The sequence below is a fragment of the Pholis gunnellus genome (assembly GCF_910591455.1).
Source record: "Pholis gunnellus genome assembly, chromosome: 6".
In the NCBI taxonomy this organism is placed as follows: Eukaryota; Metazoa; Chordata; class Actinopteri; order Perciformes; family Pholidae; genus Pholis; species Pholis gunnellus.
In genome coordinates this window covers 848,008-920,096 of record NC_136532.1, presented here as the reverse complement: position 1 = coordinate 920,096, position 72,089 = coordinate 848,008, and the positions used below count along the sequence as shown (strand labels likewise).

Genomic DNA, 72,089 nt, shown 5'->3' with positions numbered 1-72,089 from the left:
TTCCTTAAGTTGCCTAATCCTCTCCTCACATCCTCCCTTCAGAATCTGTGAGAAATCCACCCGACAGGAGGAAAGCTGGAAAGGTGAGTCACTTCAAATATTTTCATTTATACTATAGAAATAATTAAACCAGCCATAGAGCAGTACAAAAGGCTAAAGTGTCCTCCGATTTATGGAAGATTAGTACAGTTCCTAATTTACAGTAGACTGAGCAATAGAAAAGTGTTTAAAATGGCTGGTTCTTCTGTTAAGCATGTTCCTCTTCCTCTCCAGCATGACGGCGACTACTGTCCCACCGATGACGGAGAAACGCAGAGCTGCTTGAATCTCTCCCGGACACTGGTGAGAGCCACATCCTCAGCCGGTGCATCGGACGAGTGTAAAGCTCTGCGTGAAAGCCCCGGCAGCTCAGCCAGTAACTCCCAGCTCAGTCTAACCGGCCTCCCCTCCTCTGCCTTCCCCGCACCTCCCCCCCGAGCCGTGCCCATGCAGCCTGACAGGAGGGTGAGAGTAACCGCTCATTTCCACCTCGCTTCCTTCCTCGTTTCTTTCCTTCCCTCTCGTGCTTACTGCTCGTTGGTTTCTGTTGAGTAACGCTTTGCTGTCTCATGCCTGATTCATCGTTATTCAGTGAAACAGGACGAGACATGAAGACATGACAGGATAAACACTACAGGGCAAACGATGTATTGGATACAGTGTAAAAGAATATGTAGTGAAAGGTGGTACTCGACGTCGTGGCGGAGTTGTGTCACATGACTCACATCCCTCGTTGCATCCGTTGTCCTTATTGGCCGGCATTTCTTTCCTCTCAAACATGAAACGCATCTTTGCATTTTTAGAAATGTATTTGACAAACAAAATATTTTTAATTCAACTAAGGGAGCATGGGATTTTTCGGACATGCCAAGTAACATACGGACGTACAAGTGAGTTGTATTTGATGGCTGTCGCCATTTTGTTTTTTTGCAAAACAGTAAATGGAAGTTCACCCCTAAAGCATCCCCTGCTTTATGGTCTGTTTGACTCTAAATGGACCATAATCTACTAAATGAACATCATGCTGTATTGAAGAAGACTTGAAACTAGAGATTGAGACCATAAACTCATGTTTACAATGTTTACTGAGGTAATAAATCAAGAGAGAAGTAGAGTCATTTTCTCATAGACTTCTATACAACGTATATTCACGTTTTAGAACCGGAGATTGCCGCCTGAAATGTACTGAAAGACCCCATAGTTTATAATTGCTTTCATTATTATGGTCATTTGTTTTTGTGAGTACTTGAAACTAATTTAAATGAAGATTTTCACAGTGGTAGTTGTGACTTGCTGCTGATTTATTATTTAAAGCACATTGAAACATGTCGGTTTCATTCCTCTTCCTGTTCTGACACAGTGCAGGCTGCTGTAATTGTTGAGTCACATTCCTCGTTGCACCTGTTTAACTTGAAGACAGTTGTCCTTATTGGCCTGCGTTTCTTTCCACTTGAACCTGAAATAAATCTTTGCATTTTTAGAAATGTATTTGATCAACAAAATTATTTTTAATTCAACAAGGGAGCATGGGATTCTCCCTACATGCTAACCGAATCAGAGATGAGTTGTATTCACTGTATTCTGCTTACAATTCATGACTCATGAAGAATTTCAACAGACTTCTTTGGATATTAATGATCGTTTCTCCTTTGTCATTTAGGAAGATGTGGAGTTCCCCACGCTTGTTGCTGTGAATGGTAAAGTTCTTTTTATTTTCCTTCCTCTAAAACATGCACACGGAGCAGTGTGACCCACCTGTTGTGTGTACATGCTTGTGTTCCTAAGTCCTAAATGTTTATGATAAAGACTAGGTACCTCACAGAGGCCAGGGCGCCTGAATGACGGTTTTTATCTTTGTTTGCAGGTGAAGAGTCTCTGAGGAAATGCTTTGAGTATTTTGAAGAGATAGACTACAACCACTACAAGAGATTCTTCCGTCACCTCGGTATTGTCAATAACGTGATCACAAGCAAAGATGACCTCCTTCCCTATGAAGACAGGATCCATGATTTGCTCACTATTTGGGTGGAGAAAGAGGGCAGGGAGGCCACCTTAAACGACCTGCTGAGGGCATTGCTGGATCTGAATCAGAGGCGGACCGCTGAGACGGTCAAGGAGAAGGCGGTTCTCAATGGTCACTACTCTGTTGAGCGTTAATGAGAGGTGAATTGGTTTTGGAAGACCCCTCTGAAAACATGTAGTCCTGCGAGCACCACTCGTGCTTCCAGCTCCTCGTTGAAAGCCAATGCCCCACCGTATACCGGCTGGTGCAGCATCACACACGGCCGTGTCCCACACTGGGTCTCACGAGTGTCTCGTATGGTGTCGGCTGCTTGTTGGAGAAACCTTGTGTAATCGTCCAATTCTGGTCCAATCGCACTGCGTTTTAGCTCTGTGTTCTTTTGGTGAAAAAGTAATTGCTCGTACACGATGTGTATCTTACCGAAGCTCCTACTCTTTCAGTCTGCGCATGTTCCCGTACTGTACAGCTCTGATGTGGGTCTTGTTTGGTCTGACTTGGCCTGATTACAAGCCTGGTTGACCTAACACACAATGAGTTGGGTTGCTTTCTGACTGAATGACATCTCTTCCCTCCTACATGGAGTGAAGTGTTTCATGACCAAAAGTATTTGCTGTCTTGTTTACAAAGACCGCTTATTTAAGTTCAAATGAGCCCAGAACTCCCAACATGTCTATTGTTTTACGTAGTGCTTCATTAGGCCTTATTTATTATTTAGTTCCTTAGGATGCATGTTATTTATTCTGTCACAAATAGAACTATCCGTCCTCAGTAATGAATGTCTTAATGCTATCTCTAGGCTATTAAACAGAAAGGTATAGCTATGAAGTTATTAAGCTAAGTTTGGTTTCATTCATTAGCGTCTTCTCCGCCTGACTATTGAATACATCATGATCACGGTTTAACTTTCTCAAAGCGCCTGATCACAATGGATGTGATTATTGCATTTCTGGTCTATTGTTACATGTCTGTCATAGTCTGATCACAACACTGAGGTTTACTAAGTGCCTTGTCTGCCACTTTATAGAGAAGTTAGTCACAATGTTACATTTTACTTTTCTTATCTGTAGCTCTCAGGTCCTGTTTTTCTTTTTAGAGAATAATTACTACTTTACAGGCTCTCGTATATCAAAACATTTGCTTGAAAATATAACTCGAATGTGTAGCCTACATATAATGATAAACACTTCTCCCTTTTTTCTATTTTGGCTGATTTGTTTTTGTAGTATTCTTCCAACATGGTGGAAGTGGTTTGTTGTCGTGGGGTTAGAGCAGGGGTCGGCAACCCGCGGCGCCGGAGCTTTTCGGCCCTTCTGTTGTGGCTCACAGTCCTCCGTCCACACGGCGTTTAAGCATCGTTTTCGAGATGATCTCCGTCCAGACTTAAACGCCTGAAAACGAATATCACGTGACTATTCACGTACACTGGACATGCAGTGGGTGCCGGTCCGACTGGTTTCAAACCTACTGGTTTCCGTTCCGTGCGCGTGTGGTGTTCCCGTAACAGCAGCAGCTGTTTTCTGTCTCTGTTGCCAGATTCATCAAACATATTGCTGGAGATCTAAAAGCCACATCTCATATATATTGCGGGGATTATGATTGTATACGTGAGCACTACATCACAGCCACGTATAAAGAAATACATTGAAGAAAATATATTTATGGACAGATCGCATCAACCTGGATTCGAACCCTGTCGAGCAAAATAGTAATATATTGATAAACGGCCGCGCTCCGCGATCCGACACTTGTATATTACGTCACTGTCTAGAGCCTTTCCCTGCAGCTGGCTGATCATGATCTGCAGAGCCGCCCTCAGTAAACTATCAATGGATGAATCCAAAAACAGAAAAGTCACGGAGGAAAATAGAGTTTAACTCTGCGTGGACGTATTCATTTGCTTTCACTGCCAACGATGCTGGCTTACCTGTATGCTTGATATGTGGAGAGAAATTTGCAAACAAAAAATGTAATGTTGAAAGATGCTTTCAGAACAAACACACAGCATTTGCTGAAAGTATCATGATGGAGATGAGCGACAAAGAGTGATTCCTCAACTGCTGCAGCAAACTCTCCTCTTCAGAAGAGTTTGATATTGTTATAACATGTAAAATAGCAATAAAATGTGTCTTTATTCTTGTTCTATAATTTCATAAATACGACAAACTATAGTTTTTGTATATATAATATAACTATATATACAACTTTATAAACTGATGTCAAATAGCTTTTGCGGCTCCAGACGGATTTTATTTGGTGGAAAATAGGACAAAATGTCTCTTTGGATAGTAAAGGTTGCCGACCCCTGGGTTAGAGCCTTCGCCAGGTCCCACCATGAACACAGGCTGACCAGAGCATGGTTAGCATCGGCCAGCTCCCACCAGGGTCTGACACGATCCAGCTCTGCTCCATTGTTTCAGCTGCTATCGTGGTGAAACGTGTAATAGATACTCGTTACCTGAAGGAGATACGAGTTTCTAAAAACCTGTGTAGCTAACACTAGCAGAGTAAGTTAGCACATGCACTTCTTTGCTACTTACGGTCCTGATGTCTACATGTGCTGCTTTTGCTTTTAATGATTGTATTGGTGAATAAAGACCTATCTGACATTACATGGAACAGTGTTGTTCATTCATTTCATTGTCTTTTGTCTCGATCGTCAGGTTTTTTTCACCCTGGTAACCCTGTTTAAAGTCACAACCCTATGAATTGTGGGTGATTCCCTCAGGCAAAGTCTGCAGAAATGGGGACTTGCAGAAAGTGTGCATAAGGGATTCATAGGCCCAATCCCAATGTCCCCCCTAAAGCCTCAAACCCTGAACCCTTAAAGACTTACTGACGTCACCTGGTGAGTGGGTGAGTGTGAGCCTGAGGGCTTGAGATGGTGTAAATAGGAACGGGACAACACTTTGCTGCAACATATCACGTTACCATGAAAATGACAACAAATATGATGTATAATTGTGTGTATTTATTTTGTACTCCCTGATTTGAATGTCTTCCAGACTCTTTCCTCACAAGATGAGGTCATTTCATATCTATTTACTTGTTTTTGTCAAGATCAGATATGTGATAAATAAATAAATTAAAAATAAAAACTGATTTCAAGTTTATTTTTTGTTCTATCTTCAACCCTTAATGTTTCCGTGTAAATGTAACACTCCAGGCTGAACACGTGAGCCGTCCTCTTTGTTTACTGTTTGTTTGTTTTTTACGTCTCCATGCGTCCACTGGTTACCCCGTGTTTAACGTCCCATTGCAATGATTTGTGGGTAATTCTCAAAGGGTTCATAAAGGGCTCAAAATGTCTGTGAGAGAGCCTTCAAATACTCTATGAATTGACAGTGGGACGGGCCTAGACTCTCCCAGAGCTTGCAGGGAACGTGCCTCAATGATCGTGTGATTGTGAACATCACTACGGGGTCTCATCACTACGGGGTCTCCCAGTGTGTCCTTTGCTGTGGTGACGCTGTGAAGACGGCAGGAGCGCAGATATGTGGAAGACTGGACTTTTTTGAGAGAGCATTTTAGACAGAGGGTGATACAGGTATGTTTGGACACCGTATTGGATTGATAGTTTTTAAGTTTAAAGCATGTCAACATGTTAATGTAGAAACCCAAAATACAAGTTACAACCTGACAATTGGCATATATAATTTTTTTGATCTTTACCTTGAACTCATTCTACAGACATACAGACAAACTGTTTGAGTAAATGTTTTTACTCAAACTGTAGAGCTACAGTTTAGGGTTATTTTAATTATAGTTATGTCAACTGATTACTTTTTTAATCTATTAAATGCCAAACAAAACGAGCCATTTGAAGACAGTCCACTGCTGACTTATTGACAGCCAACGCATGCACAATACCAAGAGCTCCATTGGAATGCAGTGTGCGGGGGGGGGACTTATACTTGCATAGCTCCACTCAAAGCACTTTAACACTACATGTCATCATTCCATTCATACACTGATGGCAGGGGCTACCATGCAACGTGCCACCTGGCCATCAGGACTATTTAACTACATTCATTGACTTTGGGAGCAATTATGGGTTGAGTGTCATGCCGAAGGACACATCGGCATGGACCGGTGGAGCCGGGGATCAAACTGCCGATCCTCTGATTAAAGGACGACGCACTCTATCACAGCCGCACCAGGTGATTTATATGAAAATGTTTGATCGTGCTGAATCCTGCACAATGTAACCTTTGACTGAATGAATCTCAGCCTGCATGACAAAATCTAAGGTGTCGTTGCCCATCTGGATCTTATCAGAAGATGATCAGAAGGTAAATAAACTCGCTGTCTTTTAAACAAACACATGCAAGATAATTACTAAAGGGAGCAACCAGCGGGCGAGCACCAAACCAAGTTATAAAGAGAGAGAACAGCCTTCCCATCAGGGTGCACACCCTTGTCATGCGTACCTCTGAGAATTAAAAGTGTGACAATTATGTAAGAGCACTTTGTCTTCTTCAAAAATTGCCTCGACAAGATCAGAACCGTTTTTGTTTTTTGTACCGAGCCGTAAACATGTTTATTCTTGCTATAATGTCGGCCATTTGCAAATGCAAAAGGAACCTCTGTTCAGTGCTGTGCACCTTTAGCCCTGATAGCAGCTGCTGCGTGTTGTCACAGTGACTCAGCAGAGTCCAGCCTCCTGCTGAGCTCGCAGACATTTGCATGATCCTGGACAAGGTTGATGGGTGGACGCTCCTTTCTCAGCTGTGTTCAGGTTCATTTCAAAGGTGTTCTGAGGGGACGTGTATCAGGGGGGGGGGGGATCGGTCGACTCTTTAACACCATTTCATGTGACAAACGTGAGTTCCACATCCACATATTAATCTGAGCTCACGAGCTGCTCAGACGTCCCTTCATTTAACAATCATTTCTGCAGCTCGCGGCCTCGTTCTCTCCATTTCTCATTCGGCGGGTTGAATGGCACGCTGCGTTAGCAGCTCATTTACGCTGCGGCTTTGCCTTACATTACCATTATGAATATTGATGGGATAACCATGCCCGTCAATTCAGATACCAGCCCTGCGGTGCGCGCCCAAAGCCAGAGCGTTTCACAGGGGTGTCGCAGAAACATTCGGCTAAATGATACCTCGGTTGTAACAAATCAGCTGTCTGACTCTCATGCATCAAACTAATGCGCACCGAGAAGAACATTATTAAACATTCTGTTGCGGCTGTCTAGTGTACCAGACAAATGACCACTCAGGAAAAAGGTGATTTCAAGGTACGTATCTATTAAAGATCTGAGAGCTCGGCGGTCGTGTTGTACTTTGTTACATGAAACGCAAATGTGTTTGACTTTGAAAATTGAAATCAGTCCGCGCTGTTAAAGAGCTCTGCCTTTGCAATACAAAGTATTTTTTCCAAGTAGATAAATAAGTGTATCAAAATAAAATCAATTTATACATACATAGCCTAACCTATCATCGGTACAAATGCTATTGGATGGCAGAGGTTGTAAATGGAATGAAGGAAGACGCATAACTACTATTTCTGTTCTCAGTGAGTGGGTTGTGAAATCAAAGTTGAGCAATCCAAACAGCAAACCACATTGAAAAAAACATTTTTTTAATTAAAATTCCAAACAGATGCTATTAAAACCAAATAGCAATCATAAATTCCAAACACATTCATATCCATTCTGAAAGCACAAAATTGTGATTCATAATATGTGGATGCTGTACAGCACCGGATAATGAAAATTAAGTTGCTCAACATTCAAGCTCCTCTGCCCAAGATCACAGACTTTCACTTTCGTCAGTGACAAGGCAGCATTGCATTTTCATTTGAGGGGATCCATTGGAAACAGTCGCTGGAGTGCCTTAAAAAAAACTCACAAAAAGGAAATGCAGAGATTTTAAACTGAGCTGAGCGTGACTTCACTCTTTGTAATATTTGAACGTGCGGGCAAAAAACACGCTGTTCCAAGAAATGACTGACGACACATAAAAGCAGTAACTCAAGATTTTTGAGATCCCTCATCTCAGGGTTATCTAACTCAGAGTTTACACTCAACCTCCAAGATGGCGACGGCAAAATCATCAGACTCTAGGCTTCAAAACGCAAACCAATGGGTGACGTCACGATGACTACGTCCACTTCTTATATACATTCTGTGTAAAGCGTTAGGCAGTAGAGCTGCACACTCAACCATACTCTTTTCCTAAACCTAAACTAAGCCAAACCTAACTTTCTGTGAAGACCAAGAAGTTTACTTTGAAAGGACACTATGCATGTAACAAGCGTATATTGACTCGCCGTCCCGACTATTTGAAAAGTAACGCTAGAGGGGTACCTGGTGCGTTGATGTCTGATGCCAAGGGGCACTGACCAAGCAGGCGTATTTGACAAGTTGGGTGTGAGAATGTGTTGGTTTTTATCTTAGAACTTTAACCCTTTCAAAGCGTGTTTTCAGTTCACAGTGTTTTCAGCACTGTCGTTATTGTTTACACTGTTAACGCTGGTAGCACTGTTAGCTTCTAGCCGCCATCTCAGCCTTTGCCATGTTGAGAGCCGTGTGGCACCTTTTATTGACTTTTTGCCATGTCCTTGGCATGTCCTTGGCATGGCAAAAAGCACTTTAAACCCTGCATTTTCTGAAATAACGGTGTGGTTTTGAAATCCCTCCACTTAAAAACCTCTCAATTAAGTTAGGAGTACTCAATCTACTGCAACACAATACACATGTCAAACAGATGACTTCAGTAAGAATTGTTAGCATTAAGCTGGCCGCATCAATAGGAAGCATCTTGATTCAATGATGCTGAAGTGCTTTGAAGCATCAGAACCTCAGCCTGGATTATTTTAAGATAGTGTGTGATTACTGAAAATGATCATGTTCAGCTCAAACCAATTCACTGTCAAAACAGTGTTTGTCAGATCGCCATTAATATAAAGCCACCGTCAAAGAGTTGTCTTGTTCCACATCAACAATCATAATGGAGCCTTTTGATGAATAGAAACCCTTAGAATTTGATGTTCCATAGCCTGTCATTACTCAACAGTATTGTGGCCAAGGGCAGCTGAATGACACAAATACCAGTGTTTCTCTATCAGCTTCCCTCATTGGTAAGTCAGCTTTGCAGCTAAACCCCTGTTTGAGAACACTGACCTCTGCTACAGACCATGCACACACTCTGTGATATACTCTCGGAGACAAAGAGGGCCCAACAAATGGAAATAAGATGTGCATGTTGGCTGCAGAGCTCAGGTGTAAAATTGAGAGGGATGAAACACCTGCTGACCCGTCATCTCTCAGGAAAATAAAGCAGAGATTGTGAGAAAACACAAAGGAGTAGACGTGCAGCAAGAAACCAGGATGGTGCTGACTGAGTCCCACTTCCATTCCAGCATGTTTTTCACAGATGTAATTCTTTTAAATTAAAGGAACTGAATCACGTCACTGCAATACAAGGGTTGAGTTGTCATAATAATAAGTTATAATTGTGCTTTTGGAAATTTGTAAGCAAATTTTGGGAAAGTACTTTTCTCTGCTTTTTATGTAAAATATGAGTTGCCATATTGAAATAAATCAAACATTACCAGATTTCATTCATAGTATACATGTATGCCTTTAACCATTTGCTCCTGTAGCTGTGCCTACGGTGTAGAATTGTGATAGAATCTGAATTGTAAGTCGCTTTGGATAAAAGCGTCTGCTAAATGACTGTAATGTAATGTAACCAAATTGCTTCATTGTTAGTATAAAATTGTTTATAATAGCAGATTTCTGCATACGGTATACAGTAGGATGTAGGCTGCTGCAGCTAGTGTAGATTAGGTAAGGGTCGCTGGTAGTAACAAATCCACTACTATTCAGCTCTATGGAGCTTTTTAGTGTATTTGACCTAAATCACCAGGAAGAGCACCTTGAAGACAATTTGACATAGTGGCCAAACTGTGGAATTACAACGTCTGGCTCCGTCATGTGATGCCATGGCGCCCAAAAAGACTTTTTACCATAGACTTACATTGGGACAGAGACGATGAATGAAATAAACAAACTACTTTCTAAGTGGAAGGTGGAGGATAATTTAAGGAGTCTCCTAGCCTGAGGAAAAAAGGTGGTGGAGAGCACAACAGAACTAAAAAGAGAGTGAATATTGCACTTAAAGTTGTAAATAAGCCACTATTCTAACACGTTTGTCACATCAATGTCAGAAGGTGATAATATATCATTGTTAACCAACAACCAATTCATGTGGCTCTAAAATCCGATGTTATCAAGCCTTCAACAGGAATCTGACTCTCCTTCACTGAAACACCCTACACACCGTTTGACTCCTTCAGCATCGTTTGTCCCTATTTTTGTATTTTGACTGCAGTTTCCTGTGATTATTGGTAAGACCCCAAGAAGCCCAGCTGCCACTCCAGAGAGTCCATTCTGTGGTAACAGCTCCATCGGCCCACCACAGCTGCCAAGGATTTCATGGAGCTGAGGGCAGAGACCCAAAACTTCCAGTGTGTGCGAGTGTGTGTGATGGTGAACCAAAAGGCCCTCTGGGATCACATTGACATCCAGTGGTGATATTACTAGCGTTTCCCTTTAAAGAGAGCGCTCACTGGGTTATTTTTTTTGGTCCCCACTGCCACAACACATTGCCTATAATAAAGCACTGTTCAGTTCACATCCCTTCCATTTGAAATCACATTTTCATCACCATTGTGCCTAAATTCATGTAAGAATGATACATTTGATTTTCTCCAAAACGATCCAACACAATTCCTGTCATATGCATGTAAGTGCTCCTCCAACAGGAAGCTGGGTACTTATGTACAATTGTGAGTGAATATGGCCTGATTTTGATGAAAGCCATGGTGATCGCTCCATTCAGGCGAAGTAAGAAGGCGATAAAACAGCTTGCCGGTCTTTATGCTCGGAACTCTGTTAATCAGCGTTGAGGAGGGAATAAAAAGGGATTCATTCTTACTTTTTTTTTGGCCTCCGGGGCTTCTGCACAGGACGTGAAGGACAATGGACGTGAAATTCAGCTCTAAAATATGAAGCTGCAAGAGAGCGTGTAAAATTTATGATACTGCCTCCTTTGCTGGAAAACGAGGGGAAATGTGCCCCGTCCCTTAATCTGAATTTGTGATACTGATGTACGACTCTGCGGAGAATAACTTGTAAAATGTAGAAAAGGGTCACTGTGACAGGATTCAGGATGACTTTTTCACAATAAGAAGACATTATTTCTTCTTCACAAAGTCAGCCCTCTATTCGCTGCCAACAGAGTGGCTCCACACTGCAGATCAGTATCACATCACAGGTTTGAGTCGTGAATTTGGGTCCAGGACAGAATGGTTCATTCCACTTGTCCACAGTGCAATAACCCAAATGTCAGCTTCGGTGGGAATCCCAGCGGGGAATTGTTCTTCCTACACTTCGTCTGTCAGGACGATGAGATTTCTGACCCGAACTGCTGCAAAATAAACAAGTCATCTGGCGTGCAAGTCACCAGTTGACATATCATGCATTCAAGGACAATGAAAAAATATATTTTTTAATATAAATATGTTGAATGAATTGTACTGTGATTTGTTTTCTAATATCTACCCTCACTGATATAAAATGAGTGGAAGTGGGTGAAGTTGAAAACTGCAAACAAACAAAATGGCGACACGTACAGTATTATTCTGTGCAATAATGAGTTTGGCTATCTCCTGACTTTCCCTCCAGAGCCACCATGAGGATGACTTTTGTGTTTTTGAGTGAACGTCTATTTGGTTTATGACCCATCAGCCTCTCTCAGCTGCACTTTGTGTTTAGTTTTAATGAGCAAAAGCTTACATTATTGCTAAACTATATGGTGAACATGGTAACCATTATATGCTAAACATGAGCACGATAACATTGTCATTGTGAGCATGTTAGCATGAGCATGTTAGTATGCTGATGTTTGCATTTCAATCAGGAGAGACTTGTTTTATAGTTTAACAATGATTTATTACACATGCAAATATGAAAAGTGCAAAGTCTTGATTCGACTCCATCATGAAGTACCATCACCGAGGGTAGGGATACTGCGGTCCAATAGGCCTAATCCCCCAAAAGAAATTTATTTATATAAATAAATAAATACATACATACATACCTTACTGCTGTGGTGAATTTCCTAAGAACATAGAAAATTAGTCACGAGGGAATTCAAGGCTAGAACGTGAGTGAGTAGATGTTAGACCAGAGGTAAGAGGTCAAGGTTAGTCAAAGCCAAGGATAGAAGAATGTCACGAAGAACTGCAGACTAGGACAGGTTGGGTCAGGTTAGACCGCAGATACAGGATAGTGCGGGTCTAGATAGCCCATAGTGAAGTATGGTAGGATTTCAACAGATCCCGAAATATATGGTGGGTCGGCCCTGCGGAGGACAGAGCGCAGGACGGGATAGGTGAGGGTCAAGCTAGACCGCAGACAAGGATACGTTGGGTCAGGTTAGACCGCAGCTTAGGATAGTCGGGGGTCACGTTTAGACCGCAGCGCAGAATAGGGGGGTTCAAGGGAGAACGCAGAACAGCATGGTTGGGGTCTTGCTGCCTCCGCACAACCAGACCGGGCCGCCCGGGAAACTAGAACGTATGTCAAGCTTTTGACAGGTCTCACAACATTCGGACCGCGAAACTAGAAATGTTGTCATTCTGACTGCGAAACTAGAAATTGTGTCCTTGGACCGGTCTCTTTTCACTTGGACCAGGAAATGAGAAATAGGGCACCTCAGACCCATCTTTCTTTTGGGAAAGGAAAGCGGTCCCGTCGGACCAGGAAAAGACACGTTAAGCCAGGTCACGGTCACCTAGGAAACACAGTTACGTTAATCCAGGTCACGTTCACCTCGGAAACAGTCACGATAAGCCAGGTCACGTGAGACCAGGAGATTGAGAAACAGTGTTAGACCAATCAGATGGGGAAAACGGTCGAGTCACACCAGAGGAAAATAGAGTAAGGTAAACACAGCAGGGAGGACACGGTATTATACCGTGATGAGAGACTATCCATTAGCACGCTAGAGAAATATCTTTAGTGTTATTAGAAGGAACATTTTCAGAAGGATATAATGCTATCCCCTGCTATGAGCCAATACTAATAATATGACCTATCAATAATATAACAATCGACGTGAACATGTCACCACCACCAGTTATATGCATTCCTTACTGGATTTTAAGGCTTCAATGATCTTGCTTCTCAAGGATGGCGTTGAGATCAGAGTGGACGTAAGACGTGAAGGCAGAGGATGACCAACGACCCAACTTTGTAGGGTAGTAGAGGAGATGCCTTGGTTAGCTGCCGAAGTAGCGGCCCTATTCTAAAAGAGTGCCCAGAGTGTAGCTGAGGTGAGAAGTTGAGTCTAACCTCCAACTGCTACCACGTTTTGGATAAAGGAATGTTACCTGGGGTAAGAATAGTGGAGCAACTAATAGGTCTTACTCAGAGGAACTTAAGCATGGATTTGAAAGGGCAAAACCCAGTCTATCTACGCCACAACTACTGTGCAGCACCTCCGCATTTGGAGTGTTTAAGCCATGAGTTACCAGCCAAGTCACGTACCAATTAGACCACAATGGTGTGAGTCCAACAGACTTGAGACATGGTCTTATACCGTGATGCGAAGATCCACTGGAATAGAATGCGAGAGGTAGCTTTAGAGATAATATAAAGAACATTTTGTATGAATGAGATAATGCTATTGGACAAATTAAATGACATGCAAAAATGCCGGAAAAAAACAAAAAAAAACAAACATGACACCACCCCCAGTTATATGAATCACTTACCGTACACATTTTTAAGGCTTTAATGAGCTTGAGTTACCCTTTGAGTCTAGTAAACCACAGGCCTTGACAGAACCCCCCAAAACCCGCGGATGGCCTGCATCCGTGTCGACGTTTTATTAAATCAGCGAAAATCACCAGCTTGTTTGTAGAATGTTACACCATTCCAGTGACTGCACAGCGATCTGACACACAGGTCAGCGCAGCACCTGTCATCAAGGTAGATTGTGCATCTTAGGAAAAGGAAGATGCCATGTCCAACGAGCAGGAGAGGAAAAGCGCATCCCTAGGGGAAGAGCTTGAATTGAGGCAATTAGACTTGATGTATAAATGTCCAAGTATGTTTTGCCACTAATCCGTCTTAACCAATATGGACAGACTCTTACATGTCCATTCCTCCCCTGCAGTTTAACCCAGTGTGTTTCATATGTCCAGAGACCATTACGATTATACAAAGCAGCCAGGTGAAGCGCCATTAAGCAAACGCACCCACGCCAAAATAATAGAGGTACTGATATGAGCTACGAGCCCAATAATCAGAATCCTATCGCATGATTTCACTGCCCAACTATGATGTAAAAAGAGGAATAGAGCTGAACCAAGAGGTTTAAACCACAAATAACGTTGCTGCACACAATCCTCTTTAAGATACGCTGTAATGTCATACTTTCCTTTACATCGCATCACCATGAATGCACTGAATTCTAACGCTGCGTAGCGATACAGTTCCATTAAATTAAGTACTTTATTTTTTAAGATGCAAGTTCTTAAAAAGCTTCTGTTATGTCATTTAAACTATAAAAGCAACCCTTACTTACCTGACATATTCCTTCGACTTCTTGATTTAATAATTAGCTGCTGACTACATACAAACGTCGATACAACTGTTGGGCTACGGCCATTTATATGGGACTACATCATCACGCACTTTGATGTTCCGGACCTTTGCATGAGGAACTCTTTGTAGAACTCTATTTCAATACCCAGCTCTATGCGTTATTATTCTCTAAAACACCAGAGGCATACAAACCACATGGCTGTGAAGAATAAAAGATGTGTTACTCATAGATATACCCATAGAATGTTGGTATAGCTAACACAAGCCATGAACCAACCTCCACAATGCCGAGGAGGGATTGTAGCCAGCTGTAGCCTCATATTCATGAACTACTTATCGCCTTAGCCAAGCCCTGTTAGGAAAGAAGTAAAATATTACATGTATCATAAAGAAACAAAGGTTAAACATCCTGTAAACTATTGGATTTGGCTGCCAAACATTTACTCAAATTAAACCTGCTGTTCTGAAGCATCTCAAACGAATTGGCCCATCTCCTATAATCCCCAGACATGTCAGTGTTTTATCAGTGCACCATTTGTGATATACCATTGATCATGAGCACTGCCCGTGCCAGATTGAATTCGGAGGTGCATGACCAAACCATGACCACTTGCGGGCCTACCCGCATCACGCGCCTGCCGTGATTACCTGCCGCGAGTACACATCGCGCCCTTCACTACGGAGATGATAAACTAAGTTTAACTGCTGCTTAGTTGTGTTTATTCCCGCTCATAATGATTGTAGTCTCGTGAATACGCTCCACTTCCACTACTGGAACAGGCGCTATCATACTGATTAAATGAGTGATGCTCCGGAGCTCCAGACGTGTGTCAGACCCATGATTTCCTCATTTGTCGGTAAATGACGAGGCACGGAAACAAAGTCTCTGTTAAACCGCGAGGAGCCTGAACTGTCCTGTGGAGCTGATTTAACATGGCTACTGGTTGCTGCATGGAGTCCTGGTGGCGCCGATGTTAATATAAAAGCAGCATCGTTTACCAGAGATTGAAGACCAGCATCGACGGAGTGGATGAAGCTACCCAGTGGCAATTACGGTGTTGTCTGCAATGGAGGCCAGGAGTTACTGGTGGGGAAAGAGTACGGGACGCGACTCCGCCCGCGGAGCTCGGGATGAGACTGATTCTTCCGGTGCGCCCACCGGCGATGGATCGACTGATCGCGAGTAACTGTTAGCCTTACTCGGATACCACCGCGAACTTCTAGCTGAGCCAAGAGGGCCTCTTGCTTGTCTGTGGGGAGCTGCTGCGCCGCGCTGGGCGAGTGCTCCTGCGCCGGCCACCTGGCGGGCTGAATGCCGGCTCTGGCTAAACATCGATGTTGAGACCCGACTCTTCCAGAAACGATCAAAGTCGGGATCCGTCATTGTCTCAGTTACCCACAACTAGATGTTTAAAACGGTAAGGGGAATTGTATCGCCTCGCGTCTGCTTAGCTGAAATGACAACTGACAGCAGCAGAGAGAACACTTTTAAAGTTGACCGCACAGATATGATTGGCTTAAGGAAACTGTGCCGCATCTGGTTGGATAGTTAAAAGTGCACGCCCCCAATCAGCTGATAGAGTAATTACAAGGAGAGGAGAGACAGAGATTACCCGTTAGTGTCTTCCTGACTGAACTTGCGCTTGAGCTCCATTTAGCTCAAGCACGGTGCCCAAGAACAGCCTACCAGAGCCACTAGCATGGTTTTAAACTGTTCACTGCTCGTCATATCATTTATCGTAGATTTTGTGGGTTCTAAAACTTATACGACTTGTTTAAAAAGCTTTCCAGAGACTTGAGACTTGACACCAAGCCTGTGCTCAAGCTCTGCGTCTCTGTTTGCAGAAAACAGTGAGGACCAGGCAAAGTCCGTGACAGAATCCAAGAGGGAGGAAAGGAAATATAGCACGTTTACTCAGATGCCCCCTGACAAAAGCCTAGATCTGCCCAACCTTGTCACACAGCCGAGTCTGCCACTTCTACCCAACCCTCCACATCCTGAGGACACTGTGCTGCTGAGGCCCCTCACACTCAGGTGGGACTGGAAGAAGCTCCCCTGAAATGTTTGGGCTTTTTCTGAGAACTGCTGCATGTATTCCCACCAAATAATCTAATAACTCAACCAGGTCACGTGTTTGAGGTTGTAATCGAGATGTGGTTGACAATGCAAGCATAAAGCTCACAACCTGGAAGCTTCGACGCTCAAGCAAATGACTCAACGCTTTACCAACGTTTCACCATGACAGTCTTCTCCAGGGTATCGAGGGACAAAAAACACCATTGGTATTAAATATGCAATATGGCACAGGTGCGCTCAATCATGGGGAGGAGTGTCCTCAATCACGTTTACATATTATGGGAGGAGCACATGGCTTCCTGTTGCATTAGGCCTTTAAAAATCACACTCGAAAACCCATTAGAAAACAGTTCAAAACCTTTTGCACAGTCATCAGAGAAATCAATACCAGACAAGCTAAGTGTCTAGAATGCAGAATATTAAAAACACACACAGCAGATATTAATTAAAGAAAAAACTCAGACTAGGTTCCTGAATATGATACAGAAATGACATATACATAGAGACAAAAAAAATGTATACAGAAAGAACAAGGACATTCAAAAAGTGAAGGAAAGATTCTACCATCTGCTGCAGTTACTGCATGCACAACAGGGCAAATCTGAAATAAAAGCACCTGCAGCACAAACCTGGGAATGTGCATGGTGTGTGCATTATTTAGTGACTGTGAAGCAGTCAGAGAACAGGAATTACAATGTATGCATATTCGATACGTTTGACTTATTGTGCATGTCTCATTGTTTTTATTGCCATAGTGTGCTACTCTTTCAAACTGATTCTTTTATTTTATTCTGTCCTATTTATTTTTCTTTCTCTTTTACATGTTTTGCTGATGAATGAGTTTGCTTTAGTGTGTCTGTTTTTGTAGTTCTGCAAGCCACATTTCAGTAAAGACAGAACTGAACTATATGTGCCATTTATGTTTCAAAATTTACAGTGAAGAAATATGATTATTGACTATGAAAATACATTGTTTAGTACTATTAACGATAGTAGTCAGGAAAACAAATAACAGATTTTCATAATCAGTAATTAAAATTAAATATAAATTAGTATAAATGTAAAAAATAAATAAATATATGCATATATTATAATTAAATTAGTCATATTACTTACTTATAAGTCCTTTAAACTTAAATATATTTTTAGGACCACTGACACCTGAGAGCAGTATATAATAGCATTGAAATGCATGAAGCAGACAACACAGAGGAACAAGTCAGAAACGGACTCATACTGCCTCCAGGTGGAGCTGGAAGACAACAGATCTGTACAGGTCATCATGCAGCCATAGCCCTCCTCCTACAGGGAGGCCTTTTGGATTCATATGCTCACTGTAATCACACAACTCACACAGCCTTCGAGGCAAAGGAGTTATTTGAGTTATTTCATCAGTAGTAGCTAGTACTTCATATGTTTGTACAACTTCAACCTTGTTTATTGACTATAAATATTAAAGCTTTATTGTTGTATTCTTTAGTTATGATATATATATTTTTTAATATAGCTTGTGTGTAATTAAATTACATTTTCATTTGTTCCCTGCTGAGTCTTATTGCTTTCAGTGCGTCAATGAAATGATGTTTCCTCGTCGATCAATAAAGTTGTATCATCTTATTTAATCATGAAGGCTGATTGTTCCGAGGTGAAGGAAATAGCATCAGAGGAACTGGAGGGCAAAGCGTCAGCGCGTACAGTCAGGAGTTTACATTGTTCCGTTCAACCGTAGAATCATCACGATTAGATAGCGTCGGGGGCGACGGGTGTGCTGGTGACAAATAAAACCACATTTCCCACAAGGCCTTGCGCTGTCAATAAGGAAATGGCTTAGGTAAACATCTCTTCCTGAAATGAGTTTGTTAAACCTGTTTAACTTACATAGCTTTATACACATGGAGTGTGTGTAAACGAGGTACATGAATATACGCTTTTTGAACCCGTGAATTATTCCGACTGTTTGTGTACATGCTAGCAGCAGCGTTAGCTACGCAACTTGGGACGTTTACGTACTACAGACTTCGTTTAAAAAACATGCTAATTAAAAATATCGCCGCATCGTGAATTACCGTCACGTTAGCGTATAATGTAGAAATGACACTGATTAATACGCTGTACTTCAGAAACGTTGTCAGAATGTAAATTGCTGACGTTGAAATAGTTCGCTGGATAACGTTACGTGAAGAACACGCCAATGTCACACTGAAGGTGTAACCTCCCGTTTATTGCGTCACGAGACGTCTCACTACGCCAGCAAGCGATTGTTTTTTTCCAGAGGTTTTGTTGCACTAACTTGGTCACTTTGTCAGTTTTGGAAAGTCCGCAAAAAAGTGTTCACTCCACTTTAAACTTAACAAACCTTTCATAATTTCTGTTTGTTTAGCTGGAGCAGATAATGTGTTTGTGTTTGTTGTTGTTTGTTTGCCGGATGCTTCTAATGACTCTACACCCAAAGTGATGAATGGACCCCTCTCCCACTCTCCATCTTATTTATAGGCAGCAGATGCAGCAGGCTGGCCCCTCATCTCCCAGCTGTTCCTCCACCTCTGACTGCTTCCCCCTCAGCCCCCTCAGCAACACAGCTGAATGTGGAAGTGAGCATTCAGTAGAACCAGAGAAACACGAAGTGAGAGCAGCTGGAGCTGTGAGTATCTGTTAAACAGTAACCAGATGAAAGCCAATAACTTCTGTTCAGTAGAGTAGGAAGTGTTGTCAGTGTCAGAGCAGCGGTGGACCAGGTAAGAAGTCCAGCACTACTGCATATTTTTTATGACAATCACATGTGTGGCTTATGATAAAAGTGTTGGTTTGGTGTGATATAAATAGTGCCAGTCAAAGGAAATAAGAAACTTTCAAAACATTTTAAACCACTTTAATTGCAGTTTAGCGTGTTTCCAATGGATAAGTTAAGATTGTTAAAAGTAATTTAAGTACATTTTCACAGGATTTTTATATTGTTTCTTATTTCTGGCATTCATTTAATTTAGTGAACGTTCAATGATGGCAGTTAGCTTCTGCATGTATCCATTGCAGCTGTTTAAAGAGTGAGCAAGGAGGGTTAGTGTTGGATTTGATTGAAAAGTGTTGTTCACACATATTTCCATTGTTTCAACAGCCTTACAATGACAATGTGTAAATGTGATGAAGGAATCTGTCATGTGCTGAAATTGCTGTTGTAACAATGACTACATGTGACCTTGATGTCTTCAGTAAAAAAAAAAGAAAGCTCAGTCTTAAAGGGATAGTTTGGATATGTTTCATGAGGAAGGCTACTTATCTGGTCAGCAAGCCCCCAGCTTGGAGAAGAAACAATATCAGTTTAAGTCTGCGCTATATTTAGAATGTTTTCACCGCTTTACCTTGCCGTCAGACAGACATTTCCCTTCGGGGAACTGAAACTGTAAGAACCACCTGCAGCCCTTCTTCAAAACATCCAAACTAACCCTTTAAATGGAGACATTCAGGAATCCTTTGACCTGCAAATGACCAAATCAGTGCTTCCTGGGTGATGTCCCTCTGACTGTGTAAACCGCTTCAGTGCAGCGCCACCCTATCTGTTCTGATGTTACTTCTTCTTCATGGTTCAGCCGACACGTCTCAGCAGGATGTGGTCCATCATGAGCTTCTACATATGCTACGTGCTGGGCCTGGGCCTGAGCCTGGCCTGCATGGTGTGCGTGTGTTTGTGGAACAGCCAGTGGCGGGGCGGCTTTGCCTGGGACGGCTCGACGCTGCAGTTCAACTGGCACCCGGTCCTGATGGTAACGGGCCTGATCGTGCTGTACGGTAACGGTGGGTACCGTGTTTAAAAAAAAAAATGTTTTCGATGAAACTGTTTTATTTCTGTTTCTCACTTCTATTGTACCTTGTGTGACAGTCAGCCTTTATCAAGATAATTACACACTACAGGCTTCAAAGAGACCTAGCGTATAATTAAATGCATCATTTCAGTTGCATACATGTGGGCTCTTCTGCTTTAAGTGCCACACCTCAGTGATTGAAGTCACTGTTTTTGTTTCATCTGATGTAACGTTAAATTTGATGGAATGAAAGAAGACGCCTTTCAGCAAGGAACTGCAATGATGCAATGTATTCTAGTAATGGCTACTGTTTGTTTCCGTCTTGAGTTCTGTGAGCAATACAAGGTAGAAAGTTCACACTTTTGCTCAGTGAAATCACATTAGATTTATGTCAGGGTGACTGTACGGTGCACACGTAGGGCAGCGACTCTGGACATTAAATGGTGTCGAAGGTATGTCAAAAACTGAGGCAGAAGTGATGTAAATGTCAGTAAATAAGTACACACACGTCATCATGTTGGACATGTCAGAGTCCACTGCTTGTTTGCAGTTTGTTTTGTTCATAAGCACACAAATGACACTACAGACGTTGCTTCATACAATATTAATTATTATTATTATCAACTTTCAATACCTGGTATGAGTTAATCTCCTAAAAACACCAGCTCCTACATTTCCCATAATGCAACAATGCCCATGCGTTTCAAACTCCATATCTCCAGTTTGTAATACGGACGATCAAAAGATTTGTCTTTAGGTCAAAAGCACGTGAACCTAAATGCCTTTATAACCCATAGACATTAACTGGAGTGTACGAATGACTTCAGCATGTTGTCTGTCGTTGCCTCCTCCCTACAGGAGCTGTGTTGTACCGCGTCCCCCTGACCTGGGGTCAGAATAAACTCCCCTGGAAACTGTTGCACGCCACACTGATGCTCCTCGCCCTGATCCTGTCGGTCGTGGGGCTCTGTGCTGTGTTCGACTTCCACAATGCCAAAAAGATCCCCAACCTCTACTCTCTGCACAGCTGGATTGGAATCGCTGCCACGGCTCTTTTCGCCATACAGGTAGACTTGACATGCAGAAACTGAAATCGTTGGATTTGTCAAGTGGACTACGGTGGGCGTGGTCTTTGTTTGTGTTCACTGTATCTGTGGACGTCTGTCCCTTTCGGTCCAGTGGGTGGTGGGTATGGCGGGCTTCCTCCTGCCCTGCTCCCCCATGTCACTGCGTGCTCTCCTGAAGCCCGCCCACGTGTGGATGGGAGGCAGCATCCTGTGGCTCAGCATCGCGGCCTGCATCTCCGGAATCAACGAGAAACTCTTCTTTGTTCTGTGAGTGCCATAATTCGGAGTTCCTTTTTTTAAATACATATTTTCCCTCAAGATATAATAAAATTGCCCTCTTGAACGTATTTTTCCACAGCCAAGGCAGCGCAAATCAGGCGTATGCTGACCTTCCACCGGAGGCCGTGTTTGCAAATGTATTAGGAGTTCTGATTGTAGCCTTCGGCCTGGTGGTCCTTAAGATTTTGTCCAACCATGAATGGCAGCGACCAGACTCCAGGCCCGAGGATCTGGCTTACACGGTGAGAATATCAGCAGTTGATACGCAATAAAAGAGATTAGAGGATTTATTTGAATGAAGTATTTCACAATCATCCATATCTCCTCTCTCCACAGCCACTGCTTCAAGAAGAAAATGAGTGACGTGAATTTTAGAAATGCTCACCGCAAACCCGTCCATCAAAATCAGTTTAACCATCACAGGTCACAATTCACTTTAACATCTACTTTGAATGTACAAGCAGCTGAACACTGAGAATTATCTGTTTGTTTTGGGGTGTAAATATTTATTTGAAATTATATATGAAATTGTTTTTCACCAAAGAGTAAAATAAAGTGTGCTTTGCCAAAACAATCTCCTCGTGCACTGTTAAATCTCTTGCTAGCCAGCTGAGAGAACCTTGACTTTTAGAATGTTGTTACCACATACTGTATGTGTTCTTAAGGTGAAGAATAAATCTCCAAAAATAAAAAAGTAAGTAAGTTTTGTTTCATAATATTTAATGCCTGACCAACATCTATGATGAAATGTTTGTTTTTCAGTTAATGATGTTACCTTAATGTTCTTTTAGATCAATCCTGATGCCATCCTGAATTAGTAGTAGGGCTGTAACACATCATGTCAAAGCTTCTATTGAGGTTTGAATGAAGCTTTGAATGTCTGTCTTCATATTTTATGATGTCATCACCTTAAATGTTATGAAACTGAAAAATGTTTGCCACAGTTGTACTCCGACTTAAAACCCCCCCAAAAAGCTTAGATTAATTGTCATTAAATTTATCACAGAAAATTGTTTTTTATTACAACATCACAGGATATAAAAAAGAGAGTTTAATCATTTCAATAATTTAGAAAGGAAATTTGGTTGAACTGATGTCTGATGGAGCATAAAATAGTAGTAACATTAACGTTATAACGATATTCAGTTGGTTGCAATCTGCAACCATGTCGCTGCTGACAAAGATGACACACTCCCTTCGTATGTTGTATTTTTTGGTGGCAGTAAAAACGTTTTTGAAAGGCTAGCGCCAACAAATATGGATTGAAGCAGAACATTTTGCTGGATAAAAACATGTTGTGAATTTAGGATATGATTAGATTTCTCTTTTTGGATCACACGAGTCGGACACAACCCTTCGCAGGCACCACTGGAATCTAATTCTACTAATAGTATAATACTAATATCAGTGTAGCCTGATCTTTATCTGTTAATGTGCAAAAATACCAGGTTTAAACTAAATGAATACTGAATGATGACGTGCTATTTTTTTGTATATATAAATTATTTGTCATAGAGTTTGCTGTAACACTGTAATGTTAAGTCTTACACAAATCCGGAAATGTAAAATGTATGTTGTCATACTATGTAAGGGTTTCCATCTTTGAGCTTCAACTCAACTCTTCCATGCAAACTTCTGTTGAGACTGTAACCAATGATACCGCTGATCTCATCCTCTCAAGACTTCTTGAAGTGTTTCCCTCAATGACATGGAATGTAGCGCTTAAGTTAAAAACAGAACGAGACATAGTTAGCCATAGGTGTGATTTGGCTGATACTATTCCCAGACATGCCTAGAGCTGTCCAGAGGTTGCTGTGACAGTTGACCTTAATAACAAATATCTGCTGAAGTACTTTATTTGCCAAAATCACAAAAGACAGAAGTAGAGAAACCTCCGAGGGAAGTCCGCGGTGAATGTGTACGGAACAGGGCTCAACGTAGAGTTGCGTGAGTGAAACCGGTGAAACACATCAGACGTCCCACTGACAGACGCATAAGACACAGAAGACAGAGTTACAGCAGGACACCATTGAGTGAAGGCTCAGAACTCCCATTCTAATGAAGCGGTGGGGAGGTATGGTGCTCGGTTGTAACCTTGCAGGACTGAGGGTGACTGGTGTTGATCCTACAAATGTCTTCATTGAAGGAATAGATTGAGATTTTGTGAAATACGCATGCTTTTTTACAGAGTTAGACCAGAACATTTATAACACAGGAGCGTATCTGTGTTCCCAGGGTTCTATGCAGCTTGGGGGTTCCCCAGCTTAATATGACACATTTAGGAGATGTTTCAAGGGATTTTATGTTGTCGGCAGTGTTTTTTCTCTAGGTCAAATGTTCAGTGTATATTTACCTAGGTGAATAAGTTAACACAAGCCCTAGTGATGTTTTAATGCTTAAACCTGTAATCTAAAATTTGCAACACATTTTTACCATTCAAACTGCATTTGAAACGTACATCTCCCTTTAACCGTTTGCAGCCCTTACTGGTCTATTACAGTGTTACATGAAATGATAACATACGACCCTGGACACAGTGATGACCCGATGCCACTCTTGTGTCTGTACGGTAAATCTCAAGCTAACCCTGGTTCTGTCTAAAGATAAAAAAACAATTAGCCTTCATAGCACCTCTAAATCTCATTTATTAACACATGGTATCAATTCCGTACTTACAGTCTTGCTTTGCGCTAATGCTAACGTCAGCATGCTAACAAGCTCACAATGCTGACGTTCAGTAGGTTTATTATTTTCCATATTCACCATCTTATGCTGAGTTCACACTATGAGCGACACAGCAACAGGCTACAAGTCATTGCTTTAAAAGGAAGGCCGGAGACATGAAGCTACAAACTGACGTCCAACACTTGTGACTGTGTGACGGGCTAGTTGCTCAACAAAAAATGTTGACCTGTTTTCAACTGTGCTCCAATGAAGCGGCAAAGCGTCAACCAATCATATGTTTTTGTTTAGCCCTGTTCCATTCCATCCAAGAGAAATGTCGTTAGCGTATTTCACGACATAACTACGTCAGCAAGCGCTTGTCCAAGACTTCATAAATTGAAATTCCGTCCTGATGAGAGGTTTAGCCAAACAAAACATATATCAGTTAAATCTGGGCGGAACATGAATGTCTGTAGCCAACCAATTTAGACTCAGCTCCTGGCCAAGAAGTAGTCTGGCACATAACCATGACATTGCTGGTAATCCTGATTATAATAGCTGTATTCGTATTTGTCTCACATGTTCCCCTTGACAGTCAAAGCTGCACTCTGGGCTGTGCAGAAATGAAAGAGGGGAAGATGAAGTGAGTTCACGCGCCACTGATCATGATCAAGTCACTGCTCCATGTGTGGTCTTTGTCTCAGAAGCGAAAGAACCGTCAGCAGCAGTGCAGTAAAGTCGAGGAGCACGTGACCAGCAGATAATGATGATTATTATGAGACATAAACGAATCAGATTATACATGATGTGGAACTTCAGCTGACATTTTGTTATACTTGTCAGCCACAAAGTTTGCAACATTGCTGGAAGAAACAATTTCCCACAAGGTGGCAGTAGAGTAGAGTTCCATCCAGGGAAGCGGTTCAACACTTTCAGGATTTATGCTGCTCTCTTGTGATGCGGCAAATATTCTCCAACACGTGACAGGTCAAAGTTGCCTTCATGTACTTACGGAAATATAGTTGAGGTCAAATACATGAGAAGGTGGTATATATAATAAAGAATACCTGCAGAGATGTGATGTAATTTGAGACAATTTGTTAATAATGTTACTATTTATTAATGTATTGCACCACATGTATAATAATTATAACAGCACATTTTCATAATTAAGCCTGAGAGACATTTTCAAGTTCAGCAGAGCTCTGTGACGTTAATTTCTTAAACGAGGCAGAAGCCAAAATAAGAACACACAATAATTAGTTTATTATCTTCCAGCCGTTTGGTTCCAGCCAAAAGCACTTGGAAATCCAACGGAGCACATTCAGTGTTTTATTGCCGTGAGTTTAGCAACAGTTTAAAGAGCACAAATCATACTCCTACTTTGTTTTCTTTGCACGCCCCGTGTTGAACACTGATGAAACCAAAATGTAACCAATAATCAAATAGTTTAGGTATTGTTTGTTCTTTTGTTTAATTTGAGGCCTGAAACTTGTCCAGCTAAACCTCAGCACACTAGACTAATATTTCAACCTGTTGCGCAGCAGAAACAAGCTGCTGTGGCAAGCTTGTTAGCGAACAGCTGCCTGTTTACACATCCATACGGAGCAATATTAGCATTCATTTGGAGTTGTATTCTTGACAACCTGATAAAACCTCATTTTGGTTGCCACTATTTCCTCTAGATATGTGGCTCTGTAGCATGTTTTGTCCACCATGCTAGTTGCTAACTTTGCCTGTCGTGCTTGCTGTTGCTGGGCCGTTAGTGGGGTTCATCGGAGCTTCTCTGCTCAAAACAGCGTTTCGTTGCAGTGGAAACACAACTAGATTGTGTTAGTGTGTACGTAACGTTAACGCTAGTTTCTTTAGCCTCCAGGTTAATGTTGGCTGTAAGGATTCTTTGCTTCTGTTCACTGTAGCGTTTGCATGCTTTGATGGTTGTCAGGGCGGCTCCGGGCTGTCACAATATACACACGATTATCGTGGGCAAACGATTTCACGGTAACGATATCATAGAAAACTACACTGCCAGGGGCCAAATATGACATCAGATTTTACATGATTATCATGGCCTCGATATGAATGATTTACGATATTATGTCAATAGTGATATAAAATGTGATCAAATAAATAAAATAATAACATCAATCAAATTCATCTTTAACTTTGTTTATTGTGTGTTTTGGCTCTTACACTCAAAATACAAGTGTAGGGAGGAGGAGAGTCTGTTCATTACTGTTCAAAAGTGGGATTCAAGCGCCTCTGGAATAGGCTTATTTACACAATATTGTCATATGTGTATTGTTACCATGATACCAATATTTCACTTTATTAAAACATGGTTATCGTCAATACCAGAATATTGCGACCCCTTCAAATACAATGACCAGTATATACACTAAAACCTAAAATATTAAAAAAATATATAAATTGGAAAGATTGTAACGTTTCTGAAGTGTAAAATAAAAGTCATTACAAGCGAATACTTGAATAGTATTATTTTTGTAGTTCCACCATTTTTGTGTAAGCTAAAGGGACAACTAATGACCCCAGACTGGGTCGGTTTATCATGCATATGTTTACATATTATCTACTGAAATCATATTCTGCCCAGTACTCCTCCATTAAAAAGATGCTCTCCCATCGATCCATTTCTTCATGGTTGTTCAACAATCGCCTCAGCGTTGTTACCAATGTCAGTATGTTGAAGGCAGCACGGTCGCTCCTCAACTAAAGAGTGTGTTCACGGTCGGATCCGCTATATTTCCACGTCCCGGGCCATCTGCGGTGAGGTCATCGTTAAGGTGGGCGTCAGTGGGCGGGGCCACCGCCGCTCCGGTTCCGCAGCTGCAGCTTTGCAGGAGAAAGAGTGAAAGTTTAGAGAGAAGGGGAGAAGCAGCTGACTTCAGGTTTTTGTTCTGCAGCCTGTAAAACAATCGCAGCCCGAGGAGGGACACGGAAAGTAAGTTCAACTAGAGCTAAAACCACGTGAGCGTTACCTCAACAATGTAACACTCAGAGCTTAAAGCCTTTGTTTTTCTAAATGTCCGATGGTCAGTTATCATGTTGTCCTGCGAAGATGCTTTCGTTTGCATCGTGTGTGACTTTTAGTGGTTATATACGTCATGCTTTAAAGTTTTGCCCTGTCTTTCTAAAGTCTGACCGAGGTAGATCTGAGCTACAATGACAGAAACAGACTGTTTTATTTCAGTTTTTACATCATTTTAAACACGTGGGTAGTTCACAGTGCATTAAGTTTGATCACTACTTACAGAAGCTTTTAGTCAATTAACCAATTAGTCGATTGTCAGAAAATGAATTGGAAGCCATTTTGATGATAAATGTTTAAGTTATTTATCATGCAATCACACCAAACATGTGCTGTGCTGTCAGTAAGGTGAGGATGTGCTGCTTTGCTCTGTGTGGGATCATACATTGAATCCATTTGGGTTTTCAATTGTTGCTCAGACAACTTCTGAAGATGTCACCTGAGCCTCTGGAACTTTTAATGAGCTTTTTTTTTATTTCATTCAATTGACTAAAGGATGCAAAGATTAGTCTGAAAAGTAATTAACATATTCAGCGATAATGAAAATAATCTACATGATTGGAAAATATTTTTGAATGAAAAATAGGCCTTTTTTTTTCTACATGTATCTACATGCACCTATGAGACAATACATAGGAATCAGGCAGTTTTCTTTGTTTCTTTCAAAATGTTTTAAAAGAGGTCTGTCAAACCTTTTTGGTCTACTTAAAATCCCAGCCCTGCTCTTTGTCTACTTGCAGTGAAGCGCTTCAGATAGTGCACGAGACGAGTGGTGGGCATTCTTATGAACTGACATTTTGACCTTTTAAATCGTCCCCTCCAGCAGGAGGTGGGACTCATGTTAACTGACTTCCATGAAGGTGAAAGCTGTTTGTGTATACGACCCAAAAGCCATTCTGGCCTTCCTCACAGCATGATGCCTCTGACATCAAGTCATTTTGAAAGCATTTGTTCCAAAATATTCTCATGAACTTCTTCGCTCCAAAAAACATCTGGTCAGTGTTTCTTAAGAGAAAGGCAGCAGAGGTTTCAGATTTACAGGTTCTCTGGTTCAGGGAAGATCTTGAGATTGTGTTTTGTGCTGAATGTGAAAAGGGGAGCCAGAACATCCTGGATACGTTTTCTCTGTTTAGATTAGATGTTGCTAAGCGGCTGCAGCTTTGTCCAATCCTAATGCTCTCTTTATGTCAACTCGTTTCACACAAGAAAAATTATGAAAGGGATCTTTTTTTCTTTTACAATCAGAAAGTTTGGTTCTGTAAGCATCGCCTGAATGAACATCAGTTTATATGTATACTGCCCATGTTTCCTCTAGTGAAAATATCGCTGTTAGGACTGACACATTGTAAGCGGACCCAGAGGCTGTGGGCTCAGTTCCATCTGTTCATTCTGTAATGTGTGTGTGTGTGTGTGTGTGTGTGTGTGTGTGTGTGTGTGTGTGTGTGTTGTTTCCAGCTTGTATAAGCACTGCCACGTTACTATGAGGAAAGTAGAAACCCTGCAGTTGAAGGATCATCATTTCCTTGCCAGATGTTTTGACACAAAAGCGCAAGATTTGGAGCTTGTGATGTTAAACATGTAATGGTCGTGGAAACACAGCTGTTGATGAGTCTGTGGATGATTTCAGTTGTGTTCTGAGTCACGTTTTGTCCGACCATGGGCTCGTGGTTGTGTCAGTCCGGCTTTGAATTGTGATTTACTCTTAGACGCGGGGGCCTATAGCCATAAATCATGTGTTTTTCTGTGGGAGTTTGGCATTACGTCACCCTGCAGCTCTGTTCCAGGCTTGAGTCCAGCTATTCTTGGACTTATTTTCTGAAGTTATCGCAGAGACAAATAACGAATGATTAGCTCTTGAGACACATTCATTCAGACATGGTCATTTGAATAGTTGTGCAGCTTTTTCCACATAGTAGCATTAATATTTAGCCACTTTATTCCATCTATTGATACATCACAATAGTAATTCAAGCCATAGCAAGTTTTGAAAATGTTTCTATTTGCTGTTGTAAAGACGAAGGTGTCCTCTATCATGTGAACAATCCTGTGCTGCATAAGGACGTAATACCTTTTAGAATTTTTATGTTTTTTGAAAAAGTATTAAAAAAGAATACTGTTCATTTGTGAACAGTGCCCTTAATTGACTGCAAAAGAGGTAATCTTATTTATTCAGTCTTTATTCAGATAATTACTTTAAAGCTGCTATAAACACACTTTTTCACCACGTGGTGGCAGTGGCTTCAGCTAAAAATGCAACATTGTCATATCATCGCCTTGTGAAGCTGTCCAAACATGTTAGCAAACTACTGGATTTTTACACAACTAGCAGAGCAACATTAGCAACTTGGAGTTGTTTAATTAACTTCATATATTAGCTCTGTGGTCTTCACCAACTTCTACGGGAAATGTCTTGATTTTGAGATTCTAAATGCTATTTGCTAACTTCGTCGTCTGTTTGGCGCAAGGCGAGAAGCATACAGTAGGTTTATCAGAGCCTTTTCATTAAAAACAGCTGCCAGAGAGGGAACCAACAAAACATGTACAGGCCAAAACCAAAGCAATGAGCTGATGGACGCTAAAACGGGAACAGCAACGTCGGGTGATGATTCTCTAAGAGGGGTTGTCGCTACAAGTGACCTCTTTCATACTACACATCGACATTTAATCTGTTGTCAGGATGAAAACATGGATTAGTGCAGCTTTAATATTCCAAGTAGAACAACAACATGGCGAGATGTCCCTTCCCATACTTATTCTTCAGTCTGATTCCTCTCCAATAAACTATTGTGAAGAACCATCTGAACTTAATGAATGCTTTTCTCTTTTCATCAGTTCCGGTCAAAATGCCGACCACCCGGTGTCCGCCCCGCTGCACTGTCGTTCTGTTAGTGCTACTACAGCTGGCTCTCGCCCAGTACGAACACCTCGGCTACCCGCCGGGCTTCCCTGACCCGGAACAGGAGCAGTACAGCGCCCCCCAGCTGACGCCGGACACGCCCAGGATCCAGCTCCGCTTGGCGGGGGACAAGAGGAAACACAACGAGGGTCGCGTGGAGGTTTTCTACAACGCCGAATGGGGCACTGTCTGTGATGACGACTTCACTATCCACGCCGCTCAGGTGGTGTGCAGGGAGCTGGGCTACCTGGAAGCCACCTCATGGTCACCATCTTCAAAATATGGGAAAGGACAAGGTAGGTAAAGGAACGCACTGTTTTGTCAATGTTTGTCCTCTTTGCGGGTTGGAAACATTCAGTATGTGAACATTTTCTACCTCCACAATCCTCAAACCTGGCAGCTTGGTCAGTGACTCTACGCTTCAAACTATGACGCTCTATGTACCTGTCTACTGTCAGCTTTCCCCTCTTTAGGTGCATGCACTGTTTTTCTAAATATAACTTGGTTAGGTTTAGGCAATACAACTACTTGGTTAGGCTTATGAAAGGATAGTAGTTTGGGTTCAAATATGTTTGTTACGTAGGTAAGTAGGCTATGTTGCGTAAGCTCTGTTACCTAAACAACATAATAAAGTTCTGTAATGTGCGTAACTTTAAATATGTCAATGTTGACTTTAAGTTTCACACGGGACACGGACACCTGTCTCCCGGGTTAAAGTCAGCTTGTGTTGTATCTTTTGTAACCGATGTGATAACGTCACGTATCGTCAACTTAAAATAAGTCCACACTGACTTTTTGGTTTCACTTGACTTCCTGCTTTTCTCCCGCCATGACACTGGCCTCGTAGAGCATCATAGTTTGATGTGTAACCTCTGACCAAGCTGCCCTATTTGAGGGGAGTGGACAGCAACATGTTACGTTCTGTAACAAATATCAATACAAATGGATACCATTACATTTTTAATACAAGGCCAACACTGACTGAACCTGCAGTATATTGAAGGAACCCATATGCATCATCGCTATGCAATGGAAACTGCTTCACGCTTCTCCACTTTTGGAGAAACCAGGTTTGCCTTCAAAAGAAATCCATTTCTCCATCGCTTCCACTACCAAAGAGATGAAATTCCTCCCCATGAAAGCACCGACGTATTTCTCTTTTGTCTCTTCAGGACCCATCTGGTTCGACAATCTCCACTGCACAGGCAAAGAAAAGACCTTGGCGCTGTGTCCCTCCAATGGAATCGGCGTTTCAGACTGCAAACACAGTGAAGACGTGGGCGTGGTGTGCAGCGACAAGAGAATCCCGGGCTTTAAATTTGTCAACACCCTCCCCAACCATGTCGAGGTGAACTTACCTCACTCACTCCATCAATCACTTCTTTCGCTTCGAGGCTTTGTGAACCTTTTGTAAACTTCTGCTGTTTTTCCTTTACATTTACTGTTTGTCCAAAGGACATGTGTTTGCCAAGACTTTAAGCTTTATTTATGTGGAATGTAAGTCATACATTCCATATATTACAATATATATGAACACCTGAAGTCTCATAAACCCTGTTCATACTTTGAATGCGCAACATAACTGCCTTCTTCTATCTGTTTTGGTAATGGAGTTTTGTCTTTCAGGGAGTCTGTTACTGTACATAAATCTTAGTTATGGCTGTATTCAGGCAGGGCCGATATGGAAGAAGTCACAATGTTCATTATATATTTAGCACCTGGCGTACAACAGGGAGCAGTGGCACAGCTGGAGAGCACCATTTTACAGCACTATTTATCAAAAAGTTTTCTCTCACAGGCTGTTATCAGTGATGGATTTCCGAACTTATTTTGCTGTTGAAGCCCAAATGAATTAACATTTACTGCATTCATCATGCATCTCATCATCTTTATAATTTGTTGTAGAATTGTGCTCTCCGTGTCATATTGGTTGTGACAGACAGATTAAAACAGAATGAACGAAAGGAAAAGGCTGGGATGTCCTCACTTTTAGAGCCTGGTATAGGTCACGTTCCAAAACCGCTGGATTACGTTTCCCACGATACAATTTAACGGTGACTTTTCTAGCGTGTTAAACCAGACCCCCAGTTTGTAACACTTTCTATGACAATCCCTAGACTCAAGAGGACCCTCATGACATCACTCAGGTTTTTCTTTCAGACTTGACAAATGTCCTCCAGAGTTTTCAGTAAACGGCATACAATCCTTATGACAGGATCAGTTGCACTTCTAAACCCCCTTTAAGTAATACATCTTACCTAGGTGTTGGCTGGAAACAGCTCCGTACACTTGAAGCCAATCACCCAAAGTGACTCTGGTTTAATAACCTTTCTGAATAGCCTGCAGTGAAAGTGTGTCAGTGAAAGTGAAGTTAAACTGGTAATTGTTAGGTGTTGCACTCATAACTGTCAGAGTCGTCCGTCCGGACCCTTCCAAAGGCTCCGCTGAGCATCGCTCTCCAGGCCGGCCAATAAGCTCCGACCTAATTGCCACCAAAAGCAGAACGCTATCGCTCTGCTCGCTGTGCAGGCCTCATGGATCCACATTCCAACGTTATGAGCAAACTGCAAACCAGAGCTAACTCTCTCTCTCTGACCCTCTCCTCTACTTCTTTAAAAACAACTAAAGCATTTTTCATAAGGCACTCAAAATATGCACCGACATTTTAGCAGAGCTTTTTATGTATTTATTTATTTATTTATTTTTCAAAAGCAACTGTCAGGATTTAGACGTTGTTCTGGTTGGCTTGAATTGAAAAACTAGCAATTGAGTTCCAGATCTTGTGAGCCATAATCGTTCTTTCACAATAACAAGGTATCAAATGACAATGAGAAAACAATATGGGTTGGTCACATGAAACTGCAGCGTCTCTCTACTTCACAGAGATTTATAGTGAGTTGAAGCTCGTTGCCCGTTGTTGTCTGGCACACGACTGGGTGTCGAGATTCTGCTGCTGTCGTCGCTGACGTCCTGGCTTTGTTGAGTCAGACATGGTGGAAACAAGCTGTCAGAGAGCACCCAGAGCTCTACCTCATATTTGTACAGGCCCCAAAATGTACCATTATCTGTGGTTCGCCATACGTTTATCTATGGTATGAACAATAACGTCGCTGCAGTACTCATGGCTATTCCGAGAGCAGACACAATGTTAGCGAAGCCTTGCAGTAATCATCTAAACTCCATTCCGAAGACAAGCATTTTAAAAGTTGTTTGCTTGTCGTCTTGCAGCCGGAACTATCAAAGATTCAGACTTTTTTACAAATTAGCATTATTATGTAGTTATTTTGAATTACAGCAAATGCCAATTCACCCCCTGTCTGTAAATGATGTGTAAAATCAGTCGAGCCCCCCTCTAACGCTGCATTGTGGGAGGGGATACCTCGAGCCGGCTTCCTGCACACAGGTTTACAGAGACAAATGGTAAAGATTATGATTCCCCAGCGAGCACGACTGGAGAGGTCTAGACGTCTAGAGTCGAGCGAGGACAGTAGCTGAGAAAAAAAAAAGTCCATTCACTGAGAGAAGTCACGTAGGGCTCGGGGCATGTAAAACACAGCCAGCCGGGCCTTATCAAATGAAAGTGGTAGTGACTCACCCCACTCATTCCAGCGCGTAATAACAGCCATGACGACATGTTGCGGTACGGCATAATTAGGACTTTCAGTGTGGTTAGGAGCCTGAATAGAGGCACCGCTGCCCTCTCAGGTGATCTCAGTACAACAGCCAGCCAGTCCACCACAGAGGAAATACTCGGAGGGTGAGCTAAGAGGGAGGTGAAACATGAACCTCTTGCACGCACGTGTTGCTGACCTTTGACATGTGTGTTCAGATTCCTCTCTATGACTGCTTTGTCTTCTCACATTGTTGAAATGTCAAGTTTTTTTTACCGACTTGTAAACTTCCAGGAAACAAACATCTCGTTCCATGAATTCGTTCGGTTGTGGTCAAAGGGGTTCATGTGTTTTGCTTGGACTCCAGCGACTGCATATTTAGCATCGTGTCTCAGTCAGCTGCACAGCAAACTGCGTTCAGTGCTGCTTCTCTGGAATATATACAGTCACATCTCTCCGCTGTTTATTTGTGTGTTCCTGTAAGGCCTCGAGGAAGTCTGCAGCCTCGCCTCAACATTTCGGTTTACGCAGAGATGGCTACAGAGGTCTGACCTGTGATCGTGTGCATGCATTACATTCCACTTCAAACCAATTTCAACATGAAGAAACTCCAGGGCTCGTGAAATGTGATGTTTGGCAGTGCCCGTGTCCTCGCTGGTCCCGCAGGCCGCTGCATTTATCCAAATGTTGTGAAAAGCGATGCAGTCAGATTTCTCAACCTGATTTATTCAAGTCCACTACTCAGAAAGGGACAAAAACAGCAGTTAGAAATGTCTGAGGAGCGGCCTGGGAAAGAGGAAGATTCTTAGACATTTGACTTGATGTGGAAATGTTAATTGGTGTGGAGACTGACTGCACAAGGGAGCGTTATAGAACTGTCTGTCGGCCGTGGAGAAAGGCTGGAGAGTTGTAATTAGGGCTGAGTATTGTAATCTTTGTAGCTTTTTTTGGTGCAAACGTCCTCAATTATAAATCATCAAAAGCTTTTGAAAATGGGACATAATGTTGGACTCTCACACAGTCTTCTCACTTTCTAAAGACATCTGCACTGTGAATTACTGTTTATTAGTAACTTTCACACATCAGTTTGACTTTCACTGGGGAATGTGTCCCTTTTCAAACTTCTATTTTTTAACAGTGTCTACTTATTGTCCAGCTGACGTGATTATTCATCAACTGCTAACGATTATTTGATTATAAAAACAAAGGAGCGTTACCTGGCTCTGGCATCCCATCGGCATCTATATTCTTGTCTTTGTCTTATATCATAATGAACTGAATACCTATGTATATGTTTTTTAATTGGACAAAACAAACAATTTTGATGACTTCACCTTGGGCTGTAGGACCTTGCGTAGCATAGCATCATTAACATTTTTCCACTTTTTAATGATCAAAAAGATCGAGAAAGAAATTGCAGGATTATTTCAAAAGGAAAACAATTGTCAATAGTTACAGCCTTTCCTTCAGTTATTGCACTAATATATTACAGCCATATTATTAGAGCTAAAGCGGCTTATTTCATTTTGTTTTCGTCCCTCGCAAGATGTAAGATAATGCGTTCGGTTGTGTGTGTCTGTCCGCAGCCTATCTTGCACACTGCTTGACCCATCAGCCTAATATATTTTGTGCACATTTATGAATATTTATGAAGGACCTCTCTAGGTTGCATTGATTCACAATTTTTAAAAGACCAATTTTATTGTTTTATACCGTCGACTGCGGACGCAAGTGATCAACAACTGCTTCACTAGCAAAAGGCTTTTCCTAAAAACATTACATTACAGTCATTTAGCAGACGCTTTTATCCAAAGCAACTTACAACTCAGATTCTATCACATTTCTACACAAGCTCAAGGAGGCGGGGTTCGAACTGCCGATCCTCTGATTGAAGGAAGGCCCTGCTCTCCACTTAGTCACCGTCAAAACATGGCCTGACTAGTCTGTTGCAGGCCACATTTTCTGCCTTTGTAGTGGTTCTAAAACTGACATTGATGGAAAAGTTTGGTCTCATTTTGAACCCGGAGCACCAGATTAATTCCATTCCCGATATGTTATGATCCACTTAAGTTATAGGCCTGAAACTAGATGAATAAATCCCCATTATTATTATTATTATTATTATTATTATTGTCTTGGCTGCCGCTGCCAAGAGTAGCGACTTGGTGAGATTCAAGTCTCACCTGGCTGAGCTCTGCACTCTATTGACTCCGCTTTTTGATTTTTATATTGTTATTTGTGGTTAGAGTTGTAAATACAATGTTATTCATTTCTCCTTTTTATTAATGTATTTCCTTAATTTTTGGGTCATCAACATTTCGTCCATACAGATGGCACAAAGACCAGTTCATTACAATGAGTCATTTGCGAGGCTGATACATAGATACTGTGGCAACCCGGGGGACGTGGAAGCAAGATTCAGAGCTAAAACAGGTGACTCAGAGACAGTAACCATGTAACAAAAAGTGTCCTTTAATAAGCAGGGTAGGGTAAATGGGTATAGGGTCAAACTCAACAAAAGGTTCCTCCCGGTCGGGGTCTTTGGCCTTTGGTCTACACCCAGTGGGAGACGATTCCTCCGTCCTGTTTGGGCAGAGCAGAGGAGAGAGGTGAGTCCGCTGAGTTACCTCCTGTCTGCTGCAGCTCCTCTCCAGAGGTTCAGGAGATCCTTGTATTCTTCTGCCCAGTCTGTTCCGCTGCTGCTGCTCAGCCCTGTGAACATATGCTCTTTCTAATTAGCTCATGGGCTGCAGGTGTGACCATGTGCCTAGTGGCTGCAGCACCTGCACTGGGTAGTATACTCCCTCTATCACCTCCCCCGACCTGAGGCTGGGGATCCGCCTCCTGGGCTGTGTCTGCTCAGCTTTTCTCCCTGGTTTGCCACAATACATAGAGTCCCCATTTCTACACTAGATCCGGAACTCTCCTCTCTTTTTGCATTTTTCATCTTCACTTTTTTTCTCCTTTTCTTCTCTCATGCTCCCTCCTTCCTCTCTCTCTGCTGCTCGCCCTCTCATAAGTAGATTATAAGCAGCCATGAAGTCACCCCAAGCAGAGTTTACAGCTCCCATTTTCCCCTCTTTAGTCATTTTTTCCCTCCGAGGCCTTAAGGTCAAATCGTCCACTTTCCTCCCTGTAAATCTCCAACGATGTTGCGGTAGGGCGCCGTAAATTGCCTTGTAAGCCCGTCAGCACATTCGCGCTATGAATGTAGATTAATACATGTCTTCCCTTTGTGTCACAACCTTACAATGGTTTTAACTGTTTAATTGTTTCGCACATAGCTGTTAGATGCTTCTGCAGCTATGTAAAAGCTTTCGCCCCCAGGCATCACATTCCCACAGTGCAACGCGGGCGGATGTTTAGCCTGTGGAGACTAAAATAAAGTGCTCCGCCTGACTTTAGTGTGAGTGGAGGATCTCTCTCCGGGCAGAGCAATTGCTTTCACAGACAATGTGATCATTTTATGTTTAAGAACGTCATAGGCAGTATGCCTTTAATTATTCTGACTGTTAATGTTTTTCTAGCCATGTGCAGAAGGGATTCGTCTCATTTAATCGGCTATGTTGTTGAAGCTATGTCGTCTGCTAGTTTTTTCTTTGGCTCTTCTCCACAGCTGTTCCTTTCTTCTCTCTGTCACAATGTGTAACATGTGTCACATGTGCTGACATAAATTAACACTTGTTATCTGGCCAGTGTTTACGGTTGAACTCAATTTTAAAACTAAGCATCAAAGTTTATTCTTGACCTTAGGAATAGGATTTTGACAAAACAATCCCAATTCAAGGACAACTCACAAGCTTTTTGTGGAGCTTTCAAACATCACATGATCATTATAAAGACCAGACCAACCAGAGAAGCAACTGGAGTTGCTCCATCCGATGAAGTTTGTGTTGTATACGCTATGTGCAAAAAGCTAGTAAGTGGACATCGAGAGAGGTTTTTTTAGCTGCTAGTGAGGCTCTAGTAGTGGTAATGTCAGTCGGTCCATACTGCAATATTTCAATAACTTTTGAATTCATTGCATTTTTTTTGGTATACAACAAAGTACCTGCAAAACTGCTAATTAGCAAGTGTTAGCATGCTAACAAGCTAAAACTAACGGTGTGAACGTCATGCTGTTGTTGTAAGTGGGAGCATGTTAGCTTGCTGATGTTAGCATTTAGCTCAAAGCACCGCTGTGGCCAAGTACAGCCAATAAAATCTGCTATATAGACACTCTAATATGATCTATATATGTTTGGTAAATGTCAGGAATTACATTTGAAAGTACAAATACAACCACAGCGATTGATTGTAAACAAGTGCTTCTTGTGTATGTAGTTTTCTTTAGCAAAGGGAACCCTGTTCTTCTACCTCAGCGCCAACTGTGTGTGCACAAGGGTTTTGTGTTTCGGCTCTGTACGGACCAACTGAAAACCTTCCGCATATTGCATATCTCACCTGCCAGAACTTTACATACAGTACAGAGGAGCAAATGACCAATGAGTCTAAACTGCTGTTGTGTATTTAGTAGGTTTGTCACCCTGTCATCTTTGTCGGCTCTAATAATGATTTACTTTGTCAACAGACAAAAGTGCTAAGAATGTTTACTTTGAAATACAGAATGAGACTAGCAGTACCGCCAGCCAGATCCCTGAAATCACTCCCAAGTGTGTCTTTGATTTCCACAAGTTTTTTTGTCACTTCAGCTTCAATGCCACATGAAAGTAGTTTATTTCCATTCAATCATTGTCCTTTTAATTTACGCTCCAGTTCAGGGTTTTTAATGACTTTCTGAAACATCTGCTTTCAGTTTGTTGACAAAAGCTCTTTAATGGATTTTTGAGGAGGAACTGCACACTACGGACATCCTGCATTCTCTAAACACTATCTCCGAAAACACGTTATCCTCAATTTGCGTTGCAGCTGGTCTGTTTTCCCTTCTTGAAGTCCAGATAGGGACAGCAGACGTGCCTGAAAAAGGCTGCGGCTCATTAGAATTCTCAGAAAGATACGTGCAACTAAATATCACACTGCATGTGAACCCAGCGGCATGGTATTTTGCTGTGGATGTGAGGTGATTTCTGCTGGCAGAGAGACTTGTTCAGGACCTCTATTGGAACCATATGTTCCATGCACTTTATTTGTTCTGGCAAACGCAGTCTCGACTCTGCCGTGGACTGTAGAGAAAACTAAAAACTATGGCATACTGGGTTTACTCTTCTTCTAGTAGTCACAGATTACTGTGGGCAATATAAAGTAACTGAAACAATAGTCCATAACTATGCAACGTATTTGGATATTCTTTTTGTGAATTATGTCGTGGTTTGTATCCCAAGTGACTTGTTGAGAGTGAGAAACAAATGACTGGGACTTATTATTATTGTTATTGGGCCTTTGGTCTTTGGCCATCCCCCTTTTTTCAGAGACTTTTCAGCCCCCTTTTTCAGAGACCTCGAACAACAGTATGAGTAAAATGGAAAAGGGTTTTGTTTAAGGTGTAAAACAAACCCTTTTATAATTCCAACTGAAAGGAAACATTAAAGTCAAAGTCAAAGAAAGAATGTGCTGCAGAAGATAATCCACATTGTCAATGGAGACCACAGCGCAGTATCTATCTTCTGTTAAAGAAATACTAACTTCAGCTAACTACAAGCCAATGACAACAGCTCAAGGACTTAGCAAATAGCCAATCAAATTGCTGCGGGGCAACAGGTGTCAGCCCACTTGGTATCAAATATGTACCATCCATTCTCATTGCCAAAGGCTTTGGGCATGCATATTGTTGTTTTCCCACACTTTGGGCACTTGACATTGTGAGAATGGGCCACACATCCCCACAGCAGTATCTCGAGCCAACACCATTTTAAAACTCTATCCAGCCACTGACCTTAGATTGTAGAGTAATGATAAATATCTTGCCCCCAATTGACCCGTCGCCTCTAATTACATGACTATGAGTGTAGTGGTGTAATTAGTCTTCCAAATCGAGGAATTTAGGCTTAAAGCATTGGTAATAGAAAAATATGTATCACAACCTCGAAGTAGCCTCTGTAAAAAGGAATCTGAGTTGCAACAGATTGAGGCCCCTTAACCACTCCGGTCCAACTCATCCCACTAATGGCTTTTCCATCTCTGACACTTTTCCTCCTGGACAAGCAAAGACTCAGGAAGGGCCCCCTATCCCGGAGTGTGCTGAAACAAGGCACACATGTTAGAAATCTCTTTTTTCTGCAGTCAAAGGGCTGTTTTTGTCCATGTGATGACTATCTCATCTCTGAAAAGTCAGGGGAGGGAAAGGGACAAGTTGGATCTTGAAATAAATTAGAAAAGTAGCTGTTCTTCAGACTCTTGATGTTTAAGCACCAGCATGCCCACAGCAATCTGCGTCAGTACCCCATTGTCCTGTTTGGTTGAATCTTCAGTCAGTCTGGATTTCCTTACTGACCCAACTCAAAACGTTCGTCTGCCACTGAGTCGTGTACATGTACATCCAGTAAATCTAGACAAGGTCACCATCGCCACATTTCCAGTCATTAGCATGTTCCATGATTTCAGCCTCTATCCAGTTTCATACCCTCTGCAGTCCAGACCTCGTTGCCTCTGACCAGAATGATTAATGTGGTTATCTTTGGGAGAAAAAAGTAGAGGGTAGCAAGACTGATGGTTTGTACCTTTCGCTCTGGTGGCCTCTGCCCTTCCCCGGAGGCAAATGCCAATTTAGGAAACCCTACTTTGTCATTATTTGATGTCTAGGTTCTTCTTGGCTGTATATGAGAGGAGTCTTAACTGGCCTGTCTGTTGAGCAAAGCAACGTACTCCCCCCTGCTGCCAGACTGAGCTCCCTCCCCTCTGCCTGCACTGTCACGTAGCACAAGAATGTGGGTTTGGTCTGTTGGAGGGGAAAATGTTTATTTAATCCCTGAAAATAGTCTGAGAGGAAAGGCTCTGAGCTGAGTTTTGACGGCCTCACACTGCCTGCGAGCTAACAGGCCACTGACCGAGTCTTGCTTCGATGCTCAGAGGACTCTCTTCTACGCTTACACTGATAAACACACACCATTCTTCAAAGTTACAAAGATGGAAAACTGTTGAGTTGATCAATGTTCCTAATCAAAACATAGACACAAAAATGATCCATGTGTCTCGAGGAGACTGATGCGTAATACAATATCAAATCAGATAGAGGTTTTTGCTTACATTTTTGATTGTGTTCAAACCGTATGTTTATGCTATATGAGGCATGGAAATAAGTTCTGTAAAATATCTTTAAATATCTCACAAAATAGGAATGTTGACACAACAGGCGGGAAGCTGTTTTTAGCGTTCAATATCTTCAGATTCTCCCACAGAAACATGAAATTTGCTACAAACACTGCTGCAGAAAAAAATAGGAATCATAACAGGAGTAAGAGTGAACGAAAAACAGCACTGAGCTGAAAGCTGCTGAAACGCCCAATAGAACTGAGGGTAACTGCATAGTCGGGTTAATAAACTCTGGGTATGTCATTACAAGCCACCCCTCACTCACATTAAATATATATATCCAATCCATTGTGAATATTGACACGATCTCAAAGTAGGCAGTTTACATGGGTTTAGTGTAAACCCGGGCTGCTCGTTGCTCAACGGGGATGTTGGGCAACTGGGCTAGTGAAAGTAAAACATTTGGTGTCCTTGCGTAGTAGTATGGGACGGTCCGTTGCCTCTTCTACTCAAGTCTGGGGTTGGTGATGGTGTAGAGGTAGTGCCTTTGGAAAGAAAAGGCAGTCACCTTAACTGCCTCCTACTGCACGTGTATACTCACAATGCTGAGTTTGTTCATTTTTTCTTCCGACTGAGGCTTTCCACTTAAACGTGTTGCACATGTTGCAATGGAATACTTTCGGCTTTTAAAGACAAACACAGTTGCAGGGCAGCTGGTGGGGTGTTAAGCATCAATAAGGTGATTCGCTTAAGTGTTTGAGCAATCTGGAGAAGATTTGCAAGCAGCGCTCACGGGGCTGAGCGGCTGTGGTTGCAGTGTGGACCTGGGGTTCAGAGTCAGGACAGATGCATAACCTGTTTGTGATCTGTCACATCAGATCACAGAGGTCTGTCTAGCCAGAAAATAAAAACACAAAACACTTGGTGGCTCTTAAATTGACATAAATGAACATGTACAATTCGTCTACTATACAGAAATGGACCAACACATCTTTGTTATTGGATTACACATAAACACATGTGCATACTTTGACAAATAACATGTCAGTAAGAAGAACAGCAATAATTTGTCACTACAAAAAAACGGGTTTTATATGTTTATGTCTGTGATTAATTACCTTTTAACCACTAAGCCTATTTTGAGCCCTCCGCTCAAACATTTCATACCCACACTCTAAGGGGCTTATCTCGCTAACTACAAGGTCTATTTGAATAATTTCAATGGTATTATAACACTAACACTTGTGATAGTTTTTTTATATATGTACATATCAGTGTATATGTTATTGGTTAATGCTGAATGAATATAACACACAGCTCAAATAAAAAATGTTCAGGTTCGCCTGAAAGAAAAGCACTTTTATTGATTTGAAATGATGCAGTCCAAGGCTTAAACTCTCTCAAATCATATCACAAGATGTCTTTTGTCCTTTTTAAAAAAAAATTGGCTTTGATAGAGTGAAGTATGCCTGAGAAATCAATGCCGGTCAGCTTTGGTCAGCCAACGTCAATTCAGATTTTAGAAGCAGCCAATATAGCTCTTTTATTGGACTTTTAAATACTATATAACTCTATATTTCACTTCTTTTATCACTAATAGTGTTCAATCTATTTAATACAGCAGTTTGGCATCATTTTGCCTGTGCTATATAAAAACCTGTAAAATATGGCTAATTTCCGTCAGAATTTCAGTTTTACGTGATTTATTTGAACCTAACACAGCCTGTGATTGGCCGATTTGCGCAATTCTTACAGTTCTGAGCCCGGAAGAGTCTGGGCAGTGTAGTGATTCGTTGTTTGAGTTGTTTGACAGAATTTTAAGCCAATAAATTAATCGAAAACTGTGATCCGCCCCCATGGGTCAAACCCATTGGCCAAAACTGAAATTATTATTCATTCGTCATAGAAGCTCGTCAGAGACTCAGTTTTTTTAACAGCACAGCAGAGAGACGGCTTCGATATGCCGGCATGGATTATTCTTTTTTTTTTGGGGGGATTTTCATCCAGGAAACATCTAAAAGGTACGGAGCATTTCAATGTTTATGATGATGGGCTGAGTTGATATCTGTGGCAGATCAATAGTAACTTTATAACGGTTTAAAGTAGAATAATTTGGAGGCGACAGTTCGATGCAGTGTGTTCTCCTCGTGGTCCGGGATATGAAGTGTGTGTGTGTGAAAGTGCCGTAGGTCGCGGCTGGGACCGATAACGGAGAACATTGCTCGCCTTCTCCTGGTGAGAAATAGGTGAAATTGTGGTAGTACTTGTAGTACCTTGAAGTACTTTGTGTATATATATGTTTATGAGTGATTAAAATAGGTTACATGGTCCATTTGATCAGAATCTCTTCGTTATGTACGTTTTTGAAATATTTTAAAATATCATTTCATTCGTTCTCAAAAGTGATTTTTACTACATGTGTACACTCTGTCACCCCCCCTCTAGAGCCCAATTGGGCTCTGCTCGGGATCTAAAAGTTTTAAAGCAAGTTTCTTGCATTTTTTATTTTTGTCCACAGAACCTTGATATTCAAGTGGAGGACGTGCGCATACGAGCCATCCTATCGTCCTACCGTAAGCGGATCCCTGTGACAGAGGGCTACGTGGAGGTCAAGGATGGCGGTAAATGGAAGCAGATCTGTAACACAGAGTGGACGCAGCATAACGGCAGAGTCATCTGTGGCATGTTTGGCTTCCCCGGGGAGAGGAAGTACAACGCCAGAGTTTACAAGTGAGTGCTCTACTACTGCAAGTGTGGCCCTCAAAGAGCAGAGGAGGATTTAGAGGCAGGGATACTCAACTTTTGAGGGCCACAGTTGCAAAGTAACAGGAGGCCAGGGGCCAGATAATAAACATGCATTAATAATATTTGTCAAATACAATGAATGGACATTAAAAGGCCCAACTAACACAATTACATCTTTTTAATTTGTTTTATTTCATAAACTGTCTATTCATTCTTTTTTTATTCACTCTGACACCTTATTTACATTAATAGTAAAACAAAAAATATTTTCATTACCAATTTGGACATTCTGCACCCTATTGCGAACCGGATTTTGCCGGTGGGACGCAGGTTTAGTATCACTGATTTAGCAATTAACTCTTGAGTGGCCACACAACGTAGGACTTTTGGGTGCATTTGGGGTCGGATGTCTGGGAACCTGGGGTGGGTACCTGCTTTGTACGCTTAGTTAACAGCCTGTCCTGTAGGGACCAGCCTCCAAACATTCTAGCAGTCCAACGGTGTCGGTGTGATACATTTGTAAAAACTAATGATGAAACATAGTCCAATTGTTGTCATTCAAGAACACTACCACCAGAAGTCATTGTTAAAGGGTTAAAGTACGTTGACGTAACTCCAATTTCTACATGTTCCAATGTGTGGATCAAATGTTACATCACAAGCCTTAATACAGCACATTGAAACTCAAACTGACTCTTGCATATCCAACATTAGTGCATTCCACGAAGCGGTGGCGATGTGTGAGCGACTACCGAGGGATCTAAATCTTGCTTACATGACGAAGCTTGCAGCCAAGCGGCCACAGGTTAATCACGGCTTACCATAAAACATCCAACACTCAAGTTATCCTTGAATTTACTGTCTGCCTGGGCTGGAAGTTTTCTCCGTGTTAGGAAACCACAGCAGAGCACGGCGGCTCCCTATCTTCCCTTCTACGTGTCAGCCTACTCCTGCTTCAGCCCAGTGAAACATCTGCTTTTTCAGGCTGTCTCTTGAGCGATAACGTCATCCTGATTTGGCTCCTGTGCCGATGCTCCTGTGTGGCTTTATTCAGGGTCACTTTGAGAATGCCAGATTTAAATTCAAATGTCTAAATAAAGACATGAACAAGATGTGGGCCCTTGTAATGTGTGTGCGCACTGTAGAGTTTTCTAAATTGTAAATGATCAGTTTCATGGTTGTTGATATTACCGCTGGCACACGTTTTAAAAAAATAGCCTTTTTCCACATGTCTTTACTTCTCAACTATTTTCCTTTTGGTGCAACAACAACAACTGTGGTGCAAATGCAACCCATTGCACCCAGTTACAAGCCCCTCCCCCTTCAACCCGTGTCTTGTGCTCCTCATTGGTTTTAGCTCCCCCGACAGACCCAGATATTTAGCCTGCTAGGTATCGGCCAGGCTTTTAGAGTGCGATAAAATTCCCAGTAAGACAACCTCCAACACGTTAACATAATTAATCGCTACTGGAATTCGTATTCATTTGATTGCGGAATTTGAAGTTGTAATCCCTTGAGCAACGTATTACTGAAAATTAGATACCGCTGTTTTACCCTTGCACTTAATATGGGTAAAGCTCCAAAACATTGCTACACTTCCCATATGCAATGGTATGGAGTCATTTCACAAACCTTACCCTGCCTGGTAAATATTCCCATCTTTCACAATCCATGCCGAGACTTTCTGTTATAGATTTTCAGTCTCAAGCCCCAAGCCGAGCTGACTCAGGTGGTGTCACTCCAACTCTTTCAGAGCCACAGAAATCATTAAACAACCGTTTTCATGGTTGAGTAAACTTTACAAATAGTTCTTCTGCATTTAAAGGCCCACATTGTTGTGCATTACCATTAATTGCAGCTATAAAATTAGTTACATTTATTAAAGTATTGAAAAACTTTGACTGTGAATGTGTACAAATATTTTAAGCTTGGGTAGAGATTTTGGTGAGATGTCAACTTTCACAGTTTATTCAATCATCGCTCAATTTGAACAGCACTGATATGCATCACAGCTGTGGTTAAATTGCATTTGAGAGCATTAGTTTTGGATAGCTTCCAGTCTGTAGCTTTCCTCTCGCCAGCTCCCAAATGAAAAACAAATGCAGCTCAGCCTATTTTAATACATTTTATTTCACGTACACCTCAGACATAAGATACAAAGATAGGACGTGCCACTCTGCTCTGATGCTCATTATATACATAATTTGGGCTCACTAATAAGTGGGGAGGAAGAGATTAGCACCCTACCAGGCCTGAAAGAGTGTCATTAACCCCAGTTTGTTCATATGGAAGAGTGTGAACTCTCCAGCTGTTAGCTAACCTTTCACTTTTGGTGTTAATTATACAATATGCTAATAGCATTGCCCTTGTTTAGTTTTGTGCCGTCAAGATAAAGCATTGTGATGAGTCTCATAATTTAACTCCAAATCTTGATCAATGTTCCGAACAGTAGATCTAGAATTTCAACTGCAGGTGATAAAATCCTATTTTATAAATGGCATGAATTGAGAAAAGAGTGCCGAAATAAACCATCATGTGCATTTTGCCACGTGGTCGCAGAACTGCATGAATAGGTAAACATCACACACTTCATTGACAAGGTACCTTACGAATCACTATGCTAACGTGTTAGCAAAACATTTACACATCTCGCAGACAAAAGTCCAATCTTCTCTCTCTTTTCGCTCAGTTTATGGTCTCCACCAACTCCTGAGGGTAACATCTGGCTCTTAGCAATGCTGTCCTTAGTTCACAAGCTAGCAGCTATCTTCTGAATCAGCTTTGTTTTTGCCAAAGGAGCTGCCTGCTGCAGCTGAAAGCGAGGATGAGTTGAACTACACTCAACCTATCATTAAAGTTCTGGCATTTTTGCTAATAAAATGTATTATTATTAATAATATTATCATAAAGTTGCAAGCCGTGAAACCCAAAAAATTAGCTGAAAGATACTTTTCGACTCAGAGTCTGGTGATAATTTTTCCATGGATTTATTACTACTAGCAACATCTCACACATTACATATGGTGATTAGCCATCATCATATGAAAAATATTGATGAGTGCAGCTTTCTAATGGTAGTTGTCTCATTAAAATAAAAATACCTATTTATGTGTTTGATATACCCAGTTGAAAATAAAAACCGCTGAAAGATTTGTTTAACCTCCTTTCCTTCTCCTCCGTCTGTCCAGGATGTTTGCTCGCCGGAGAAAGCCCACGTACTGGGACTACGCTGTGAACTGCACTGGCAATGAAGCCCATTTGTCCAGCTGTAGACTGGGCCAGGTTACATCAATGAAGTCCAATGAGACCTGTCCTGAAGGGTTGCCTGTGGTGGTGAGCTGCGTGCCCGGCAGAGACTTCGCCCCGACTCCCATGACGGGATTCAGGAAGGCCTTCAGACAAGAGGTAAGGTCTATTCTTACGTTCATCTAAAATACCACGCTATTGAGACGCTGTTGTTCTCCACAAGCAAGTCCACAGTCTTAAAGATCTACTTGCTTTTCCAGTTCTTGCTTAGACATAAAAAATATTTGAACTTTCAGTACACTCATTTTTGAAAAGATATTTGTCCATGTATAATGAGCCACTGTCACAGTAAGTTCTTACTGTCTTGTCAGTGGCAAATGAAATGTGTGATGTCTATGGATGTGTCAACAAACTGAACTGTTTTTAGGAATAGCTGCAATGGTTCAGCTCAGTTCACTGACTATGTAAAGGCCAACGCTGGCCTTTGCTATTCCCGGTCACTTCGTGTGCTGCAGCTGGAGCTGATGTGGACACTTTGTTCCCATCAAAATGAATCATCGTCATCTTGGGGTTTCAAAGATGACACGATGTAGTGAAATTCTTGGCACAGGGCAAGGAAAAACATGTCTCTCCAGAAAGCAACGCCAGTGTGAGCTAACTTTGACTCTTCTCAAATGACAATGAGCATGAAACTAGGCTCCGGAGTCAGAAACGCTGCATCATTACTGCAGTTTTTACACATTTTACACTTCAAAAGCTGCACACAGTTTTTGATTTCCTCACCAAAAGCAAACAATCTGGAAAATCAAGATATGGTGCAAACAAGCCCTCCAAAAGATAGTTTATAGCTCAGATTGGGTTCATGAATTCACATTTAGAACTATCGCAAACATGCTACAGGTATTTGTATACTGTAGGTGCTGTGCCAGTTGCCAGTGTCTGCTATTTTAACATTTAAATAAATACACTATGTGGCTTTAGAGTTTATTAGACACACGGCTTTTCAGTCAGATGCCTCCGTCAGACATCATCTTATGATAATGTTTTCAGCCTTTCGTCCTCATGATTTAATTTGCAGCTGTTCATCAGGTGTGCATTAGGTAACAGTTTGGTCTCGGTAACCTCATTACAAGATAAGAGGAAGCTTGATATTTGAAACAAATATTGTGCCCCCGACTTTTTGGCAGCACTTTTGGTAATTCTTTTTAGCTGCCGCAACATGACAATAGCCCCAGAAGGGTTGGAACCCCATCACACTTGAGTGGACTGATGTCTGTGCCATCATGACATGAAACACAAACCCAAAGCTGTATAGTTTTTCATTAGCAAATACCGTTAGTAAGTCTTCATGACATCCTACTGGTTCCACAGGTGCTGTTGTCGTCCTGATTCTGACCTTTGACCTTCCCAGTGGGTAAAAGAGAGACTTCTTTCTCATTCATGCCCTTTGCAGATTAAAAATAGGCTTTATTTTTTCTTACGGTTTCAGTGGATGTAAAACTCACTTAGTCTATAAACAATCGCAGCAACTTTCAAATAAGAACCTTCTAAGCTGACAAGATGTCTGTGTGTGTGTGACTCCATCCACATTCCAATGTGAGGTTTGAGCTTGCCTGCTCTCTGTCACGTTCCACAGCTGAGTGCCGGGCTGGGAGCGGCGGGCCTGACGTCACATTCGAAGTCTTCCAACACGGTCAACAAGTCTGCTAAACGGAATTTTATTCTAAAACCAGATATTTACCTAAAAGGACTTCTCCAACGTGAGACAGCTATACAACTGAAAGCAAGGAAATACCCCGGCCTCAATGATGACAGAGATTCTTTTGTGAAATATTGCTTCAGGAATCATATAAAAAATATATATTTGATCAAATAGAACTATTTTAGTCGATGTGTGTCTGAAGTCATAAACCGAAACAGAAATCAAACATCACTTCAGGAATGAAATAAAAACTGTATTCTAATATGTGAAATGATTGAAGGTTCAGGTGGTTTTGGAGCTGGAATGTGTTAGTAGGACCAAGTCACATTGGATCATATCTATTTTTGTCTCCTGTTTTATAGTTCTTCTTAATTCTTACATTACATTTGCTCTGCTGAGTCTTGATATATAATGTTTTTGATGTATTTTCTTTTCGTGTTCATTAATTTTATGAACATTTATTTGTGGGACAACAATTTTCAGAATCTGTTGACTTGTCCAGAATTGTTTTAATTGCAGCAAGGAAGCATAAAAAGGCTTTTGAGAAAAATGTAATTTGCAATGTGAACACTGCTTATGAATTGCATTTGTAAAATGGATGCGAACACATTAAAAGCTCAGCTACCACAAACTTTGACCAGTGCACAACCAGAAGACCTGAGGTCCTGCTCCACCTATTGGGCCTGTTGGTGCTCAGCATCTCACTTTATAGATTGGGTTGGGAATTAATATGGTTTTATTGATACCTATGCCATTATCGACTCTGCGATCAATTTTCTGTGTAGAAAACTATTCCGATGAATCAGAGAATGTGGACCTGGTTCCCATCCCTACTGAGACAGGTGGAAGACTTAATTAGAAGGATTTTGTTTTCAATCCTAAACCAGAATCCTGAACAGAAAGCCAGAGATTTAGCAAAGCCAGCAACAGGGAACTCTGCAGAGTTAAGACTTTGGTTTAAACAGGTATATGGCACCTTACAACAGTCAGGACGAGAGGAGACGCGAGGATGGACCATTTGTTCAAAATGGACTTCATAACTTCAGGACTTGAGCTGGTTGCCAAAGAAATGCAAAATATGTGAAACTATTATTAATAGAAGTAATAAAGTAGTGAAAGATGCTCATTACAACGGTGATTTGTCTTCCTTGTTTTGTCCAACTATCCAAAACAATATGTTACATTCAATATCACAATGATTGCTTTATAAAAGCCAGACTAACGTCAAATTTGAAAAGTTGGAATCAGACATAGTTGGACATTTTTGGTCAAAACATGATGATTGATAATTATTGGATTAACGTAGCAGATTTAAGGATGATGAATTCTTTACATTAATTTGATTGTTAATGCCAGTAGGTGGAGGATTTTATTACAGAGCGCAGACATTAAGACGTCTGGGCTTTACTTTGTGAATACCGATAGTGTGTCAGATTAAACTGGGACTAAAGTGTTTACTTGTAAAACTAAACACTTCCAGTTTGTCTAAACAGTTAATGGGAGAACCGCATTTATAGCACGTTCTATAAACATGAAGCCACCCAGTCTGCTGCCTCAGCAAGTTGAGGTTCTAAACTTCCACTTGAGGCTGTTCATTTTGAAAGAACATATATGTGGTTTTACAATTTGAACATCTCCGCTTTTACAGTGATGTCTGTGTTTTTCCTCTCTAGCAACCGTTGGTTCGTCTTCGTGGTGGGGCCATCGTAGGCGAGGGTCGAGTGGAGGTGTTGAAAAATGGAGAGTGGGGCACCATATGTGATGATAACTGGAACTTGCAGTCTGCCACTGTGGTGTGTCGAGAGCTGGGCTTCGGTACGGCCATAGAGTCTCTGTCCGGAGGTCGCCTGGGACAAGGTATACCGGTTTTACATTCTTACTGTTATTTGTGCCGAAAAAGTTCATAAAAACACAAATTTTCCAGCCTCTCCTTGCTTCACATTCAGATTTACGGACAAAAGATGAAGAAAAGAGAAAGGGTAAAGGGCTTGATGACTGAAACTACAGCATTAAAATATGCCTAATGTAAGCTAGACTGCTGCATAAAGGGAAAAGCAGAAAAAGTAGATTGCGAGCAGCAACAGCCTGGAATAAGTACACGGTCGCCGTAAACCGTCCCATGCCAACGAGCTCAGAATGACTGTCTTTATTGTTGGAACAACCGTGCATGTATATTTCCTACATGGCACAGAATGGAAGGTTATGACTGTGTGGCAAAACCCACATATCCCAAACATTTCAGGCAGTAATTCTATCCTTTAAGCGACCCTCCTCCTATCACCCCTGCATGCTGCTGAGCAGAATATCATGAACTCACAGACCTGATGGCGAAAGTGATTGAGCTCGCTGGAACAGGATCCGTTCCATTGAGCAGGTCTGTGAGGACGAGAATCCGTCTCTGAGCTGCTATGAACTTGGATATCTTTCTGGAAGGATATATTGAGATTCCCGTGTATTCAATTTGGAATTAACTCGGCGAGGAAAACAAGTGATAAGGCAAGCCCATGTATAGCTCAGCTGGACTGGGAGCAGACCCTATGGAGAACAGTGTCTGTACCAGAACTTAAACCTCTAACCCATCACTTACTGTTCAGATGGTTGGACATAAAAGGCTGGACTGGATTGATCTCTGTCCATGCACTGAATAAGGTTTTTTACACTTTTTTTTGCCAATTGGGGTTAGTGTATCAAACTTTACCATCACATTACATTCCATAGTTATCATGATAATGTGTTAGCAACATGTTGCATCTATTAGATTTATCTAACTGACATTCCAATGATATTTCTCCTTATAGCTTTGTTTTGGTCTCCACCAACTCCTGAGGGAAATGTCTGGCTATTTAGCTGCTTAGTCGCTAACTGCGTCCATCTACTGTCTGGTGCTGAGCATTTAGTGTATAATAGTTTTACCCTCTTTTCTGGAAAGAAGTGAGAGTGAACCAGTACAGTAACGTTGTGGGCCAGAAAACCCAAACAATGTGCTGAAAGAATCCAAAATGCTCCTTACAGCTGACTGCAGATTCAGGTGATAATTCTTTTGCCTTTGTTGGTTTTTATAGTTCAAATGAGCATTCTATCATCTGCTGCACACCACCCATCTGTTTAGAACACTGACTAGCTATATAACTCAGTTAATTGTAACATTAAGTTAATTGTAACATTTTGGTTGCCTAAATGTAATGCCAAACTCGATGCTTCAGAACGATATTCCACAAACCAATGGGTAATTATAGCAATATTGATTAGAGCAGCTTTACAGTTATAAAACGTCTGGTTGTTGCAGCAGGAGAAGATAATTCAATGAAACAAAACCGCTAGTTTTGGTTTTATTTGTATAGGTGTGTCTGAGCTGCCTCCCCCCAAATAACATTTTTGAAAGTCAAATAAATGCTTCTAATGAAATAATGTTTTTGCAGCTTTAGCACTACATTGTTAGCCAACAGACTGTGACTACATATAGACCCCTCCCTTTTCCACCCTGCTTCAGTATGAAATCTGTGCTTGTAAATGAATTCAAAAAGATTAATATGATAAGAAACAGTTCGTGACATTTGTGAGACTGTTTCATACTTTCAAGGATAAGTCTGTTTTCTCACATTGTGGGTCTTGTACGTTTCAGCAGTGATTAAGTATACCACTCGTGTTTCCTCCCTCCTAGTGTTTCCTCCCTCCTAATGGAGGCCTTCACTCGAGCAGTCTCACTTTATGGTCTCTTTCCAGACGGCACCTGCAGGGTGCTAACACCGGCTGCATGGAGAGTTTTACAGCAGGTTTGGAAGTTGGGACCGGCCCCCCCACCCCCCCACCCAATAACAATGTGCCACTAACACACTTCTAAATTACACACTCAGCAGATATCCACCCTGTGCTATACAGTGTTGTAAAGCCTTAGCTCACCTGTTACCAGGATATACTATGGAAAGAAACCATGAAGGTGTTTCCTTTTTCAAAAGCGCGGAACACGCAGCACATTCCAGTAACATGAGACGTGGAAAATGTTGAAACAGAGGGTTCCTTTTTCCAACATCATTTTCCATCATGATTTCTCATCAGTGGCTCTCCTTCCATGGAGAAAAACAAAACTCAAATGGAAATAATAATATAAAATATCTCATTAGCACACAATAGCTGTGTGCTCATCTGTTGCTGTTGTACTTGTGGCTCTCTTAGTGGCTGACTTCTTGTTCTCGTGTACAGTCTGTATCCGCTTCTCTCTCCATTTATACTCTACTCTTGTTGCTATTTCACTTTTTTTCACATTTTTGTCATCTTGATTAGTTTACTTTTTAAAGGAATTTGGGGAAATACGCTTGATGAGCGACATCACTCTCACGTTTGTACACGGAATATTAGCTTAGCATAATGACTGGAAGTCATTGTTTGTTTACTCCATAAAATCTGAAATATAAATAAGGCCAGTTTTGATTCTATGGAGAGTCACATGCTGTAACCATTTTTTGGCCAGGCAAGTGACTTCTCAGAGTCTTTGCTCGTTGCCTGGCAACCTCACAGTGACATGACTCCTGGTGCTTGTAGGCCAATTTTGTAACTTTGGCCAGAGCCAGGCTGGACATTTTCTATTTGCTGCTTCCAGCTTTTATGCTATGCTAAGCTAATCAAAATGTTGAACTATTGCTTTAAATGTTTTGAACTTAAACCAGCGCATTATTTTAAAATGGAAATGGTGAATTTACATGAAATCAAGACACAACACAGACGTGTCTCGGCCATAATAAGCATTTGTTTTTTTCTCCCAGTTTCAGTGGGAAACAGTTTGAAAAGGGTCCCTCCTGTCTGTGTTTCAGGTATGGGCCCGGTCCATATGAACGAGGTGGAGTGCTCTGGATTTGAGAAGTCCATCACAGAGTGTTTCTTCAACAAGGAGGCTCTCGGTTGCAGCCATGAGGAGGATGCAGCCGTCAGATGTAATGTTCCTGCTATGGGCTTCCAGCAGTCGGTGAGCCTCAAAAGATACTACAGCAGCATACTCATTGAGAAACCTGATTGTTTAGTTTGAAGCAATTATAACGGGAGGCTGGATTAGTCTTTCCAAGTCTTTTATGAATATGGATGACTTGCAGATGTTAATATATGTGAGTTTATTTTGCACATCATATTTTTATATATCACAATCATCAATAGACTATTGAGCTTCAACTGTTTGTTTTGTGTCTCATTAATGCGGACCATTTCAACAGCTTCTCACTGCATATCTGCATTCATGTTTTGGGGTTGTCCGTCCGTCCGTCCCATTGTCCTTAACTCGATACCTCAGGAACGGCTGAAGGGAGTTTCATTACATCTGATGCAACCGTCCAATTGGACTCAAGGATGAACGGTCAAAACTCGAGAATTCATATGCTAATTATCACATAAATGATAAAATGATGAAGCGATGACATTTTGGACTGACATGGACACTTGATTGGTTGGCGGAGGCATACAACTGAGAGGCGGTAATTCTAGTTTCCCCATTCTTTACTGCCTGTTTATTTTCTTCATCCTCGTAGTGCTCCAAGTCATAAGTAGTAGTAGATTTGTTATACCGATCGTGCATATATTACCTTTCCAAAACCTTAGAATCATTGGTTGCATTAAATGTTTCCTCAACAGTCGGACATCACTTATTCACCGAACAGTGTGGGTTCAGCCTCTAAGTCGGCCTCTCGGTTGTGTTCTTTTGTGCCCATGTAGCTGCGTCTGAGCGGAGGCCGTAACCCCTATGAGGGCCGCGTGGAGGTGCTGGTGGAGAGGAACGGTTCTCTGGTGTGGGGGACGGTGTGCAGTGACAGCTGGGGAACCATGGAGGCCATGGTGGTCTGCAGGCAGCTGGGCCTGGGCTTTGCCAGCAACGCTTTCCAGGTACAAGTCGCAGCCATGGGGTCAGAATCGGTCCGTTTGGGTTTGTTCTGAAAGAAACAGTATTTTTCCGCCCTTCTGTTTAAAAGTTACAACCTTTAAGTAAATATCTGAAAAGAATAAAACCAACAAATAGTGTGTATTGTGTTGGATGTTCTTCCAGTCGATCAAACCAAGAGCACAAATCTGAACACAGGATCTTCCAGTTTAACCCTGATTATTATGTCAAATTAGTACTTTTCTTTTGCTACATCTAGATCTCCAAAGTCATGTTCAATGTATTGCTGTGTACACACTTTCTCACAAATCACACACTAATAATAATAGTGAAAATAGAGACAGTTAATTGAGTTTAGTTAGTTATATTAAGTGTATAAGCAGCTGTCGATTTCCTTAAAACACATCTTTATTGAAACCTAATCAATTATTGATTTCATTTCCAATGACTGTTGTGAACTTAATCCAATGATTGCACATGATTTGTATAGCAACATATCAGTTCAAAGCCCTTTTGCAATTGAATTATGTCCTGATTTGAAGCTCATTTCTGTTGAAAATGAAATGGAAATGAGCTTATCATGGTCATTTTTATGGTGGCTGAATTTAAAAGATCTCCCGAAGTGGATCTTTGTTGCGTTGTGAAAATCTTTGTGTTTTGTAAAAGTACACTAAAATCATTTGTCAGTGCTACTTTGAAAGTGTTTGCAGAGTTTTAGGAGGGGAAATTGTAAAATAATGGTTTCTGTATGATTATAGGATGTCAGGTTTACCTTTGAGGCAGAAGTGAGAAGTAATTGTGGTGCATTTACGTTGTTATGGTGGTTACGGCTCATTTCTTTCTCTGGCAGCACAAATGATTCTATTCATCACGTAGCTCAGGCCTTTGCAGCTCAAGTTGCACTTTGTAAAAAGAACAACAACAAAACAGTACCATCATATATACTGTATATATCAATGCAGTGAGGATATACAAGGATAGGGTGTGCCCTCTAGTGGTCAATGTAGAATATTGGCTTTTCTTCACAATGATTCACGGTATTACTGAACATGTCTATTGGTTTCCTCAAAACAAGGACCGACTAGTTCCTTGGCATCCTTCCACTGAGTGTTCAGTGGGACTACAGTGAGCGTGTCTTGGTATCTGACAGCTCTGCGGTTAGTTTTGGCATCTATGGTATTTCAAAACTCGTCTTCTTTGTAAAGTAGTGGTGGAAATACACTGGTACTTCATGACAGTGAGGGATCAAGCGATATGTTTTTCAGTTGTTCTCATATTTCTGAAATGAAACCGTTTCTTGAAATCCGTTATTAACATGCCCGCGTTTTCTTTCTTCCATTAGTTTTGTTTAAAGCTGAATATGGACCATCGTTTACTCTTCAGTAGGAGCCATACTGGGGACATTGGTGATTTGTGATGTACTACTAAAATAATTGTGTACATTTACTAAAGTAGTTTAATTAACACTCATCCTACCAACGTATTGAACATAGAGATACAACTCTCCGGCAGCCCTTGGACTCCAAGAATAAAGCAAAATGTTAACTTATTTCTTCTTAAAACATTATTAGTTAATGTAATCTGGGAGAAACAAACAAACTGATTATTATTATTTTAGGAACGTAACAGTTAATATTGTAAAATTTAAATATATATCTATGTTCTTCAAAAGTAGATAGTAACCCAGGTCCCAGTATGGCTCGCTGTCAAAATAATGGTTGAATAAATGTTATTTAAAGTCTGTGTCTGGCTCCTTCAAAGTGGCAGAGTGCCCTTAACACCCCCCCCCCCCCCAAATGTTGCGTTGCTATAGATTAAGAATTCATCATCAGGTCCATATCATTGCATCAGTAATAATAATCTCGTGATATGATTCATAGTAATAGTGACCCTCAAAGGTTTATTTTGTGTAATGAGGACATTTACCGTTGTTACTGAGGGTCCGAGGACACAGGAAGTCGTATGTTGTACAGATTTTAAAGCCCTCTGAGGCAAGTTTGTGATTTGTGATATGAATTATGCCGATAATACCTCTGTAATTTAGCTGGAGTCAAATTTAAAATGCAGGACTTTTCACTTATAATGGTGTAATTTTAGATGAAAGAATTGCTACTTATGTTGAAATATTTCTGCTAACACTGCTGGAGAAATAGCAAATAAATACGCATGGTGCTTAAAGAAGGTTTCACTGCAGGCTTTTGCAAACTGAGTTAAAACCTCCATTAGTGTTGACGTCTAACACACTAAAAAGGTTGTGCTGAGCTGGGATCAGTGATAGATGGAAAGTTGCATTACAATTTAGCTGAAGGGCTTTCATTTGAACCAGTTCTACAAGTATGTGATCAATCAAAGTGCGTTGTACCAGAAGTGGATGACCTATAGATACCCCCGCCCCCCCCCCACCCCACTGTCAACTGTGAACCATGGTTCCTGTTCTCTCAACAGGAGACTTGGTATTGGCCCGGAGAGGTGAGTGCCGACTCTGTGGTAATGAGTGGCGTTTGGTGCTCTGGTACGGAGATGTCTCTGTCCCACTGCCTGCACCACGGGGCTCACCTCAGCTGCGCTAAAGGAGGCGGACGCAACGCCGCCGGAGTCTCCTGCTCTGAGAGTAAGAATCCCAAATGAATACAATGGTTGGTGGTAACTGTGAGAAAACGTGGCCAGAAATCAGTCATATTTGTCTCCTGCCCCTCGAGGGGCAACTGTGGATTGTATGAATAGGTGTGAATGGTTAGTTAGAATCCTGATGGCAGGTGGCACCTTGCATGGTAGCCCGTCATCAGTGTATGAATGGGTGTGAATGGGTCAATGATGACAAGTAGTGTTGAAGCTCTTTGAATGGTCAGAAGAATAGAAACGCGACCATTTACTATTCATGATCCTGCAGTTTGTAGGGTCATGAATGAAAGAGTACAGAAGAGAAAGAAAGAATAAAAGACATTTCCACGTTTAAGTATATTTCAACTAGAGCCTGAGCCATTCAATTTGTCAGCTCACTCTTTTGCTCTTCACATTGAGTTTTAATTCAGAAAATAAAATGATTTCTGCCTCTGGAGAAGCTCTACCTGGGAGAAATGTTTGCATAACTGAAACTAAAATATCCCTCAGGAGTCTCCAGAGGGCTCTGCAGTTTGACACAGAAACAACTCATTTACATTACGTGCCGGAACTTTTCCGTTTCTTTTTGCCTTTTTCTCGATGTGTCTATTTATGTTTTGTCTCCGTCTGCTTCTCTGTGGTTTCTCTTTCATCCGCCCGTCCACAGCGGCTCCTGACCTGGTGTTGAACCCTCAGGTGGTGGAGCAGACCACCTACATGGAGGACAGGCCCATGTTCATGCTGCAGTGTGCGTACGAGGAGAACTGTCTCTCCTCCACCTCCAGCCAGGCGCCGGCCAACACCTACCGCCGCCTGCTTCGCTTCTCCTCCCAGATCCACAATAACGGCCAGTCTGACTTCCGGCCCAAAGCTGGCAGACATTCCTGGGTGTGGCACGACTGTCACAGGTCAGTTTCAAAGGACTATTGTTTATGTCCTTGGATTTCTTCCCTGAAATCATCAGATGATAATTCCACAGTAGCAAGCTTATACTAATTTACTGGACACCAGAGCCAAACCACTTTCATTCTGTTAAACCTCCGAATAGTCTTCACTTTGCTTCAGGAATAGTTCAACATTTTGGGAAATATGGTAATAGAATTGGTGTCTTTGTTTTCTGCCCGAGAATGGGATGATGAATCTATACAGAGCTGGAGCCGGGAGGCGATTAGCATGGCTGTCTCCAAAGTTAAAAAAATACGGCGTATAACATGTTATACCTTGTTAGTTTAATCAGTACATGAACAGAAATGCATAAATGAGTTACATCCTGGAACTTTTTCTTGACAAACAACAGCTGGGCCCAGTGACCCAGACGTGCTGGGTGTTGTTTAACAGGAATATTTGCAGCATGTAACTAAAGCACCAATTTTATTTTAAAATGTTCTGTTAGTTTACGGATCAAACAGACAAGAAACTAAATGTTAATCGTTGAACTATAGAGGTGTCGGTAGAAGTATTTCTTAACTTTAACTTTTTATGTAGCCAGGCTAGCCATTTCCCCTTGCTTGCAGTCTTTATGCTAAGCTAGGCTATTCACCGCCTGGCTCCATCTCCGTACTTAACACACAGCCTTAAAATGGATAGTATTTTTATCCAACTCGCAGAAAGAAAGAAATAGGTGTATTTCCCAGATGTTGTTCTTCAATAAGCTGCTATTTTAGTTCAAAGAAATTCTGTTTCAGAATATTTTTCTCCCCTCACAAGAAAGAAAATCTGGTGGTTTGGTGGAATATTAACTAAATGTTTAAATCATACTTGGAGTGACTTGATAAAATCCTATAGTGCACTAGTGCAATCCTCCTTACAGAACAATGAGCCCACTGAAATGCATGTGACATTTATCATACAATATAATTAGTGGAAGCAACTGTAACCAGGTACATATTGCAGGTACATATCAATTGCAACTTAATTATAAAACACAAGCATAAAGTTATTTGTAAACCACATAGCAGAGGAGGACATTTGAATGATTCAGAAATGACGTCTCAAATTCGACTTCATTCAGAGAGAGAGAAATGACTCGACCCCGATCGTGTGTCTGGTTTTGTTCCCTTCCTTACGTTCTGCTGCCCTGTAATTGGACGAGTGCTGTAAGCTATAGCTTCTGTACAAAAAGTCCCACATTTTTGTGGTGACTGTGTTGGCTGGAGGAACAGTTCACTGTTGGCAGCCTCACACAGCTACCAGCTTTCCACATGTCAAACCTTTGGCACCTTTGAGTGGCAGAACTTGACGTAGCGTATCGGACCATTTAAAAGAAATGGATTGCAGATGGAAAGTTGTAATTTTCTTTTTTTGCCTCCGTGCTGGCGACAGATTTCAGGTTGTCAGACCGTCCGGTACATTCTCGTGAATACGCTATCTCAGGAACGCTTTTTTGTTTGGTACAAACGTCCACCTGGTCTGAAGGATGGACTGATTAGAATTTGGTGGTCAAAGGTCAAAGTCACTGTGACCTCACATAACACATTGGTCACAACTCACTTGATATGCTAATTATGACACAAATGTCTAATAGGATAAAATTCTCAAGTAATAACATTTTGGACAGACATGGATGTAAACTGCAACTTGACTGTTTGGTGACGGCATACAACCATAAGGCAGAAATGATCGTTTGACCGCTGTTGACAACAAGAAGTACCATTCTTGTACTTGTACTCTTGTGCGGCATTTTGAGCCTTACTTGGATCTGTAAAACTATATTTCTGTCTGTGTGTGTGTGTGTGTGTGTGTGTGTGTGTGTAGGCATTATCACAGCATGGAGGTGTTTACACTCTATGACCTGTTCACCCTCAATGGAACCAAAGTGGCAGAAGGACACAAAGCAAGTTTTTGCCTGGAGGACTCAGAGTGTGATGAAGGTGAGAACCAAAAGAGAGATCCCTATTTTGCTATTTTGATTTCAAGATGTGAATGTGCTTACATTTTTTAGAAATGTGGCTGACAAACCCCCTTTTCACAGTCAATAATGGGCTTTTAAAGGAAATGGTACATTCGTTCAGCTCTGATGGATATAGCCTGTGTCTTGCCCAAGGACACGTCGACACAGACTAAAAAAGCCGGGGAATCGAACCGCAGATCTTCTGATTGTAGGACAACTTGGTTTATTAATTTATTTCTCAGAAGCTGGTGGAGACCAAATCGGAGCTAAAGGAGAGACTATTGAACTTAAACTCATCAGTTGGTCAGAAACACGATTATAGATAAATGCTAATGTTGGAGTTGTGACTGCAGGGTGTCTAAATGAGCAACTGTACGCTAACCCTTTCATTATAACAACTTCATAATATGATAAGTCAATACTGTGTTTACAAGTGGCCAGTAAAAATAAATCCATGCTGCTTTGGCATTTTTAAATGATTCTCAGGGTTTATTTGCCAACATTTTCTTCATTTTGTAATGTCTTGTTACAGGTATTGAAAAGAGGTATGAGTGTGCTAACTTTGGAGAGCAGGGTATCACTGTGGGCTGCTGGGATACCTACAGGCACGACATCGACTGCCAGTGGATCGACATAACTGAACTCAAACCTGGAGATTACATTTTCCAGGTAATGTTTCCCATGTACCATTGATCCTTTTATCCAAATCAAGAGTGAAATTATTTACAGCATTGGCCTCTTACAGGATCCCCATACATGTTCTTCCTCTCACAGATAGTCATTAATCCAAACTATGAGGTACCAGAGTCAGACTACACCAATAACATCATGAAATGCAGATGTCGATATGACGGCCATCGTGTGTGGATGTACAGCTGCCATAATGGTAAGACCTCTGTTATTTTGATGAATATCCGTAACATCTACTATAGATAGTAGATGTATTTCATGGATCTATGAAATGTTGATAGTGTGGAGAATTTAAGTATTAAAAGCATTATTTAGTAGAATTAATAACACCCCTAGTGGTGAATAAAATTGTCACAATGATGAGAATGTAAATTATGTTAAGAGTCACAATATATTTACTTATGGAATGTAATATAGGTTTACAGGATGTTTACTTATAGAAGATATTATATGTTTGCAATAAGTTTACTTGTAGGAGTCTTTAACATAATCATTGGAAGTATTGAACCAAAGTACAGTCACATAGGTTAGGGGGTTCTGAGCCATGAGGCAGAGAGATCAGGGGAGATAGGGTCAGTGAGGAATGTGAGGACAGGCTCTTCACGACCATATAAGGGAATAGGTCGAGGACCAGAGACATCAAAGGGGACATCAAAGGGGACACAGAGGAGCTGGAAAGATGACCAACAGAGCAGGAGGAGTCCGGACGACTTCAACCAAACACTGAGCTGATAACAGCCAAAGCCATTAGGGGTTTATTGTAATTCGGCCAATCACAGAGGCTGATACTGGACATTTAAACATTCGGACAGAGACTTTTAAATATAGGAGAGTTCCAGAGAGTTTTGGGTTCTGTTCGCGCCGTTACCACTCGGGAGTTGACCAGCTGAGCTGGCCGATTAGGTGGGGCAAGTGAGGACTCAGCCCCAAGGGACATATTGATATCGATAGAGTAATTCAGTTTGCAACTGTTCTAGCTTCTCATGTTAATTAAATACTTTTTGATTGTAAGACGGATCCAGTTCATTTTTGGTTAGTCTCCGTTGCTGGAAGTCAGCAGCGGCGAAAGTTTGCAGCCTACCTCCTCTCGTGAAGTTCCAGCCTCAACAATAGTCAAAGAATTTAAAGGTGCAATGTATAAGATCTGGCCAGAATTTAAATTTGAAACATTCAAAACATTATCAACAGGACGTGAAGAGGTTACAGTGTGTCAAAGACGTCTATGTTTTGTGTTGCAGAGATATTTAATGAACTGACCATGATAACCAGCTAGCACAGGCCCGTCCCGTCTTGTAACACCACTTGTGCCCCAAGAGGTGATGAGTCACTGTAGCCTCCGGTCTGTCCTCAGTCCAACCTGAGAGGACTTAGAAGTAGAGCTGATCTGAGAGCTGGTCAATCACGTGGAAAGTACAGCGTCTGTGTACGTTTCAATAGTTTGGTTATTGGATTAAATCCAAAGTGGCAGAAACAACCAAATGTCTCGTATTTTCGTGTTCGTCCTCCCTTAAGTTTAGATTGAATGGAGTCAGTAGTAGAGGTGAAATGCTGCCCCGTTTGAGCATGTGGCCAGATATTGCACAGTGCACCTGTTATGCATATTCTACTGTTAAAATCATAAACGTAACATACATGTCATTGATAAGCACATGTAGTAGCTGCCTTGATTTTGATGTTACTAAATGCAATTTTGGCGCATTACAGTCATGTGGAATTAATTTACATTCATAACATGTATAACATTTGAGTTTTAAAAATACAAAATACATGGGAATAAATATTATACTGTCCAATTGAATCACTCTATCACACGTCATGTGTTACTGATCACTATTGATTGTACTAAGTTAAGTTCTAAGTTATTTGAAATTATATCATTTGACAAAAGACATTTTACTCAAGGTCCACGCCCTTGCTTTTTCTGAAGCTTCTCAAACCCATATCATGGTCTTCATCAGCAGATGGGAGTTTGCTCAGTTATCATGGAGTCTGTTCAGCTGTCACATGACCTGTATGAAAGTTTGGTCATGTGAGAGAAACGAGGTGGTGGACAGGAGATAGTAAACCCTGAATTAGTATGAGTGAAGACTGTGAAATGCAGCTGAAAGCTCTGGAAAAAGTAGACCTTGAGTGTCACCATTAAACTTACGCTCTAGTATTTTATATAGACAGTATAAAATTCACTTGATTTTCTGATTTATATCACATACACTCATCAAGCTACTTGAAGACTAGTCCAAGCAATTAGCAGTGCAGACATCCCACACATTTATCACTGGAGGTGATTAAAAGTGTTCGTATCCGATGTGAAACAAGGACTAAGAGTGGAGGTGGTAACTCTCTCTGTCTCTGCTAGGTGGCTCATTAAGCACTGAAACAGAACAGACGTTCCCAGGCCTCCTCAACAACCAGGTGACCCACAGGTAAAGACAAAGCAGTGCAGACGGACCATCTGCAGCCCAGCAACCACTACACATCTCCATCCGTAGTGGATTCCCCCAGCAGGCCCTGCCCCGGACAAACAATCTTCTTTATGTTCTCCGTCATCCATGAGGCAGCTGCTTTCTTCGACCCTCCAGTCTCCTTTACCTCCCAAACGAAATAATATTTTATCCCCCCCCTCCCTCAAACAGAGGCAGCTACAGCCTTACGGACACTTCCAAACTCCCAAGTTAAGATCAAGAGAACGGCGAAGCTCTTCTTGTGCCCTGTGAATTTTATTTTACATTTTTTTGAATGAGTGATGAAATAAACCTGCTGGAGAGTTGCAGGTATTTTACTCAAAGTGCAGCATTGGGGAATGTCATCAAGAATGTGTTGTCTTTGAAGTGCAGCACTTCACCAGAACCCTGCTGCAACACTTTTTGTTCAAAGCTCACCCTGGAGAGGTGGAATGTCAGCGCCAGGTCGCCTGAGGATTGAGAGGAATCATCGGTCTTTGGAAAAAAATGCAGTATTCTTCCACTTTTCAAGCGTTTCATAAAGTGACTTTTACACACTCCACATACACTGATTCATGCGGACTGAGCATTTATTCTGTATGTCAGTTATTTATGCTGAAGTGTTGCATCTTCATTGAGGAGTTTAATACAAATCAAGCTGTGGCACAAGCAAGCGACTCCTCAAAAAGCAAACAGCCCATTCATCACAAATTACAAGTGCTAATTGCCCAATTCAGTCGTAAAAATTAATCCTACAAGGCTGAACTATCAAATGCTGAAGAGCCCCAAAGCCCTCTTTAAATAACTGGAGCATATATTCTCTGAAATTGCTCTGAAAACTTCATGGACAAGACTGTGGTCTGAATTAGTCACAGTCTAAATTAGGTCACATTTCAAAGCACAATTGCGCTACAATCCCTTGTGGGCATCAATGTCGCAATGTGTCTTGAAATCAAATATAAACATGTTTTATAATTGATTTTCTCTCTAAATAAATAAATATATATATATATATATATATATATATATATACACACATACACACACAGAGAGCAGTTTCATGCCTCCAGGAAAAGTGGCGAAGCCACTTACCTATTGGCCAACCGTTGGAATTACAACTTCAGGGGCCGTCATGTGATGCCATTGGGCTCAAAAAGACATTTTCCCATAGACTTACATTCAAAAAGAGACGCCTGTAAATCAGTGGCGGTAAATCCACCTCCCAGTATAAACACTTGAATAGCCCTTATTTAATAATATTTAAAACAGTAGGTCCGAAAAGGTGTAAAATGTACTAACAGCCAAATCCAGACTTATTCTCCTTCCTCAGTTCATGTGAATGAGCCCGAGAGCGAGGCTGGACTGATGGCTGGGAGGCGGGGTTAAAGGAAACGCCAGTGCGCTTGCTCTTTGGGGCTATTGATGTGGAAAATCGCTCCAAGATCCGGGATGCAATTTATCTGAATTTTGTACTCTGAGTTTGTTTTGCTTGATGCCCCACTGAGCAACTTGCCCCGCCCCCACTGCTGTACCACTGCTCTGTAAACATCCATGGGCAGTTTGCAGGGTAGAGAGCTAATTAGCTAGTCAGCTGTCACACATTGTACCACGGCTAACAATCTGCTGTCTGACGATCTTGTCCATACCCGTCAGCTCAGCTGTCAATCAAACACCCGCTCACAGGCATTTCTGATCTTACTCCAAAGAGCTTCTTTTCTTCCTCTTTTGAATTTGAATTATAAAATGATTATTGATCCATTGAAAAAGTGAATGGTTCTTTAAGATATTTCAGCTTATATGTAACTAAAGTATGTTTTAAGTCTTCCAGTGGCAAGAAGAGAAGAGCTCAGACATCTTTTCAGAGAAAGCTCATGGAATAGCATTTATCCCCGTTCAGACAGAGTTGCAGATATTAGCTACTTACTTTTGTTTTGTCTTTTTTTACAGTTTTATTCCTTGTTTTAAAGAATAACGGTGCGTACAATAATGTGTGTGAATCCTATTTTATTGTGCCTTTCACAATGGTGCTATCAAACTGGTCCTCTGTTTTCTGAGGGTGCAGTAGGCGACATGTTGAACAGCCACATTGTGTAAACTGACAGCATACTTGAACAGAGCGCAAGAAACAATTTGCTTTGTGTGTTAAACTATAATAAAGGAGTTATGGAGCAACCAAATCTGTGCTAATCAGTTTTGTTTGTATTCCTTTTTCTTCTTCATTGTCATTATGTTTTTGTGCATGTATTCATTTTTCAGCATCACTCCCATATAGTTTTTTATTATAAGAACTATTAATCACAGCTACTGTTTGCTTACATTTTATTTTAGCTTGATGGTTGTATTTAAGCGCGTGCACATCACGATTAATTTTTGACCTGAATAGTGGTGAATTAAAATCCTTATTTTACAAACCTATTGTGCTTAGTTTTTATATTTTTAATCATAAAATGTAAACTGCACTAACGGTCCCTAAATACCCTGACCACCCATGCCCCTTTGCAGCACCTTTTATCAGAAGCATAAAATGGGGCAGCACTGACCACTTGTGGCTCAAATCAAACATTGCATGTTTTTCTTTGAAGAAGTATGTTAAAGTGAACTGTTAGTTGTGACCCATTCTTAGTCTAGAGTTTCTAATCTACCAAACCCACACAGACAGCGAGAGAAGATCCAGCTATGATCCAAAAAACAATGCGAGATAGAACATCTTGATACCGAACAATCCTGTTTCCCCATCTGACACAGACGGGTCTCATTTCAAAGCCCACTGGCAGAAGGGAGGGATGTTTACAGTAAAGTCCAATTATACGTTTTCCGCCAGAGTACATCCCATAAACCATAAAGCCCATGAATTACAGCTGTCATAAGTACCGTTATTTAGAACTGAGGCAGTGAGCTGCCCCACATCTTTATCCGGTCCCTATAAATCACGGCTGCTTTCTCTGTCGAGGAAGACGAGCTGTTGCTGTTTGAGTGAGGCCAGACACTTCTGTTGGGCAATCTGTTGTGATGCAGAGGGTAAGCTGAGCCGACCCACAGTAGGAGGACCTGAGAGGGGACTAACCCCATCGCTGCTGCTGCTGCTTCCCAGAGATGTGAAGCCCTCCGTCAGGACCAGACAAACAGTAACTGCAGCATTTTACGCAGGAGGGAAGGATCTCTTGTGATTCCTATCACAACTTCTTCATGTGTCTTGGATAGAAATGAACTACATGGGTTGTGTGCAAAAGCAACCTTATATGTATGAAGGCTTAAGCCTGCATGCAGCAAAAGGCTATCAGCGGGCTGCTGGAACCTAATTTATTGTTGAGAATCCACAATTAAATGCATGTTAAGGAAAATGATTCATCTTTCATTTATATATTTAAGAATTACACATCAAACAGGACGTGAGAACAGTGACGACTCCTCCAATCACTTGGTTCCTATCCAGACAACACATTTTCCTTACCGCACCTGTAATGTGAAACTAAATGGAAAAAAGTCACTTTTCTTTTTTAAATCAGGTAATGCTTCATGTGTGCATTTGCTGGTGTGATTCACCTCATGGTCCTGTGGAATACAGTGCATTGGTGTATTAATACATTTGATAAATGAATCATATCAAGGATAATTTATGAAACGGTCACATTTTCTTCGTGGCATATCTGAAAAACACGGACTGGGGACATAAATATAAATGGCACTTTTTTTAATTCTCCAGTTTGGTTCTATTTACACAATAACCGCAGAGGGAGGGAGAAGCTAGAGGTAGAAAGACAGACAGACAGACACAAATAGACGGACAGAAGGTCAGAGACAGACAGAAAGTCAAAGAGACAGACAGAAAGTCAGAGACAGACAGAAAGTCAGAGACAGAAAGTCAGAGAGACGGGCAGAAAGTCAGAGAGTCAGACAGAAAGTCAGAGAGACGGGCAGAAAGACAGAGAGACACACAAAGACGGACAGAAATTCAGAGAGACAGGCAGAAAGTCAGAGAGACAGACAGAAAGTCAGAGAGACAGAAAGACAGACAGAGACAGACAGAAACATAGACACAGAGACAGACAGACAGGTCAGAGAGACAGACAGGTCAGAGAGACGGACAGAAAGTCAAAGAGACATACAGAAAGTCAAGACAGACAGAAGATCAGAGAGATAGACAGAAAGTCAGAGAGACAGACAGAAAGTCAGAGAGACGGTCAGAGAGACGGGCAGAAAGACAGCCAGACACACAGAGACGGACAGAAGATCAGAGAGACAGACAGAAAGTCAGAGAGACGGGCAGAAAGACAGACAGACAGAGACAGACAGACACATAGACAGACACACAGAGACGGACAGACAGGCAGAAAGTCAAGGTGACAGGCAGAAAGTCAAAGAGACAGACAGAAAGTTAAAGAGACAGACAAAGTCAGAGAGACAGACAAAGTCAGAGAGACAGACAGAAAGTCAGACAGAAAGTCAGAGAGTCAGCGAGACAGACAGAAAGACAGGCAGAAAGTCAGACAGACAGACAGAAAGTGAGAGAGACAGACAGAAAGTGAGAGAGACAGACAGAGACGGACAGAAATTCAAAGAGACGGGTAGAAAGACAGACAGACAGACACAAATAGACGGACAGAAGGTCAGAGACAGACAGAAAGTCAGAGACAGACAGAAGATCAGAGAGACAGACAGGTCAGAGAGACAGAAAGTCAGAGAGACAGAAAGTCAGAGAGACAGGCAGAAAGTCAGAGAGTCAGACAGAAAGTCACAGAGACAGGCAGAAAGTCAGAGAGACAGACAGTGAGACAGAAAGTCAAAGAGACAGGCAGAAAGTCAGAGAGACAGACAGAGTCAGACAGAAAGTCAGAGAGACGGGCAGAAAGACAGACAGACAGACACATACAGACACACAGACAGATGGACAGAAAGTCAGAGACAGACAGAAAGTCAGAGACAGACAGAAAGTCAGAGAGACAGACAGGTCAGAGAGGCAGAAAGTCAGACAGAAGATCAGAGAGACAGACAGAAAGTCAGAGAGACAGACAAAGTCAGCAAGACACACAGAAAGTCAGCGAGACAGACAGAGACGGACAGAAATTCAAAGAGACGTGTAGAAAGACAGACAGACAGACAGAAATAGACGGACAGAAGGTCAGAGACAGACAGAAAGTCAAAGAGACAGACAGAAAGTCAGAGACAGACAGAAGATCAGAGAGACAGACAGAAAGTCAGAGAGACAGACAGAGTCAGACAGAAAGTCAGAGAGACGGGCAGAAAGACAGACAGACACATACAGACACACAGACAGATGGACAGAGACAGACAGACAGGTCAGAAAGACAGACAGGTCAGAGAGACAGACAGAAAGTCAGAAAGACGGACAGAAATTCAGAGAAACAGGCAGAAAGTCAGAGAGACAGACAGTCAGTCAGAAAGTCAGAGAGACAGACAGAAGATCAGAGAGACAGACAGAAAGTCAGACAGAAAGTCAGACAGAAGATCAGAGAGACAGACAGAAAGTCAGAGAGACAGACAAAGAGACAGACAGAAAGTCAGAGAGACAGTCAGTCAGTCAGAAAGTCAGAGAGACAGACAGAAAGTCAGAGAGACAGACAGAAGATCAGAGAGACAGACAGAAAGTCAGAAAGACGGACAGAAAGTCAGACAGAAGATCAGAGAGACAGACAGAAAGTCAAAGAGACAGACAAAGTCAGAGAGTCAAAGAGACAGACAAAGTCAGAGAGACAGACAGAAAGTCAGAGAGACAGACAGAAGATCAGAGACAGACAGAAAGTCAGACACAGACAGAAAGTCAGATAGACAAACAGAAAGTCAGAGAGACGGGCAGAAAGACAGACAGACAGTCAGTCAGAAAGTCAGAGAGACAGACAGAAAGTCAGAGAGACAGACAGAATCAGACAGAAAGTCAGAGAGACAGGCAGAAAGTCAGAGAGACAGACAGTCAGTCAGAAAGTCAGAGAGACAGACAGAAAGTCAGAGAGACAGACAGAAAGTCAGAGACAGACAGGAAGTCAAAGAGATAGACAGAAAGTCAGAGACAGACAGAAGATCAGAGAGACGGACAGAAGATCAGAGAGACAGACAGAAAGTCAGAGAGACGCACAGAAAGTCAGAGAGACGGGCAGAAAGACAGCCAGACACAGAGCCGGACAGAAAGTCAGAGACGGACAGAAGATCAGAGAGACAGACAGAAAGTCAGAGAGACAGGCAGAAAGTCAGAGAGACAGGCAGAAAGTCAGAGAGACAGTCAAACACAGACAGAAAGTCAGACAGAAAGTCAGAGAGACAGGCAGAAAGTCAGAGAGACAGACAGTAATAATATTAATTATTATTATTATTAATTATTAATATTATTGTTTATTAATATTATTGTATGTTTAATTTTTGTGATGCTTTGGCAATACCGTTTCTAAATGTTCATGCCAATGAAGTAAATTGAATTGAATTGACAGAATCAGACAGAAAGTCAGACGGAAGATCAGAGAGACAGAAAGAAAGTCAGAGAGATGGGCAGAAAGATAGACACAGACAGACAAACGGAGACAGACAGACAGGCAGAAAGTCAGAGACAGACAGAAAGTCAAAGAGACAGACAAAGTCAGAGAGTCAAAGAGACAGACAAAGTCAGCGAGACAGACAGAGACGGACAGAAATTCAAAGAGACGGGTAGAAAGACAGACAGACAGACACAAATAGACGGACAGAAGGTCAGAGACAGATAGAAAGTCAGAGACAGACAAGATCAGAGAGACAGACAGGTCAGAGAGACAGAAAGTCAGAGAGACAGGCAGAAAGTCAGAGAGACAGACAGAGTCAGACAGAAAGTCAGAGACAGACAGAAAGTCAGAAAGTCAGACAGAAGATCAGAGAGACAGAGAGAAAGTCAGAGAGACAGACAGAGAGACAGACAGAAAGTCAGAGAGACAGACAGAAGATCAGAGAGACAGAGAGAAAGTCAGAAAGACGGACAGAAAGTCAGACAGAAGATCAGAGAGTCAGACAGAAAGTCAGAGAGACGGGCAGAAAGACAGACAGACAGACACATACAGACACACAGACAGATGGACAGAAGGTCAGAGACAGACAGACAGGTCAGAAAGACAGACAGGTCAGAGAGACAGACAGAAAGTCAGAAAGACAGACAGAAAGTCAAAGAGAGACAGAAAGTCAGAGACAGACAGAGACAGACAGAAAGTCAGAAAGACGGGCAGAAAGACAGAGAGACACACAGAGACGGACAGAAATTCAGAGAAACAGGCAGAAAGTCAGAGAGACAGACAGTCAGTCAGAAAGTCAGAGAGACAGACAGAAGATCAGAGAGACAGACAGAAAGTCAGAAAGACGGACAGAAAGTCAGACAGAAGATCAGAGAGACAGACAGAAAGTCAGAGAGACAGACAGAGAGACAGACAGAAAGTCAGAGAGACGGGCAGAAAGACAGAGAGACAGGCAGAAAGTCAGAGAGACAGTCAGTCAGTCAGAAAGTCAGAGAGACAGACAGAAAGTCAGAGAGACAGACAGAAGATCAGAGAGACAGACATAAAGTCAGAAAGACGGACAGAAAGTCAGACAGAAGATCAGAGAGACAGACAGAAAGTCAAAGAGACAGACAAAGTCAGAGAGACAAAGAGACAGACAAAGTCAGAGAGACAGACAGAAAGTCAGAGAGACAGACAGAAGATCAGAGACAGACAGAAAGTCAGAGACAGACAGAAAGTCAGATAGACAAACAGAAAGTCAGAGAGACGGGCAGAAAGACAGACAGACACATAGAGATGGACAGAAAGTCAGAGAGACAGACAGAATCAGACAGAAAGTCAGAGAGACAGGCAGAAAGTCAGAGAGACAGACAGTTAGTCAGAAAGTCAGAGAGACAGACAGAAAGTCAGAGAGACAGACAGAAAGTCAGAGACAGACAGGAAGTCAAAGAGATAGACAGAAAGTCAGAGACAGACAGAAGATCAGAGAGACGGACAGAAGATCAGAGAGACAGACAGAAAGTCAGAGAGACGCACAGAAAGTCAGAGAGACGGGCAGAAAGACAGCCAGACACAGAGCCGGACAGAAAGTCAGAGACGGACAGAAGATCAGAGAGACAGACAGAAAGTCAGAGAGACAGGCAGAAAGTCAGAGAGACAGGCAGAAAGTCAGAGAGACAGTCAAACACAGACAGAAAGTCAGAGAGACAGGCAGAAAGTCAGAGAGACAGACAGTAATAATATTAATTATTATTATTATTAATTATTAATATTATTGTTTATTAATATTATTGTATGTTTAATTATTGTGATGCTTTGGCAATACCGTTTCTAAATGTTCATGCCAATGAAGTAAATTGAATTGAATTGACAGAATCAGACAGAAAGTCAGACAGAAGATCAGAGAGACAGAAAGAAAGTCAGAGAGATGGGCAGAAAGATAGACACAGACAGACAAACGGAGACAGACAGACAGGCAGAAAGTCAGAGACAGACAGAAAGTCAAAGAGACAGACAAAGTCAGCGAGACAGACAGAGACGGACAGAAATTCAAAGAGACGGGTAGAAAGACAGACAGACAGACACAAATAGACGGACAGAAGGTCAGAGACAGACAGAAAGTCAAAGAGACA

At 41.7% G+C, this 72,089-nt stretch overlaps 3 protein-coding genes across 7 annotated transcripts in view; all 3 read left to right on the top strand.

Annotated features, from left to right (window-relative positions):
- The window catches only part of LOC306697624 (tumor necrosis factor receptor superfamily member 10B-like), a 9,781-nt gene extending 4,800 nt beyond the window's left edge, over window positions 1-4,981 (top strand). Inside the window, exons 7-10 of one of the 2 annotated variants that reach the window (XM_079161631.1) lie at window positions 43-83; window positions 274-342; window positions 1,700-1,736; window positions 1,904-4,981. In XM_079161631.1, coding sequence (XP_079017757.1) covers window positions 43-83; window positions 274-342; window positions 1,700-1,736; window positions 1,904-2,196 — 440 coding nt within the window. In that variant the 3' untranslated portion in view covers window positions 2,197-4,981. Of the gene's footprint in view, window positions 1-42; window positions 84-273; window positions 505-1,699; window positions 1,737-1,903 lie in introns of both variants that reach the window. The other variant, XM_079161630.1, reaches the window with a different exon arrangement.
- A 13,602-nt stretch (window positions 4,982-18,583) lies between these two features.
- On the top strand, window positions 18,584-22,592 carry cyb561a3a (cytochrome b561 family, member A3a). 4 transcript variants are annotated; one of them, XM_079162030.1, is made up of 7 exons: window positions 18,584-18,595; window positions 19,258-19,405; window positions 20,349-20,553; window positions 21,420-21,628; window positions 21,741-21,895; window positions 21,987-22,149; window positions 22,244-22,592. In XM_079162030.1, exons 2-7 carry the CDS (start codon window positions 19,265-19,267, stop codon window positions 22,268-22,270), a joined length of 900 nt encoding a protein of 299 aa, XP_079018156.1. In that variant the 5' UTR covers window positions 18,584-18,595; window positions 19,258-19,264; the 3' UTR covers window positions 22,271-22,592. The 4 variants fall into 4 exon arrangements, with proteins under 4 accessions (XP_079018156.1, XP_079018155.1, XP_079018154.1 ...); XM_079162029.1 differs by lacking the exon at window positions 18,584-18,595 and adding an exon at window positions 18,599-18,676; XM_079162028.1 differs by lacking the exon at window positions 18,584-18,595 and having other exon boundaries at window positions 18,803-19,405.
- A 4,828-nt stretch (window positions 22,593-27,420) lies between these two features.
- Window positions 27,421-65,680, top strand: loxl2b (lysyl oxidase-like 2b). Its single transcript, XM_079160921.1, has 14 exons — window positions 27,421-27,533; window positions 30,453-30,812; window positions 31,689-31,864; window positions 43,834-44,045; window positions 47,249-47,465; window positions 50,682-50,865; window positions 53,817-53,968; window positions 54,706-54,873; window positions 57,314-57,479; window positions 58,137-58,377; window positions 60,224-60,339; window positions 60,892-61,028; window positions 61,134-61,245; window positions 63,406-65,680. The coding sequence occupies exons 2-14, from the start codon at window positions 30,464-30,466 to the stop codon at window positions 63,474-63,476; spliced, it is 2,301 nt and encodes a 766-aa protein (XP_079017047.1). The 5' UTR covers window positions 27,421-27,533; window positions 30,453-30,463; the 3' UTR covers window positions 63,477-65,680.
- The last annotated feature ends 6,409 nt before the right edge of the window (window positions 65,681-72,089 follow it).

Excerpts from the sequence above, each read along its gene's own strand:
- cyb561a3a (XM_079162028.1), top strand. The coding sequence starts at position 19,223 with ATGGACCCCTCTCCCACTCTCCATCTTATTTATAGGCAGCAGATGCAG. Across the intron at positions 20,554-21,419 it reads GATCGTGCTGTACGGTAACG|GAGCTGTGTTGTACCGCGTC; the intron begins GTGGGTACCGTG and ends TCCTCCCTACAG. Across the intron at positions 21,896-21,986 it reads GAGAAACTCTTCTTTGTTCT|CCAAGGCAGCGCAAATCAGG; the intron begins GTGAGTGCCATA and ends ATTTTTCCACAG.
- loxl2b (XM_079160921.1), top strand. The coding sequence starts at position 30,464 with ATGCCGACCACCCGGTGTCCGCCCCGCTGCACTGTCGTTCTGTTAGTG. Across the intron at positions 57,480-58,136 it reads CGGAGTCTCCTGCTCTGAGA|CGGCTCCTGACCTGGTGTTG; the intron begins GTAAGAATCCCA and ends GCCCGTCCACAG. Across the intron at positions 60,340-60,891 it reads GGACTCAGAGTGTGATGAAG|GTATTGAAAAGAGGTATGAG; the intron begins GTGAGAACCAAA and ends GTCTTGTTACAG.